General features: G+C 37.7%; 1 protein-coding gene across 2 annotated transcripts; it reads left to right on the forward strand.

Moving 5' to 3' along the window:
• The first annotated feature begins 3,070 nt into the window (after window positions 1-3,070).
• ublcp1 (ubiquitin-like domain containing CTD phosphatase 1) lies at window positions 3,071-37,132 on the forward strand. 2 transcript variants are annotated; one of them, XM_079404843.1, is made up of 12 exons: window positions 3,071-3,152; window positions 3,555-3,586; window positions 3,711-3,877; window positions 3,986-4,077; window positions 4,286-4,371; window positions 4,518-4,633; window positions 31,341-31,439; window positions 31,533-31,570; window positions 31,752-31,850; window positions 32,392-32,508; window positions 35,295-35,422; window positions 35,965-37,132. In XM_079404843.1, exons 3-12 carry the CDS (start codon window positions 3,724-3,726, stop codon window positions 35,990-35,992), a joined length of 957 nt encoding a protein of 318 aa, XP_079260969.1. In that variant the 5' UTR covers window positions 3,071-3,152; window positions 3,555-3,586; window positions 3,711-3,723; the 3' UTR covers window positions 35,993-37,132. The 2 variants fall into 2 exon arrangements, with proteins under 2 accessions (XP_079260969.1, XP_079260970.1); XM_079404844.1 differs by lacking the exon at window positions 32,392-32,508 and having other exon boundaries at window positions 35,965-37,125.
• The last annotated feature ends 14,314 nt before the right edge of the window (window positions 37,133-51,446 follow it).

The raw sequence follows: 51,446 nt of genomic DNA on the forward strand, positions 1-51,446 counted from the left end.
ATGGCATCACTAGGTTCTGTCATTCAGAAACATGGCTTTTCATATCACTGCTATGCTGATGACACTCAACTCTACCTCTCATTCCATCCTGATGATCCGACGATAGCTGCTCGCATCTCAACGTGTCTAACAGACATTTCTTGCTGGATGATGGACCATCACCTTCAACTCAACCTAGCTAAGACAGAACTGCTTGTAGTTTCAGCTAACCCATCGCTTCATCACAATCTCACCTTCCAGTTAGGCTCATCTACCATAACTCCTTCAAAAACAGCTAGAAACCTTGGAGTTGTGATTGATGATAAGCTAAATTTCTCAGACTACATTGCTAAAACTGCCCGGTCCTGCATATTTGCATTATACAATATTAAGAAGATCAGGCCCTTTCTCTCGGAACATGCAACACAACTCCTTGTTCAGGCTTCCAGGGTGGTGATGGCGCAGTGGATAAGACATGCCTTTGGTGTGAGAGACCCGGGTTCGAATCCACTGTGAGACACCAATGTGTCCCTGAGCAAGACACTTAACCCCTAGTTGCTCCAGAGGCGTGCGACCTCTGACATATATAGCAATTGTAAGTCGCTTTGGATAAAAGCGTCAGCTAAATGAATAAATGTAAATGCTCTCTTGGCAGGTCTTCCAGCCAATTCTAGTAAACCTCTACAATTAATCCAAAATGCCGCTGCAAGATTCATCTTTAATGAGCCGAAAAGAACGCACGTTTGCACTGGCTACCAATAGCTGCTCGCATTAAATTCAAGGCATTAATGTTTGCCTACAGAACCACCACTGGCTCTGCACCCCTTTACCTAAATTCATTACTTCAGAATTATATGCCCTCTAGAAGCTTGCGTTCTTCAAGTGAACGACGCATTATTGTACCATCCCAAAGACACACAAAAACACTTTCACGGACTTTTTCATTAACTGTTCCCATCTGGTGGAATGACCTGCCCAATTCAATCCGAGTAGCCGAATCCTTACCCATCTTCAAGAAACGGCTAAAAACTCATCTGTTCCATCTTTACTTGACCCTCTAACTCTAGCACTCTCTATTCTAATTTTATTTTATCTATATGTCTTTTTATAAAAAAAAAAAGAAAAGAATAATAATAATAATTATCTGTACTGCGTTGGTTTTGATTGCTTCTTATGTCCTCATTTGTAAGTCGCTTTGGATAAAAGCATCTGCTAAATGACTAAATAAATAAAATATCATGTTAATTATAATTCAAATGCATTTTGTTTTATTGACTACAATATCATTGATGTTTGTCTGAGACGGGCACTTTTGAATAATTTGAAAAAGGGCAGGGGCTCAAGCCCCCATTCATTTTTCATTTCATCTTGCATGTTATATGATTAAGCATTATTTGTAAGCTCCGCACTGCTTTGTGTACAGCCCAACAGCCGTTACCAGGGAAACCTATTCTCCCGCTTTAAAGAGCCTCCTGCTGGCAGAGATTGAATTTGCATTTTTAATAAGTCCGTCCAAGTAGTCATCGCTGAATCTCAGTCCGCCTGATTTAGGCAGCAAACATATTTAGCTTTTTATCAAAAAATAAGATACTCTAGAGGGACTTAGCTGTTGTTATTGTTTCTATTTGGATGTCTACCAAAAGTTAAGTTAGGGCCACAAAAGCGGGCATGCGCAGTAACGTTTGTTTATGTTGTTGCCGTTGAAACCATAGAGATATATACACTCACCTAAAGGATTATTAGGAACACCATACTAATACTGTGTTTGACCCCCTTTCGCCTTCAGAACTGCCTTAATTCTACGTGGCATTGATTCAACAAGGTGCTGAAAGCATTCTTTAGAAATGTTGGCCCATATTGATAGGATAGCATCTTGCAGTTTATGGAGATTTGTGGGATGTACATCCAGGGCACGAAGCTCCCGTTCCACCACATCCCAAAGATGCTCTATTGGGTTGAGATCTGGTGACTGTGGGGGCCATTTTAGTACAGTGAACTCATTGTCATGTTCAAGAAACCAATTTGAAATGATTCAAGCTTTGTGACATGGTGCATTATCCTGCTGGAAGTAGCCATCAGAGGATGGGTACATGGTGGTCATAAAGGGATGGACATGGTCAGAAACAATGCTCAGGTAGGCCGTGGCATTGAAACGATGCCCAATTGGCACTAAGGGGCCTAAAGTGTGCCAAGAAAACATCCCCCACACCACCACCACCAACCTGCACAGTGGTAACAAGGCATGATGGATCCATGTTCTCATTCTGTTTACGCCAAATTCTGACTCTACCATCTGAATGTCTCAACAGAAATCGAGACTCATCAGACCAGGTAACATTTTTCCAGTCTTCAACCGTCCAATTTTGGTGAGCTCGTGCAAATTGTAGCCTCTTTTTCCTATTTGTAGTGGAGATGAGTGGTACCCGGTGGGGTCTTCTGCTGTTGTAGCCCATCCGCCTCAAGGTTGTGCGTGTTGTGGCTTCACAAATGCTTTGATGCATACCTCGGTTGTAACGAGTGGTTATTTCAGTCAAAGTTGCTCTTCTATCAGCTTGAATCAGTCGGCCCATTCTCCTCTGACCTCTAGCATCAACAAGGCATTTTCGCCCACAGGACTGCCGCATACTGGATGTTTTTCCCTTTTCACACCATTCTTTGTAAACCCTAGAAATGGTTGTGCGTGAAAATCCCAGTAACTGAGCAGATTGTGAAATACTCAGACCGGCCCGTCTGGCACCAACAACCATGCCACGCTCAAAATTGCTTAAATCACCTTTCTTTCCCATTCTGACATTCAGTTTGGAGTTCAGGAGATTGTCTTGACCAGGACCACACCCCTAAATGCATTGAAGCAACTGCCATGTGATTGGTTGATTAGATAATTGCATTAATGAGAAATTGAACAGGTGTTCCTAATAATCCTTTAGGTGAGTGTATATATATATATATATATATATGTCTATATATATGTCCGACTCGCTCTTAGTTGAAGAAAAAAGAAACAAAAAAACTCCCAAGAAAATGCACTTATTTGATCTACTCTTCAACAGCAGGTGGCAGTAGGCACAGCGGTCGCAGTAGTCAGGCCGTCATGAGCAGAGAGAAGAAGAACAAAGCACATCTAGTGTGTATCTGCAGCAGTCAGCTTGAGCTTTGAATGAATTGTATTTTATGTAAGTGAGAAACCTTTACAGGATTTACCTATAATTTTTGTCTGTCCGATATAGATGGCTTGGATGAAATTTATCGAGAAGTTAGTGGCGTGGTTACGATTAGTCATATCAATTGTGAGAAATGCATTACATAGAAAAAGAGCTTAATGAGTTAAAAGCTAAGTGGCTAATGCATGCTTGATCATTAAAGCAATATGCCAAGCAGATCCGTTCATCCCTCGTTTTAAAAAGAATTGCAAAACAAATAAATTTACTGTAGTTACATTTTTACAAGCACAGAAATGTAGTAATGCTCAGTCTATGTTGTTCATGATATAAGCAGCTTGTGTTTTAAGCTGAGGTTGTTTTTTACACTAATATAATTTAGCACCTGACCCATTAATTGTGTTGTGTTTTGACAAGTGGACCTCTTCTGATGGTGTAGCGTTGCCAAGGTAACATCTATATTCTAATGCACTCTATAAAGTTTTCATTGTGTTTTTGACAAGCTGACAGATAATTTAATAACCCAATAACGAAAAAATAACACAAACACACACAAAAAAAAATCTTTCACAGCTTTCCCACCAGCATGTCTGTTTCCGTTATTATAAAGTGGGGTGGACAGGAGTACTCCATTAGCACACTGTCTGAGGAGGACACCGTGCTGGATCTGAAACAGTCCATTAAATCTCTCACAGGAGTTCTCCCAGAACGACAGAAGCTATTGGGATTGAAAGTGAAAGGTGAGCAGCATTAATAACAGACACTGTCTGATACACAATATGCAAAATAAAAAATAAAATAAAAAAAACATTGCAACTGGTTGTTGTTTAATTCTTTTATTTTGTCAGGTAAACCAGCAGATGATGATGTCAAACTGGGTGACTTGAAATTGAAGCCCAATACCAAAATTATGATGATGGGCACCAGAGAAGAAAGTCTGGTAAGTAATACTATTGATTTTAATCATATATTTCTGAAAGCTGTTAAATGACGACATACATCATGTAGCCTCTACCCAGTGATTTAAAAAAAAAAAAGCATGGTTAGATTTTTATCTTATAAAATACAGCTATAAAGCTTTCTATATTTGTAAAATAAGTTTTATTTTTTTTGTGCAGGATCTCATAACCTGAGTTCCCTTTTCATAGGAAGATGTCTTGGCGCCTCCACCAGAAAATGATGATGTGGTCAATGACTTTGACATTGAAGAGGAAGTAACTGAGGTTGAAAACAGGCCAGTGACACCCAGTTATTTATTTATTCATTCATTTATTTATTTACTTATAATACTTTCATTCAGTAAGGATGCATTGTTGACCAAAAGACATTTATAATGTTACAAAATTATTATTTTTGTTGTTGTTGTTTTGTTTTTAACAGAGAGGAGAATTTGTCCAAGATAGCTCGTCGGGTGAAAGACTATAAAGTTGAGGAGTTAAATCCCCCAAGACCAGGAAAAAGATTGCTCGTTCTAGATATTGACTATACGCTCTTTGGTGAGTCTTTGAAACCCAGACACATACTTCTGATTATATATGTAGCTATGAATAAATCTGTCTAGCCCAGGCATTCTTTAAAATCCAACTGGACCATGGTACATCTGATAACAGTAGCACCATTTCTACAGTTTAAAGTCAGCAGTGTGTCAAAATAACAGAGCTGTACACACCACAAGCGCTGAGTTGTTTGGTCTTTCTATGTTATATTCTGCAATATTTCTATCTAGAACCAAACGCCCTTCATTGCAAGCCCTTTTCTGCTTTGTTCATGTTAATTTTCTCCCGTTAAAGATGGAAACTGCTACAAGAGTAAGAGCAACAATTTTAACAACAGTATCAAAAACACTGTAAGCAGCAAAATAGATCAATAACTAAAAGACTGCAGGAATAGAGAATGCCACAAATACAATTCTTTATTTCATACTCTGATCATTCAAATGAACCAAGTTTGTGACAAGACCGTTTTTTGTCTGTATTTATATAATAAACAAACTAATAATTGGGAAAAGTATTTGTAGATGACAAGGAAAGAAAATTTTAACTTTGAAATTACTAGTTAATTTTGTTTTCTGCCCATGATGAGAGTGTTTGTTTGTTTTTACAGCCTTCCTGTAGCTCAAATAGTAGAGCATGGCGCTAGCAATGCCAAGGTCATGGGTTCGATTCCCAGGGAAAGCAAGAGCTGATAAAATGTAAAAACTGTAACTTGAATGCAATGTAAGTTGCTTTGGATAAAAGCGTCTGCTAAATGCATAAATGTAAATGTTTTAGTAGATAGGCCAACTTATTTTAAAGGGGTCATGTAATGCTACATTCACATTTACAAGTAGTTTGAACTGAAATGTGTGTTGGCAGTGTGTGTACACCACCACCCTATCCACCCAGTGTTTTTTTTAAATCTATTAATGCGCCCTCGATCTACCTAAATGCGTCTGTTCGTGCGAATCATTCGTGATTTTAAATGAATCTTTGCAAATAGCCTTTCCTAATAATGTGCTAAATAGTAAGTTTCACGATGAATGCGGCTAAAGTAAACGATCCCTCAGAGCGGCTCGGAAGAGAGGGGCGGAGTCAGCAGAGTTCATTAACATTTAAAGGAGAATGACACAATACCGCTTGCTCTGACAAGAGCTGTTTTTGACAGGGTAAAAAATGTGTTTTTTACACTACCAATGAAAAATTAACCAAACTATGTTACAGACATTTCATTAAGACCCTAAAGAATAATATCAACTTGTGGAAAATGGGCATTGTATGACTCCTTTAACCTCTAGGTCCTTCTGTGCTACAAGGCCCATTGGGCAGCAAAGCATATTCCAATTGACCTATGGACAAGCCCCTCCCCTCGAACACAGACTAGCCAATGGCAGTCGAGTATCAGTTGCACAGGGAGTGGAACTCGGACATCTTTAAGTTTCAGCGCCATAGAGAAACATTAGATGATCCGAAGCACACATTTATTTTATGCTTCAAAAATGGAAAAACGATGTGCCTGGGGTACTTGTAACACTGATTCAAGGTATCCTGAGAGGACAGGCAATAGAACTTATTTTATTCTATTTCCTAAACCCAAACAAATCAGAGCTGAATGTCCCTAAGCATTCGCCCTAGGGATGGGTACCGAAACTCGGTATTAAATCGGTCTCGGGGCTAAATTATGAAAGACCGGAGTATCGATAAGCTCTGACGTTATCGGTACTTCTGTCGGTATTGGAGAAATTAAGAAAACACACATACATTTATTGTTGCTCTCTCTCTCTCTCTCTCTCTCTATATATATAATTTCGCCAGCTGTTTTTATGTGCAATAATATTCAAACATTTGTCTATGATGCATTTTTGCTATGCGCAATTCAGAAGCCAGATCGCGCTCATGCGGAGGAGCTTCAGCACACGCAACATGAAAGTCCTGTTTAATTATGATAGAAGAGAGAACCAACTATTCAAACATCTGCTCACACTTTAGGCCTGTGGCTGTTATACAGGTCCTTCTAAAAAAATTAGCATATTGTGATAAAGTTCATTATTTTCTGTAATGTACTGATAAACATTAGACTTTCATATATTTTAGATTCATTACAACACAACTGAAGTAGTTCAAGCCTTTTATTGTTTTAATATTGATGATTTTGGCATACAGCTCATGAAAACCCAAAATTCCTATCTCAAAAATTAGCATATTTCATCCGACCAATAAAAGAAAAGCGTTTTTAATACAAAAAAAAAAAAAGTCAACCTTCAAATAATTGTTCAGTTATGCACTCAATACTTGGTCGGGAATCCTTTTGCAGAAATGACTGCTTCAATGCGGCGTGGCATGGAGGCAATCAGCCTGTGGCACTGCTGAGGTGTTATGGAGGCCCAGGATGCTTCGATAGCGGCCTTAAGCTCATCCAGAGTGTTGGGTCTTGCGTCTCTCAACTTTCTCTTCACAATATCCCACAGATTCTCTATGGGGTTCAGGTCAGGAGAGTTGGCAGGCCAATTGAGCACAGTAATACCATGGTCAGTAAACCATTTACCAGTGGTTTTGGCACTGTGAGCAGGTGCCAGGTCGTGCTGAAAAATGAAATCATCTCCATAAAGCTTTTCAGCAGATGGAAGCATGAAGTGCTCCAAAATCTCCTGATAGCTAGCTGCATTGACCCTGCCCTTGATAAAACACAGTGGACCAACACCAGCATCACTGACTGTGGGTACTTGACACTGGACTTCAGGCATTTTGGCATTTCCCTCTCCCCAGTCTTCCTCCAGACTCTGGCACCTTGATTTCCGAATGACATGCAAAATTTGCTTTCATCCGAAAAAAGTACTTTGGACCACTGAGCAACAGTCCAGTGCTGCTTCTCTGTAGCCCAGGTCAGGCGCTTCTGCTGCTGTTTCTGGTTCAAAAGTGGCTTGACCTGGGGAATGCGGCACCTGTAGCCCATTTCCTGCACACGCCTGTACACGGTGGCTCTGGATGTTTCTACTCCAGACTCAGTCCACTGCTTCCGCAGGTCTCCCAAGGTCTGGAATCGGTCCTTCTCCACAATCTTCCTCAGGGTCCGGTCACCTCTTCTCGTTGTGCTGCGTTTTCTGCCACACTTTTTCCTTCCCACAGACTTCCCACTGAGGTGCTTTGATACAGCACTCTGGGAACAGCCTATTCGTTCAGAAATTTCTTTCTGTGTCTTACCCTCTTGCTTGAGGGTGTCAATGATGGCCTTCTGGACAGCAGTCAGGTCGGCAGTCTTACCCATGATTGCGGTTTTGAGTAATGAACCAGGCTGGGAGTTTTTAAAAGCCTCAGGAATCTTTTGCAGGTGTTTAGAGTTAATTAGTTGATTCAGATGATTAGGTTAATAGCTCATTTAGAGAACCTTTTCATGATATGCAAATTCTTTGAGATAGGAATTTTGGGTTTTCATGAGCTGTATGCCAAAATCATCAATATTAAAACAATAAAAGGCTTGAACTACTTCAGTTGTGTTGTAATGAATCTAAAATATATGAAAGTCTAATGTTTATCAGTACATTACAGAAAATAATGAACTTTATCACAATATGCTAATTTTTTGAGAAGGACCTGTACGTCTAATCTGATAGCAAATAGTAAGCATATTTTAGTGTGCTGTCCTGGGAGAGGGCTCAGAGCCCAGAATATAGCCCGAACCCAGAGAACTCCCCCTATCCCTAATATGGGATAAAAATAGATTAGGATTTTGGTTGGAGGAGGGATGCTGGAAAACTGTAATTGGACAGAGGTAGGTGTGCTAGTTAGGATGGTTAGCTAAACGAATTACACCTGTGCCAAATTGGTTGATTATCTGACCGTGCTCCTCCCGAACCTTACATAAATAAAACATCATTTCAAAGACCGATCTTAAGTGCAAATCTTTCTAGCCTGGTAGTAAGTTGCTGTAGCTTCACCCACGACTCTGCTAGTAGAGCAATATCATCTGCAAAGTATCTTCAGAAGAAATTCTTCACTCTTTTGTCAAGTATCTGATACCTTGTTGCTTCATCCTGTCTGTCTTAATCGGGTCTTGCTTGTTCCTTAATCTGTTTAGGCGTTCTACGTTTATCAGTCAGTTTCCAGGTATCTTCCTGGATCTAGTGTTCCCCTTCACCTAGCTGCCAACTATCACTTCGGCACAAGATATCACCATATGATTGAATGATGACCATTAATCTTCCACTGTACCATTCTCAGGATTCTGAAGCACATCTGCAAGGCACTGCTGGTATTAGTGATTTACTGCATCGTTCTTCAGCTTGTTCACATCAAACTGACTTTTTGGGTTGGGTGCTTGTTTTTTCAGTTGCAACCTTAGCACCACATTTAGAAGGTGGTGGTCCGAACCGAAGTCAGCGCCATGGTAGACACGCATGTCCGGAAGTGCTGATCTCCCATGGCTGCTAATGCAGATGTAGTCAATCTTGTTGCTGATTAACCCATTTGGTGTACACCAGGTCTTCTTGTGTGTTATGTTTGTTGACAAAAAAACGGGTTGCCAGATGCAGAGGCCATTTGTGTTGCAGAACAAAAGCAGACGTTCACTGCTGCTGGTAGTTTGGCGCCCAGTGCCATACGGGCAAATCATATGTTCCATTCCCTGCCAAAAAATAAAGCAGTATTCCATTCCCTGCCTTGAAAAAATAAGCAGTATTCTCTGCTCTCAAGCACTAGGGGCTTGTCCGCTGTTGGCTGTGAAACCATGCCCATTTGCTGGAAAGCTGCTGCCTCTTTCAACTGCCTAATACCACTACAACCTGAATGGATTCTCAATCTAGCAGCTTAATTGGATTTATACTGCCATACGTTTATAATAGGCATTTACATTAACTGTAGGCTAACTAACGGTAATGACAGTAACTCATGACTGAGTGGGCGAAGCACTGATGCTAATGCATTATAGTTATTATAGTATTGGGAGGGGCCATGCTCAGTGGTTACAGTGTGTCATCGTGACATGATTTCATGCCTGCCTAAAATAATCTGAAAAGCTGTTTAATTCAGTACTAGTTCACTGTCTTTGTAACATGTTTTCAGCAATAAATTTCTAACACTTATGTGTTTAGAAACCATTCTCTGAATTGCCTTTACACACTGACTTTAAGTGAGGTGATTGTGCTAGCCATGAAATATCCAGGAAAAAAAGTCCCCTGGTTAAGCAGTTTGTTAGAGGTCATTTAGTGTAACAGGAACAAGAAGCCATTCTGAAATCCTTATAAAAAAAACTGACAGTCATCTAACAGTCTGTAGCGATGTTTCCATCCACCTATTTTATGCATATTTTGGAATATTGCATAAAAAAACGCTGGATGGAAACAATATGATCAGATGCTTGTCAGTGGTGCTCAGGATCTGTAAATCATTCGCCATCATCCTCAGTCATCTCTCCTTACTCTGTTTATGTGGTAAGTGAAATCTTATGTGCTGTAATGTGGCTCACGTTATTTTATTAGAACGCGTTATTTGCTTTCCGTGCCTTTCTGAATACAGACACCAACCCATCCCTGCACTTCACATCCCTTGCACACAGTGTTGGGTGTACTGTAATTAAATTACTTATCCACTGAAAAAGTAAAGTAAGGGATTACTGTTCATTTTTAGGTAATTTAATTACAGTTACTTATAAAGTACTTGCGTTACATACAGTAAATAATTTCAACCGTTCTAAAAGCAATATTGAATTTGAAATCTAAATTTACCGTCTAAAGATATTGAATGCAGCGGCTTTAACCCTCCGCGTGCGGGTGCGTTCACTTTCAGATTTTCCTGATTCACAGAGAAACCTTAAATACTCAAATCAGGGCCGGCACCAAGAGGGGGCATTTGCGGGCAGAGTTACGGTGCCCCCCACTTTCCATCCTCTCCCCTTCTTGCTGAACGTGATCGTTTCGAAAGCGAAAGTGAAACCGGTAAAACAGCGCACATAAGAAAGCGATTGCACGCTTTAGCGAGCGTCAGAAACTGCAAGCAATCACAGATTGCACGCTTCCCATCCCACCCCGAACCCCCCCCCCACCACCACCCGCCACACACACACACACACACACACACACAAAACGTGATTTGTGCCCCCCCCCAGAAATTCAAATGCCCCTCTGATGGAGGTGCCCTGGCGCTGGCTCTGACTCAGATACATATAAGACTAAAATCAATAGAATCTAAAAATCTTGAAGTGTCTACTTGACACTTGAACGAATTCAAATTAAAAACTAATGTTTCTGATTATGCAATCCGTATGAAACTAAAGCAAGGTACAGTCTTTCCCGTGTCTGAGCTCATTATATGCAGTCACCTGCGCGCATATGCCCTCACCTAGATACAAAAAAAAAGTAAAATATTAAGAAAAAATAAAAATAATCTAATATTCATCATTTTTGAAAGAAGATGAGAAATTTACCTCATAAGAACAGCGCGATCTGACATTATGCAGCAGAGAAGATCATTTCTGTAATTTATTCTTTCCTACATTAGTTAACGTGTTATTTTGACATAAACCTGTACAAATTTTACTAGTTGGGCTTTTCCTGAACATCTTGCCAAACTGAAATGTATTGTTTAACTTTTAAGCCTTTTTGTTATTCAGATATTTTTATTTCAGTATTTCTATTTGTTAACCAAAGGTGGTTACATTTTTTTCATAAAAATGTTTAAGTATTACAGTTGTTTTAAAGCTAAAAGGCTAAACTATTCTATGTTTGACTCGAATTGAAAGAATATAGAGTTTAATTTCTTTTAAGGTTTATAGGGATTTTAAGATGTAGCCTAATTAGCGATTTGAATAATTAAGTTACTTATTGAGTAACTAAGTTACTTTTCAGATAGAGTAATTAGTAAAGTAATTTAAATACAATATTGATGAAGTAATTAGTAACTGTAATTAATTACTTTTTGAAAGTAACTTACCCAACACTGCTTGCACAGCCTGGAACATAACATTTATTTACATGATCTGCCATTTTCACTGTTGTCCTTGCTTGTTTCTTCACAATACCTGCAGAACTTCTGATGGTTCGGCTGGCAATTTGCATAGAACATGGGCGGGTATATGCAAATGTTGTGGGCGTAACTTTTAGTGATCCCGATTGTAACATCACAGTCGGTGTTATGTTCTGATTCGCCTATTTTCAGTGTTCTTTTGCATTCACGAAGTTTACATAAGAAGGAGGAAACAATGGTGTTTGAGGCTCACACTATGTCTTTTCCATGTACAGAACTCTTATTATTCAACTATGCCAAGGTAAATACAATTTTCCATTCTTTGGCACCTTTAAGAAATTATTTTAACCCTAAAAGCAAGTTATGCTCCCTTCGAACTGGTTTTCTTTAAAATACAAAATTATGCTCCCTTTGAACTGGTTTTCTTTAAAAATGCAAATCTTGTGTAATGCCAGGCTATCTGTAATCAGAGGCATATTTAAAACAGGAATATAATATAATTTCACGTGTTTCATAAACACATAATCCTCTCTGGATTACAATCCTCCATCAAAATGATACATTTAATTATTCTATCTGCTGTGAGAAAAGGCTAAACGATCTGCCACCTGCAGGATCCTCATAGGCGATAGCCTAGTTGCCGGGACAACTACTTTGTTTACAGACATGACGTAATGACACGCTCAAATTATCCACTCGAAAATATTGTTATAAGTCAACCGTTGTGAATGGGGCTAAAGTATGGCGATAGTTTTGAACACTGGCTGGTTACGTACTTGCTCAAATATTGATTTGGGATCATTTTAACCCCAAAAAAGTTTTGCAGCTTTAAGGCTCACTTGAATGGTGGTCCTTCTGTGTTCAAAATTTATCAAAAAGATATAGGAACAAGGTTTTCACACTGACAGCTGTCATTGCAAGACAGTTAGCAACTGTCCGAATTCGCAACTGTAACTAAGGGGCGGGGCTTACCGATAAGTCAATTTATTTGTTCCACTTTACATGGCTGTAAAGTTCTTTTATAATGTTTGTGAATTTGTTCATGTATAGGTTTCTTATTGATTTAAATTGTTAACAGTGAAGGAAAAAGTGCACCTCTGTCTCGATTTCTCCTGTCTCACAGTGAGCACACACTCTTTGCTCTCTGGGTAACCAGCTCTTTTTGTGTCTGCCAGTCTCGATGGCTAGACTGTGCTCACTGAGCCTGTACTTGGTCAGGATCTGTCTCTGACATGAAGTATTTCTGTCTCGGAAATGTAAGTATTTGACTTCAATAATTTCCATGTTAGAAATATGTGTAGTAGCATAACCTCTCATAATTCCTCAATTATTTTTTGATGACTAAAACATAACCTATAATAGTAGAGGTGACTGTTCAATTCATCATCTAATGCACATCAATGGATTAACTTAAATCACAATGTAATATGTGTAAATAATTTAATTGTCTTCATAGCTCCATTATAGAAGTTAAGAAGATTGCAACTATTTTCATGAAACTATAACACTAATAGCCTTCTATAGACACACTTAGTTCTAGGCGTCGACCGATTATCGACCTGGTCGATTATCGGATCCGATATTAAGCATTTTTATGATTATCTGTATCGGGCATTTTCAAAACCAGTTTGCCGGTTGCAAAACACCAGTTGCAAAACACCTCAAAATGATCTATTTATGATTTCCGCAATGCGGAAAATGTGGACGGAATCGCGCAATCATACATATATATATATATATGAAAATATAAATGGAATTTACTGTATAATGCTGAATGATACGGAATTTTAAGGAAGTTTGGATTAATTCAAAAGTAGGTCATTACACTTAAATCGAGTCGTGATGTGGACTAATATCTGTAAATATTAAGCCACAAAAATACTAGGCGATATGAATATGAATCCTGTATGTTCTGCGTGTCTCTGGCCTCGTTTACACTGCAGGTCTTGATCTGCCTGTTCACATGACAGACGCATTGGCACATATCTGATTTATTTCCACATATGAATAAGGCCTGAAACCAATCTCAAAATATCCAAATGCATGCGTTTTTTTACACTGTCATAGAACAGATCTGATCTGTCACACATATGAGCAAAAAATTGGAATTGGGTCACATTTAACTAACAGTGCAAACGGGGCCTCTGTGTTGATGAATGGTGCAGATGCACGGTTTTGTTTACTACACATATATTGAAGTGCGCGTGATGTCACGATGTTTTCAGCATCTGCCTTCTCACTAAATGAGGACATAAATACATGAACAACATCTCCGGAACTGCTTTGAGCCACTTCATGAGCATTTGACCGTTTCATTTGAGTAAAACTATTGTCATATCATATACACAGTGGTGTCAAAAGTATTCACATTCATTACTCAAGTAGAAGTATAGATACTAGGGTTTAAAAAGACTTCTGTAGAAGTTGAAGTATCAACTCAAGTTTTTTACTCAAGTAAAAGTGTAAAAGTACTGGTTTCAAAACTTCTTAAAGTATAAAAGTAAAAGTAATGGAAGGAAAAAAAAAAATGCCATTAAGGACAAAAGCTTAGGCCACGGCACAGGGGCCTATTGTGCACTACCCCACCTCCTCAAAAAAACATTTTTCTAAAGGCCATAATGACTATAATTTTATATTAAAATGTTAATGTTGAAAAATGTGGGATGCACTAGGCTACCTGTTTCAGCCGGATATGTGCCCACTGAAAATGAACGCATTTTAGTACAATGCAAATACATTAAAAAACCATATATGTGTACTACTGAGCATTAACGTGTTTCATGGAGCGGAAGATATGATGACTAGTTGCCTGTAAGTATTGTAATGGTGCAAAAAGTCAAACTTCAGAGGCATGTCATCAATAACCTTTATTGGAATGTAAATGTACATCCAAGCTTAGCTGCAGGAATCTGTGAGGGCAACGGACGAAGAGAAAGCACCCGTTTGATAAATGAGCCAGTAGTGGAGAAATAATAACTTTTAAGAAATAATCTTTTTTGAGTGTGACGTGATTTTTGTCATGTACAAGTGCGATGGATCGCGTACAAACCAATAGGGTGTCGGAATGGTATAGGTTTATATTCTCATCCAACCACAATTCACTCTATCCGGATGGCGCGATTTATCTGGATAGGTTTTTATTTTTATTTTTATTTTTTTTGAGCGATGACCAAGGGCGATGCTAGGATTTTCATTTTAGGGGGGCTCAGCCCCCAATGATGGTATAATAATAAAAAATAAATAAATGTTTACAAAAAAATTATTAATAGGGTAGGATGGTATACTAAACTTATTGCAGTATTGCATAGATGGGTATAACATCCGAGTACAAGCCAAATACAAGTCTACCTGATCTCACACACACACACACCTGTTTACTGTACAAACCAAAAATGTTACTGTGCATTACTAGTACAAATCTTTTTCTATGCTCAAGTACAAACAGAAAATTGTAAACATAAAACATCATATCACTTTAAACTTACACTGACTATCCATATTAGCAATATAAACAACACCGCTATAAGGCCGGACGATGGATTAAACTATGTGGGTGCTGTGATTAACTTTTAAAAGTAAAAAAACAGCAAAACTGAAGCAGTCTGTGAGAAGGACACACAATGTTTCAATCTCTGTCAATCACTCTGATATGCAATTAAAATGAGTGCACTGACTGAGTGCTGTCTGTCACTGTCTTTAATCACTTCTATGCATAACTGTATGGTAGTTAATGCCACATGCACTGTAATATTAAGTTCTATATTTAAAGCTAAATTTTCAAATGAAAATAGCAATAACGTGATCGTTTTATAAAGTATGCGTATAATGTGTTAAGGGCTTTCGCTGAAGGAAACAGCTGTGGTGTGATGAGTGGTGAATGCAGCGAAAACTTTACAGAAGATTGGAAACCGATTTCTCTCCCATGACTTTTTGTAAACTGTATTTAAGACAAAGAACTGCACAGATGTAGATATTATAACAATTTATCGATAAACACACACCTTGTCCTCTCCTCTGCGCCACCGAAGTCTGTGGATTGAAGAACGCACAGAAAGATGCGGAGGAGCCGAAGTCTGCTGCCGTTTGAAATTTAAAGGGGAAGAATCGCAAGATTTTTAGGGGGGCTGAGCAACGCCCCTGAAAATGACCTGAGCAACGCCCCTAAAAATGACCTAGCAACGCCCATGACGATGACAAGCCGGAATGAAAACGAGCCGAAATGAAATAGGAGTAACGAGGCTATTTTTAAAATGTAAGGAGTAGAAAGTACAGATAATTGCGTGAAAATGTAAGGAGTAGAAGTAAAAAGTCGGCTGAAAAATAATTACTCCAGTAAAGTATAGATACCCCAAATTTCTACTTAAGTAAGGTAACGAAGTATTTGTACTTCGTTACTTGACACCTCTGCATATACATAGGCTACAGAAACTTAAAAGGTCCTCATGGCAAGCCGTCAAAATATAAGTTCGGTTTAGCTTAAAGAAACTGTCAGAAATATATTACTGTGGTGCAGTAGAATATACATACTACTACTAGTACTACTACAATTATTACAACTTTTGTTTAAAAGAATAATCACACAATATGCAATTTCTTCCATGTTTTAATTTTAATAGTAAACTCCTTTGTTTGCCAAAAATAAAGTTGAACTCTCATTTGATTAAAAGAAAAATGAAATTAATGATTTATGCCTTCATTTGCACTGTACTGTAAATTTAAATTTCTAGTGTCTCACAGGCCAAGCTTAGGATGAAAAAAATTTAGACATTTTAATAGGCTATTGAACTAAGTGTGTCTATAATAGGCTATTAGTGTTATAGTGTTATGAAAATAGTTGCCTTAACAACTTCTACAATGGAGCTATGAAGACAAATTATTTACACTTATTACATTGTGATTTTTTTTTTTTTTTAGGTTAATCCATTGGTGTGCGTTAGATGATGAATTGAATAGTCACCTCTACTATTGTAGGTTTTGTTTTAGTCATCAGAAAATAATAAGGAACTATGAGAGGTTATGCCACATTTATATTTATAACATAGAAATTATTGAAGCCAAATACTTACATTTCCACGAGCTGCTTAGCTGTAGTACAGATGGATGTATATTGAAATATGGTGGAAATGACATTTGTTCATTGCAGGTCAGCTTATCCTCTTACAGACCTTAAAACTAGACAAATTATTTAAACTTATGAGACTGTTAAGTGACTTTTTTTATTCACCTTCACAAGGCTAAACGTGCCCCTAGTTGAAGAAACGCCCATATATATATATATATATATGTATATATATAGGGGTGGGCGATATGGGAAAAATATCATATCACGATTTTTTTTAGAAATATCAAGATTCACGATTTTATCACGATTCTTTGTCATGTTAGTTTTACTATTTTGGTTTTACAAGTTGTAAGGGTATTACATATAATATTAATACGTAACTTAAAGAAATAGTTTAATTTAGCTCAAAGGGACTCATTTATGATTTTATAGGGATTTGAACAGAATCAGTGTTACGGCGATTCACTGAACGAGCCGTATGACAAACTCTGCACTGGATATTAAAATCCCAAATATAGTGAAAACACTATTAAATAGCACAGTAACGAAATAGACAGATTAAGGCATTAACTTGTGAGCAGAAAACACAAGATACTTCTCTTTTCAATGTAAATAAAATTTTATTTATATAAACCTAAAACATAAACTAATCTAACACATGAACACAAGCATTCACACGTTGCAGAAAGAGAGAAAGTGAGGAAAGGATGAGTTTAAGAGAATGGAAATGTGAAATCCCAAGTTTACAGTAATATGTGCTATTGCATAGACCTGAACAACCATCAATCACTTATTTAACCCTCGCTTTGAGTTTCTCAATGAGGCTAAAATTTATATTAAATACACCAATTAGAACCTGTTAGAACCTGGAGGTGTGTTGCTTGCTTTGCCTGTGTAACGGGGTTGTGTCCTTGTTGCAGACAGGGGGGGTTTCCCGAAGTGTCTGATTGGCTGGAAGTTCAGTAGTCTTTGAAGTGACGTCTTTGGGCATTGGCTGGGGATGCGGAGTTGGTCTGGTTGAAGTTGTAGCAAACTTACATTAGAACACGAAACTCCACGAAAGAAAAGAAACTAAAGTAAAAGAATAAAAATAAAATGATGTAACGAGACTAAGTTGTTTTCCTTCTCATTATGGCACGTGGGCCAGAGCACGCTCAAAGAGCAGCACGCGGTGAGAGGGACGAGAGATAGAGAGAACAAAAGAGTGCAAAAGAGGAAGAAGGAAGGAGGGACAACAGTTTTAAACTCGCTTCTGGACACATCCCATCTGGATGTCTTGACCAATTAGATAGGCTATTATCTTAGCTAGGGTGTGTTCTTTACATCATAAATCAGCTTGTTATCAGTCACATGGTCCGAATTTTACAGGGTCTAGCAAAGTACACCTTTTTGAACATGATTTCATAATAACAAGACTGATGCATTGGACAAAGAATTGATTGGAAGAAACACTTAAAGCATGGATTTTCAAGCTCATACATACTAAATATGCAATATTTATCTTTAAGGCTCGAGCTATTCAATAATGATTAAAAAGACATACATATTATTTGATTAAAACATGATATGTGGGTACAACATAAAAATGTCCTTTTAGGATGATTTTATGTGCATATGGAGAAGAAAGTCTTTGTGCAGTTCTAAGGAGAACGAAGGCATGTTCTTTAGACAAAGGAATGTTGGGTTGGACTGTCTTCTATGTGGGGGAGAAGTCAGTCTAAGGAAGCTTGTGAATACAATCGTGGAACACGTGATGGCCATCTCTTTGACCATCAGTCTTGATTATTTGCAACAAATTTGACAGTCTCCTTCTTGAATTGGAATTATCAATAAGTGTTCGTTTGTCTCAAGGTTGTAAGCTGTTTGGTGAAAGAGGCTTGCTAAGTTAGGATTGCTTCAGCTAGTTGGAGCTAGGAATCCGGACAGATTTATGATATCCTGTTTCTTGGAGCCTCTCTTTCTGGAATCTCAGCTTCTCATGTTTCAATGTTCTGATCGCAGCTTCACTTTGTCTGATTCAGTCTCTGATATCCTACAAAGTTGTCTGAGCATTACAGCCAAACTAGAAAGACAAAGATGCATGGCAGATATTTAGGCCAAAGTGGGCGAAGATAAAAAATCTTTGTCATTATTTTATCTTTCTTATTAAAAAATAAGAACAAAGATACACATAACAAATACACATGATATACAAATAAAACAAACAGTGCTTTATTTTCAGGTACAATAGGTGCATTTACCAGGAGCATTCAATGAAATTGAATTCAATGAAATTGAATGAACAAGTATAAAAATAAAACACTTCATAGACTGATTCCTAAATCAACTGTATTAAAGTTGTTCTGTCAAGAATAGGGAGTGATTTTTCTCTTTGCGTTTTGTTAACGTTAAATGAATAGTTCCCGGAAAAATAAATATTCTGTCATCTGTCTGTCAATTCTGGCATAATGCTTTATTTTTATACCATCATTTACTCAAAAGTTGTTTTAAACCTGAATGAGTTTCTTTCTTCTGCTGAACATAAATGCTATTTTGAAGAAGGTGGAAAACCAAACAGTTGCTGGCCCTCAGTGACTTCCATAGGATTTTTCATTCCTACTATCAAAGTCAATGTAGACCAGCAACTGTTTGGTTACCCTCATTCTTCAAAATATCTTCTTTTGGGTTGAGCACAAGAAATTATTAGAGGTTTGTAAACATGTGAGTAAATAATGCAGAAATTACATTTTAGGGTGAACTATCCCTTTAATGACAGTCGACAGCACGTTTAGTGTCCTGTCTCTTTAAGAGCTGCACGCATCTAATATACAGGCACGCATTCCGTTTCTCTCTTAACTATTTACTTTCATTTTAGAGATAACCAACTGAGTCTGTATGTAAACCTTGTGTGTTTTGACAGTATTAGCGCAAAAGATAAGTTAGTTGAGTAATCAGGCGCTGTTAGACAGGCTTTTTAGTGCGCGTGCTTCAGGTGTATGTGCTCAGAAAAAGCGCACGTCAGACCAGCGCGTGAATTAAACATTTAACCAGCAAGGCTTGTATGCAAATAATGTACTTTTGCGATCGCGAATAAGTGCAGTGTCCTGTCAGAGTAACTCTACTGCTGTATGTTGTGTTGTACAGTATATAGAGACGGAGGCGCCAGAACTGTATTTGATATAATGTGCGCTGTAGCACGATACTACGATATTTCTTCAAAAGCAGATCGTGGAGACATTTTTATCGTCCACGATCAAAAATCGTCATATCGCACACCCCTATATATATGTATGTGTGTGTGTATATATGTGTGTGTGTATATGTGTGTTTGTATATATGTATGTGTATTTATGTATGTTATGTCCTCATTTAGTGAGAAGGCAGATGCTGAAAACATCGTGACATCACGCGCACTTCAATATATGTGTAGTAAACAAAACCGCGCATCTGCACCATTCATCAACACAGAGGCCCCATTTGCAGTTAAATGTGACCCAATTCCGATTTTTTGCTCATATGTGTGACAGATCGGATCTGTTCTATGACAGTGTAAAAAAACGCATGCATTTGGATATTTTGAGATTGGTTTCAGGCCTTATTCATATGTGGAAATAAATCAGATATGTGCCAATGCGTCTGTCATGTGAACAGGCAGATCAAGACCTGCAGTGTAAACGAAGCCAGAGACACGCAGAACATACAGGATTCATATTCATATCGCCTAGTATTTTTGTGGCTTAATATTTACAGATATTAGTCCACATCATGACTCGATTTAAGTGTAATGACCTACTTTTGATTAATTCATCCAAACTTCTTTAAGATTCCGTATCATTCAGCATTATAGAGTAAATTCCATTTATATGACTGGATTGCGCGATTCCGTCCACATTTTCTGCATTGCGGAAATCATAAATAGATCATTTTGAGGTATTTTGCAACTTCAGTGTAGTGGATTGTGATTTATTGCAACCTCAACATCAGCTGCTGCCTTACCTTTGAGAGACAACTGATGCGTGATCACTCACTGAGACCGCTCCAGTTAGCAAGTGCTTTCGGTGTGAGAGTGCCTTCAGCCTTCCACGTTGATTGGTTGGACTCGTGACTCCCAACAAATCAGATGGCCGTTGAGCAGAGATTGCTCTAGACCACAGGCTGCATCAGAGCCAAATATAAATTATTTTACCGCAAACTGGTTTTGAAAATGTCCGATACAGATAATCATAAAAATGCTTAATATCGGCTCCGATAATCGACCAGGTCGATAATCGGTCGATGCCTAGAACTAAGTGTGTCTATAGAAGGCTATTAGTGTTATAGTTTCATGAAAATAGTTGTAATCTTCTTAACTTCTACAATGGAGCTATGAAGACAATTAAATTATTTACACATATTACATTGTGATTTAAGTTAATCCATTGATGTGCATTAGATGATGAATTGAACAGTCACCTCTACTATTATAGGTCTGGGGTCGACAATATAAATGGCCCGGTGGCCCGGACGTACTTTTAAAACCGTCAGGGCCACCAGATCGCTCCAACCACTAGCCCGGTGGGGCCAGTGAAAATAATGCCTCGATTAAAAAAAAGTCTAATTTCACATTAATTACCTGTGGTTCTGTGTTTTGATTTCTGTTAAATCGTCTCGGTAACCACCGCTAACACGTTACGTGATCCCGACAGCCTTAGAGATGCAGCGGGTTTATGCGCTCCGTCTGCACCGCCTTGCTTGCTCCCGCGGTTACGCACGCAAACTGCACACTGCTGCTCAGCACCTACCTATAGCTACTATTAAGCTAGGCTACATGTTTCTGAAACCCCCATCACCCGGCCAAACGCCGGGTAAAAAAGAGAAGGCAAGGAAGAGAAAATCACCAGAGGAATTGAGGGAAAGCGAAAGGGAATACGAAAAGAAAAGGCAGAGAAAGTTTCAGCCCCAGTGGCGAGACCGCTGGAATTGGCTGGGCTCAGGGGTGTGCGATATGACGATTTTTGATCGTGGACGATAAAAATGTCTCCACGATCTGCTTTTGAAGAAATATCGTAGTATCGTGCTACAGCACACATTATGTCAAATACAGTTCTGGTGCCTCCGTCTCTATGTACTGTACAACACGACATTCAGCAGTAGAGTTACTCTGACAGGACACTGCACTTATTCGCGATCGCAAAAGTACATTATTTGCACACAAGCCTTGCTGGTTAAATGTTTAATTCACGCGCTGGTCTGACGTGCGCCTTTTCTGAGCGGATACACCTGAAGCACGCGCACTAAAAAGCCTGTCTACACTGTTGCCAACTAATTTTCAGAGGAAGTTGCTAAAGGTGGAACGATTTGTTGCTAAAAGTTGCTAAATGACGCTGTGACGTCACAGCCAGAGGTGGGTAGAGTAGCCAAAAACTGTACTCAAGTAAAAGTAAAAGTACTTCTAGAAATATTTACTCAAGTAAAAGTAATAGTCTGAATAGTTACTTGAGTAAGAGTAAAAAAGTATCGGATAAAAAAACTACTCAAGTAGTTAGTTACTAGTTACTTTGGATCATATAGGTACTAAATATAGTCTATGTTTATTTAGATATATAGATTACATTTATGTAATGTGTATGTGCATACACACACACACAGCTGTTCTATATATATATATATATAATTTTTTTTTTTTTTTTTTTTTTTATGTAATTTATTTCAGTGATGCAAATCAGAATTTTCATCAGCCTTTACCCCAGTCTTCAGAGTCACATAATCCTTCAGAAATCATGTTGATTTATTAGCAGTGCTGCTCTTTTTAGCTTTCTATTAATCAAAGAATACTGAACAAAATGTCACAGGTTCCAAAAATATTAAGCAGCAAAACTGTTTCCAACACTGGTAATAAATCGATATATTATAATGATTTCTGAAGGATCTTATGACTCCGAAAACTGGAGTAACAGCTGATGAAAATTCTGATTGGCATCACTGAATTAAATTATATTTTAAAGTAAATTAATTATGTATTATCCTATAACCTCTGACACTGAAACCTCTGAAATCACATGACTGCTCTGAACATAACGAAACAAATGCATATTGACGGATCTTCTGTTCTGCAAAATGTAAACAAATGTAGCCTATATTTTTACAAGCGTAAATATAGTAAAAATCTGAATATTAATTGTGTCTAGAACAGGCCGCGCGCCGCTGCGCAGAGCTAACGCGGGTTCCGCGGGTGTTCATTTCATACTCTGTGACAGCTTATTTAATGTATAAAGTATACATTGTATTTAATGTAAGGTACATGTACAACAAACTGGTAATGTCATAGTGGTATCGTGGCCTATACCTGTGGAACAGTAGACAGCACACGCGGTGTTCATCTAATAAAAGATCTTCATATAGCTCTAGCAAACAAGCCTTTGCAGATTTGCTTTCAACTGACTGTAGATCCAAAGCCACGTCTTCAGCGCTCTTGATGTTCTTAAACTCTCTGTTATCTGAGTGAGAACCGCTTCAGAGACTCAGCGCGTGCGGCAGGGAACTGAACGAATCATTCAAACTGATTCGCGAACCGATTCACTGGTTTGCCAACTGGTTTGATAAAGCCTTTAAACAGAATCGACTCAAAAGAATGAATCATTCGCGAATGGGCATCGTTCATTGCCCAGAGAAAAGTAGACGGCGCGTTTGGTATAAACTGAAGCATTTTTAACTTGTATTGCATTAAGATAAAGTAACGAGAGGAGAGTCGCCCACAGTAACGAAGTAAAAGTACCGTTTTTTTCTCTAAAAATATACTTGAGTAAGAGTAAAAGTACCAATTTTAAAATATACTCTAAAAGTATTAGTTACCCAAAAAATGTACTCAAGTAAATGTAACGAAGTAAATGTAACTCGTTACTACCCACCTATGGTCACAGCGTCATTACGTAATCGCAACGCAAAACTGCATCTTTATGTAATATACAGAAAACACAATGAGTTTTCTCAAATTGACTGGCCACCTCAGCAAAAACATTATTTAAAATGTTAATTTAGATTTGTTTGAAAAAATTATATATGTGTAGTAGGCTATTTGTAAAAGTAATACAAACACAAGACCTTTTTGATCAGATATTTTTATTTTTAAATATAACACTGCTATTGAACAGTTGCACTCTTTTGAACAATCACAGTTTATGTAGTCTATTTTCTTTTTAACTTGTGAAATTAACAACAATTAAACAACAATTAAAGCACTGTATTGGTAGTTAATATGCTACCTAAATGAACAACAATTATACATGTTAATAACAAGGTATCAGTAAATGAACAATTATATCAAACAATTGTAGCTAGCATTTTAACTTGTATGTGATATGATGTGTCTGTTGCTAGGCATCTCTTAGAATGGTGGTTCTTCTTGTCTGGTTAGCTGTTCAGTGTTTCCTCTGGCCAGGGCTCTGAACCGGTTCAAGGAACGAAAACGAAAACCGGAAACGAACGAAATTTTGACTGGAACAGAACCGGAAACAGAAACTAAATCAAATTTTATAGTTCCGAACAGAACCGAAAATTTTAAATGGCCATTAACCGGTTAATAACGTTATTTTATCGTTCCATTAAATATTTTAAATTTGCTGTCAACCAATCACGAATTCAAGTAGTACAGACTATACAAATGTGATGCTGACGCATGCAGCGAGTGAAATGCCCGCCCGTGCTCAGCTGTGAACCCTAGTCGCAATGACAATGAATTCTGCTACCATCTGTTTTAATGGAAAATCTGACAGGGTAGCACAAATCGTCAGAACACCGGCGTTAGCGTTTATCCGACGTCAGTGTAAGATGGATTCAACAGATCTTACACACCAGCGGTGCTTCGATGAAAGTAAAAGCCAATAAATAATATTTTAGTAGGCTATACGTCGAGAATATGGAAACATTTGGATTCGTGCCGAGTGAAAGAGGTAGGCATCAGTTTCACCTTTAATTTGTTTTTGGAATGACGTTTTTATAGCCTATAGGCTATCCTTAAGTTTAGAGGATTTGTTGTGGAGAGAAACTAATTACAGTGTTTATTAGGGATGTGCGGGTCTAGTCGACTAGTCGACTACACGGTACAGCTCCTACTAGTCGACACTGAAAACAATAGTCGATTACACGAGAGGAAAAAAAAAAAACCAAAAAAACATTTTATCATTCAAATTACCATCATTTTAACGTTACATTTTTAAACATTTTAAATAAGTTAAAATAAAACTTTTGAAAAAGAATACATATCAAAATATTTAAATATTTTTAAAAGCATATCTGGGCAGAAACTACTTTCTTACCTCAGACCTCTCATGCCTTGTCTTCACGTCAGTTGAAGCTAGCCAAAGCCAGCAATGTCAATCTTTCATACGTCACTGCGGTCCGTGATCCCATGCACGCGATCTATTCTTCTGAACGAAGACCCACTTCGGTGGTGCTGCGGGATTTCCAGGCTCTTTTCGAAACTCTCTGCTTGCCTGTTACTTCAGTTCCTGCCGAGCAAGTTTTTTTATTTTTTTTTATTTTTTTTTCAAGTGCAGAATCGTCTAGTACAGTCTTTCGCCAGACCACGTTAACAAATGTGCATAGTAAAACTAGCATTCTTTTGTTTTTAGACAATATAGCCAACATGAAGTAAATTTTTTAAAGCCTTTTTAATGCTATTCCTTGATAAACGTTCCTATTTTTTTTTTACTTTTGTTTTTATATGTTGGCCAACTTTATATGAAAATGAAGAATTCTGTCAGTCTATTGATTGATTTTCCATTTCTGCATTGCTCCAGCCGATCTGAATAAATAAGCTATGTACCGGTTTATGTTGAGTGTTAGAGCCCTGCAAAATTAATTTTATATTGTTAGACATCTATCGATTAGTGATGAAAAAAAAAAATCACCGCGCTGGTGGAAACAACAGGAGACCACACGACTGAGAGCAGCTTGATGGTGTTTAGTGTCCCGCAGCAGCAGCAGGTGACTTCAGTGCAGCGGAATAGTTCTGCGTTCAAATGCACGCAATAGGCTAAAGCTTGCTGCAAAACCCCAGCAAACATAACCATGAATGTGTCTGCGGGAAATAGTAAGGAGATATTTGAACTATTTACTAATAAACTAATGTTTTCTGAGTCCGTGTCGCAAGGATGAAGTTGCTGATCCTGACTCACCGTCTCCTCATTAGACGCGCCTTTAGAGAGAAATGCATCTTTATTGATTATGATTAAGATTATAATAAAAGAGTTTTTGTTTTCAATTTTTTATTTCATTAAGTGATAATTTAAAGCTTTCTATAGATATATTTATCATGTCTATGAGGCATGTATTCGCTCAGCTTCGGTTTTTATGAAGCGCTCCTGTTCAAGACGAGACGGCAGAAAGCACATCATGTTTGTTTTCTTTGCTTTATAAAAGAACTACCTTTTTGTTGGTATTGTGAGTGCGCACAAATACAAGTAGACCCTTTACAGGTCGGAATGATGTATTATTCTTACCTTTAATCAAACAAACAAACAAACAAACAAAAAATGACGGCGTAGGCTATTTTAATTTGTTTCCACTGAAAGCAATGCAAGTGTTTGCTGGTGCCTCCATGTCCTGCAGAGCGCGCTTTAGCTTCCACTCTCCGCACAAACTTACATATAGGCTAGCGCACATTATTATAGCAGGTTTAACTTTTAAACATTGTTATATACTTGAACTGTTTTAGTATATCTATAGATTTTATTTTAGGCAAGTCGTGATGATATGAGAAGGCTAAATTGATCAAACATAGGCTATGATCAGCTCATGCCGCTGGCCGCTTGGTCGTTACTTTAAAAAAAAAAAAACGTATAGGCTATTTAATGAACAAAAATGCTCCCAATGTTTTTCTAAATTAACTTAATAAAAAAACAAAACGAAATATAATAATTTTGCCATTACACACAAAACGGAACTATTTTAATAGCCGAAACAGTAGTATAAACTGTTTTAGGAGAAGGGGGAAAAAAAGGGCTCGGGTCGGAAATTCTGATAAGCTGTCGGACGTGGGCCGGGCCTAGCCTGAGCGTCTCGGGCCAGGGCCGGGCTAGGGCCTAAATTTGAGGGCCGTACAGGGCTCTGTTGAGTGTATGCTTTTTATTTTTTTCTGTTTAACGACCGCCTAATATTAAATGATGATAACGCGAGGCAAGCATAATCATGACCTATTTTTAGCAGAATTAATTGAGGGATTTGACAGTGTGATTCAAAGATTTAAGTATTTCAAGTGTAGGCTGTTATATAGACACACAAACTTTTTTTTGCCATTTTTTGGGGGTTTCTAGCTTTTAGACTAGTCGGATACAAAACTTCCGTTTAAACGACAGTCAAATTAGTCGTAGCGCACATCCCTAGTGTTTATAATGTTTGTAAACATTTTTGATTTACTGGCATTTTAGCCTACATCATTTCTGAATAATAGGCTAATAAAATGCAGGCTTAGCCTTTGTTTTTTTTCCCTCAAAACATTTTATACAAGTAGCGTTTTTTTGGTTTTTTTACAATTTGCAGCAAACATCTTTAAAAAACTCTTTAATGTCTTTAAAGCATTAATAGATTTTTTTATTTTGTTTAGTAGCCTACATTTAGAAATGTAAAAATTTAGAAAAGATGATGCTGTATAGCCTATTAGCGCAGCGGGTTAAGATACCATCTCTTTCTGTATTTTTTTTATTTATTTATTTTTCTTTTTGTGTAAAGAAAACACAGTACTTTTATTATTATTATTATTATTATTATTATTATTATTATTATTATTATAGGCAAAGACAATTTAAAAAATAAGGGTATTAACCGTTATTTTTTCTACTCAAACCGGTTTCGGAACGGTAATAATACAGAGGAACGCAGGAACAGAAACGTTCAAATATCGATTCTGCTCTGAGTGAACCGATTGACATTTTTTTTCGTTTTCAAGCCCTGCCTCTGGCACTTTTTTCATTCACAATGCAGTGTACACTGCCATTGATTCCACTAGTTCCAGAAACTCCATTCATTGATGATTCATAGGTTAGCAAGCAAATCATCTTCATCTTCATTGTCCAGCTGCTCTGTCAGTGAGCTGGTATCAGCAGAAGAGGATGGAATGGCTTTAAAACTGTATGCTGCGGTGGTGCCAAACTGTTGTAGAACGTCATTGGGTAGTTTATGCTGGTAACAAGTATCACCAGCCAGCTTCAGTCCATACCGCACAAGGATTTCATTCATTTGGCTGAACAGCCGTTCAACCTCTGCATTTGAGTGTGGCAAGGAGAGGGCAGCCAGTGCAGCTTTGCACAGTTCTTCGAATGGTTTTGACCCGGTAGCATCTTTGTAGTTATACACTTCGCTCCAAAACTCAATGGTATTTTCAGTTGATTCCCACCTCAACAAATGTATGTTTCTCCATTGGGAAACAATTTTATCAATTGTCTGGGGCTGGTACCCCAATAGCTCAGCTACATTTATCATTTCAGTGTTGCTTTTATTGTGCTTCATTGTTTCCTTAACACTGAACAGAGCCATGTTTCGTAAGATTTCAAGATTGTCTGGGAGCCTTGCTTGCAGCTCCTTGCTAAGAGCAACAACATAGTTGATGCATCGTCTCTGAATGACCTTTTCGTCCTCTGGAGCAAGACTGAGTTGGGACAATGTGCTTTCAAAAAGGTACCCAAGATATGGTGCTGGACTGAGATGACCATCAATGGCATCCTTCTGGACATCAAACTTTATAGCCATAGGATTGACTACTCTGCTGCAAACTGATGATAAGAGGTGAACCAGATTTTCCAAAAGCTTGACAGGATCTGTATGTTCACCCACAAATGACTTCACTGCAACTTGTACTTCGGACAGGATTGATTTTAAGAATGTAAGGTAGACATAGTTGGTCTTGTCCATGTACATGGCATGGAGCACATCTGCCATGTAGCAATGCTCACTGGTCTTGGTCAACTCAAAGTGGAGTTTCAGTTCTTCCCATTGGTCCAATATGCGAGTTACCGCAGGCTCAATCGATAGCCAACGTGTGGCACACACTTTGGTGATCTGCAGGGGTTTCTGACCACAATTAATGGTGGCATACACTGCTTTGTATGCCTCTCGCCGTTTTGGGGAAATCGAAAACCAGTTGTAGGTTTCCCTGATTAAGTATTCAACACATCTAGGGATGGTTTCTTTGGATGCTGCACTGACAGCCAGTTGTAAAGAATGGCACACACAGCGAATGAGTACCAAATTGGGCAAAGCACATTCTTCTTTTAAAATCTTGTGGACTCCATTGTGCACCCCAGTCATCACAGAGGCATTATCAGTACCAATACCCTGAAGATTCTCTTTTTTAAGGTTACACTTTTCGAGAAACTCAACTATTGCCTTTGCTATTGATTTTGCATCACACGCCTCCAATTCAACTGTTTTCTTTTTTTAGCACTAAAATACCGAATCACCACACCTAGGTATTTTGAGACACTGACATCAGTCGACTCATCCAAAAGCAGACTGAACTTCTCATCCCCCACATCTGTTGTTATCATTTTCAGAAAATAAGGAGCCAATACTTCCTTAATCATTTCTGTGCATTTTGTGCGGTGCATGTGGAAGTTTGTTGCTGCCACAGAATCTGAAAAGGTAGCTTTGCAAGCCATACCTAAATGGTCGCATGCTAGCAGTGAGCAGTGTTGCGCAATGGCCATTGCCATAGTAGCTTCTGCACTTTTGCAGTTATCCATTTTCTTAACCATTTGTGGTAATGTAGACTGCTTTGCGGGGTTATATGGTTTTGATTTATTTATATGCTTTGCTGTAGTACAATGTTTTTTGATGTCATACATTTTTGCAAGCATATCTGATTTGCAGTATGCACAGTATGCTCGGCAGTCATCCCCAACTACTGGCTTCAGCCACCCTTTAAGTTCAGGTACAGACTCCCACTCTTTTCTGTATTTCTGGCTGTACAGTTTTGATTGAGACATGTTGATAGATGTAGTTAAGTCTCTTCCAGATCAAAAATTCATGAACAGCTACATTCACTGAGTTTTAACTGTGGTTGTTGTTTTAATTATTTTACCAAAATTTTTTAAATGCGTGCTACTGCTGCTGCACCCAGCCAACAATTTTTGCTGCTGCTGCAGCTTCTGTGCCTGGCTATTTAGACCTTATATAGCCACACCCCTGCACTCATTGTCTTTAGTCTTGGTTTGTATTTCTACAGCGATCTTAAGAATTTATGAATGAATCGCTCATCTTGAGTTAAGTCTGCAGTCACTAGGCTACTGCTCTTTAGATTTGAGTCCCTTGTCAAAAGTATGTAAATCATTGTGAAATGACCCTCATATTTTGAAGAATGAGGGTAACCAAACAGTTGCTGGTCCACATTGAATTTGATAGTAGGAAAGAAAAATCCTATGGAAGTCACTGTGGACCAGCAACTGTTTGGTTTTCCACCTTCTTCAAAATAGCATTTATTTTCAGCAGAAGAAAGAAACTCATTCAGGTTTAAAACAACTTTTGAGTAAATGATGATATAAAAATAAAACATTATGACAGAATTGACTGACAGATGACAGAATATTTATTTTTGGGGGAACTATTCATTTAATGTTAACAAAACAACAAAACGCAAAGAGAAAAATCAATTCTTGACTGAAAAACTTTAATACAGTTTAGGAACTTTAGGAATCAGTCTATCTAGTGTTTTATTTTTATACTTGTTCATTCAATTTCATTGAATGCTCCTGCTAAATACACCTATTGTACCTAAAAATAAAACACTGTTTGTTTTATTTGTATATTATGTGTATTTGTAATGTGTATCTTTGTTCTTATTTTTTAATAAGAAAGATAAAATAATGACAACGATTTTTTATCTTCGCCCACTTTGGCCTAAATATCTGCCATGCATCTTTGCCTTTCTAGTTTGGCTGTAATGCTCAGACAACTTGTAAAACCAAAATAGTAAAACTAACATGACAAAGAATCGTGATAAAATCGTGAATCGTGATATTTCTAAAAAAAATCGTGATATGATATTTTTCCCATATCGCCCACCCCTAACTGGAAGCATACCTTGAAGAGACCACTGTGCATCGTTCGAGAAACCTGGGCAGTACTGGGTACTAAAAGACTGTTCAGCTCTAACCTAAACCCTAACAGAAGCAGGCTTGTAGCTGAACATGCAGAGATGCTTCTGTTCCTTAAAAAAAACCTTGCCACTTACTTTTGAAAAATAATCCAAACTGATTGACTGCCTTTTGTACTTTTCATCTTGCAAAAATTACTGCAAAAACATACTGTACAAATGCTCTGAGGAACATCCTTAACTAATGGCTTATGAACACTTACAATTATAGTGTTGCTTACCATGATTAGACAGTTCACTGTTGTATTTCACTGTACACTTTTGATTGTTACAAAACATTGAACATTTACACAGTGTTATGTTATAAACATTTGTTCTTTGAAATTAATTTGTAGCTTTTTGATAACTTTGTGACAGGTTGATAGATATGTTTTTTAATTATTATTATTATTATTATATTATGCCCTTGGTTTGGTTGTAGAAGTTATTAGATGCTGTGAAAATTGACTGTACTTTGACAACCTTGTGACAAGCCGAAAAAAACGCTTTGGGTGTACAGCAATACACAATAAAGCGCTATATATATTAATTCATTATTCATTTAAAAAATGATATTGGTGCATCCCTTGTATATTGTTAATGTTTCTTTTTTTCTATAAATGTAGATCATAAGTCATGTGCAGAAACAGGCCAGGAGCTGATGAGACCATACTTGCATGAATTTCTTACATCAGCATATAAGGACTATGATATTGTCATCTGGTGTAAGTATCTATCTAGAATAGATGATCAGGTTTTGCAGAATTTTTTCCTGATGCTCAAGAACTCAGATCTTTTGTTTCTCCATGTCTTTTCAGCTGCAACGAGTATGAAGTGGATTGATGCTAAAATTAAAGTAGGTCCAATTATATATTTTGTTTTCCACATTAATAGTGGAAGGCTTTAACCATAATTCATATAAATATTATGATGCGCTAAAAGTGTTTTTCACTGAAATGTGCAGTTTTCCCACAAGCCTCAAATGTTGAGCCCCCCTTTATATTGGATCTGGGGTTTTTGTTGTTGTTGTTTTTTAGGAACTGGGGGTGACGGACAACCCAAACTATAAGATCACCTTCATGTTGGACAGTGCAGCTATGATCACTGTGCACACACCTAAAAGAGGAGTCGTAGAGGTCAGATATATTCTAGTAAAAAAAAACATATTGTCTTTGCCAAGTCACATTTATTTAGAGTTATAATGTACAAATTGTTTGTAAAGTAAAAGTTGTTTCAAAGCAACATCACATTAATAAACAGGAAAATAACTGTTAATGATATGAAATTCATCAATTATAAAACAAATTCAATTTCAACTCTAATGCAGCTCTACAAAGACACGTGTCATTATTTAGCTCAATTTTAAGTTTTTAACACTGTCCATGTTGCAGAATTAATCGATTATGAAATTTATTTTAATTCAGCAATAAGCAGCTTTACAGAAGGCAATAGTCTCATCATTCAGTCAGTCATTATAAGTCAGTTCAATGGTAATTTAGTTCAGTTCAATAACAGCATTAATGTTTCAGAGGTAGTGTCATTATCCAGCTCAATTGTTAAAATTTTGTTCTTGTCCGATAGTGGCAGTGCAGTTAAATCAATAGTAGAAATTAATATTAATTGTCTTTTAAACCCCAGTGTTCCATTAGTGCATAATGTGTATTTATAATGTTTCAGGTGAAGCCTTTAGGAGTCATATGGGGTAAATATAGTGAGTTCTACAATAGGAAGAACACAATTATGTTTGATGACATCGGAAGAAACTTTCTCATGAATCCACAGAATGGACTGAAGGTATGCTAGAGTCGATGTTTACACTTAATTTCTGATTTAATAGGTAATTAATTGGGAATCTTTTGGTGCCTTATGATCCAATCTAATTCTGGGAATCACAATCCAATTTTAAATGGATTCTTAAAGCATGCACCGCATGGCTCCCAGCACGGATGAATCTAATGTTTTGAGGGGTATTTGTGGCTGTCAGTCACCGCACCGTGTAAGGTCTACCGGAGAGGCGGAGTCTGCCCGGATGGAAGAGAAGGCAAGAGAAGTAAAACTCGAGACAAACAGAGATTCATTCCACGAGCCTTTATAGTTGTTCACACAGCATACTCTTCTCACATACATGTAAAAGAGCGAGTATAAAACAGGAAATAAAACACTCTGGCAACGAAACAAAAAGAAAAGAGGTTAGACATGGTAATGTGGTAGTCAGCCATAGAGCGACCATCTGTCTTCTTACCCTCAACTCTCTCTCTGCGCGTGCGCGCTGACATCACAACAGCCTGTCTCCGCACCTTAACTGTTACAGTAGACACAGTTTTAAAGGCACATTGACATTCGTGTCATGAATACCATATAGCATTAGGTGGCTGTTACAATCGCAACGATCTTGTCCTATCTGTAATCCGATGCTACGGAAGTTCTAAGCAGCTATGCATTATTATAATTTTTCTGTCTTGTTTTCTCATGACCACGACTTAATTTTCTCGTGATCTCGACATAACGAAAGTTGTTTTGTCGTTATCACGACTTAATTTTCTCGTGATCTCGACATAACGAAAGTTGTTTTGTCGTTATCACGACTTAATTTTCTCTGTGTATTCGGCATGAGAAAATGCTATAGAAGCAGCATCATCGCAGCATCATGGATTATAGTATTAGCTTTTACTTTGATCAGGGACTCACTCAAACTGAAATAGCTCTGTGTCTGTCAGTGATTGACGACTTACACATAAGTGTTCGACACTTGAGAAGGAGGCTGTCGGGTCTGCAACTTTATCGTCGAAGACAATATAGCGACCCTGATTTTCTCACGATAGCTACAATTACATCGTGAGAAAACGTTTTTTACGTTGAGATCAACAACTTTCGTTATGTCGAGATCACGAGAAAATTAAGTCGTGATAACGACAAAACAACTCCTTATGTCGTGATCACGAGAAAACAAGACAGAAAAATTATAATAATGCATGGCCGCTTAGAACTTCCGTAGTAGATGCACATGCAAAACTGGGATGTATTCTAATTTCAGTCACACGTGTTTCATAAACACATAATCCTTTATGGATTACCTACAATTCGGCATCAAAATAAATTTAATTATTCTAGCTGCTTTGAGAAAAGGCTAATGATCTGCCACCTGCAGCATCCTCACATGTGTTATAGCCTACTAGCTGGGACGCTGCAATTGTTTACAGATGTGATATAATGATGTGGCGGCATGCTCGAATTTCCTGTTAATTCCTACCAGTACCACTGAAATTAGAAAACATTATTATAAACTTACCATTGTGAACTGGGCTAAGGTAAGGAGATAGTTTTGAACACTGGCTGGTTATGTACTTGCTCAAATTGATTTTCGGATCATTTTAACCAAAATAAAGTTACGGACTGCAGTTTTTATAAAATTTTATTTATTTTAAATTTACCACTTAGGCATGTTGACAATAATGTATATCTTCAACATTGTCTGTGACCAAAAATGTAAAATATGTTTTCAGTGGAGTTTCAAAATTAGCTTTGCTTGAGAAAGCATGAAAATATACTGTTACAATGTTTTTTTTGTTTTTGTTTTTTTTCTCCATTTGATTTAGTCTAGTTAGTTTTGCAACAAATACAGTGTAATTTTTGGCAATCGAGACCTGTCAGTAACAGCGCATTTTTCTGCTGGTGAGCGCTTCGCTGACAGCTTACCTCGCGCATGAAATCAGCCGCGTGCCAGCAAACCACCACTGAGAACGCGCAACAATCCTGACGAGACAGAGCGGAGGCGCCAAAGCTGCAGAGAATCTGCTTTACGGGAAGCTTCTGAAACTGATTTAGATTTACAGAAAATTACCGTTTGTCTAATAAATAATTTTACTTACTTATTCCCAACACTTTATTAAGCTGTAAATTACATCTCATATGACATGGGTGTAACGATCAGTCTAACAGGCTTTTTAACCTTTTTCTATAATTTTGCCAGAAAGTGTTCTTGTTTGTTTGTTTGCTGTTGTTTTTTATTGTATTTGTTATACTTGTATTTTTTTTTTTTTTATTATTGTTTTTGCCATCAAAATAGCCGACAAAATGCTGACATGGGATTAAATAAAAATACTACTAGCCTACTACTCAGATGGCCTGGGTATGCGGAACATTCGCATCTTATACGGAACACCACTGAGATTTAGAACCCCACTATATATATATATATATATATATATATATATATATATATATATATATATATATATATATATATATATATATATATATATATATATATATATATATATATATATATATATATATATATATATACAAATTTCTCACAGCACGTATCCTGTGCAATGAACCCACAGTAATTTGCTTCAACCTTTCCAAACTTTATGGAAGTTTAAATGCTTGTTCACAAGATTATTGACAGCAAGCAGAATATTGAGCATATGTAAGTGCCAGCTGTGGTGAAAATTTACACAAATCAGTTCTTCCAAACAAATTTAAAATTGTTAAAGAAATAAAATGCATCAGAGCATTTTTTCTATCTTCAACCACCACTCATGTTAATTGTTTCTGTCTTTCTGTATTGGTCACAGATCAGACCGTTCATGAAGGCACACTTAAACCGTGAGAAAGACAAAGAACTCTATAAGCTGTCTCTGTATCTGAAGGAGATTGCTAAACTTGATGACTTCTTAGGTCTCAACCACAAGCACTGGGAAAGGTAAAGTGAATAAAATACTATATTCACTTTAATATGAGGAGAGATGTAGAGTGCTGATTATAAAGCTACTTCAACGGACGATTTTAAAAGCAGTTGTAAGTAAACAATTCGTGCTGCCAGTTGGTGGCACTATGACTGTGACTCACTTCCTGCTTTTTCCCCAGCCCTAATGGCCGACAATTCCAACGTGTGTGCAAAGTTTCAAGAGTTTTTTGAGCATGTTAAAGTCACCAAAATGCTTCGAAACCTTGACGTAAAAAAAATCCTTAGGAGAACTTTAGGGGCCAATATAATAAAAACTATAATTGCATAGCAGTGATACTGAAATAACGCAGGTATGAACTGTGTGCAGCTATGAATGAATTAACACTTAATACCATTGTCTCTCACAATAATTTGTCTCTTGAAAAAGTCTCCCAAATTAAGATATGTGACTAATTGTGCTTAATTCTAATTTATTAATAAGCATATGGTGTAATTAAGTGCAAGTGTGTAATAAATTATTTTTACAACCCTAATAATTCTGTCTCCTTGTCCAATAGGTACCTTTCAAAGAAGCAGAATCAATAACATCTTCAGCACTGAGGAGAATCTGCTGTCTAGAAAGATGTGGTGCTGGAAACTCCATCCTTGCTAAACAATTGCTTCTCTGTATCTTGCATTGTTCATTTTCCATCTCTTTATAGTGGTCATTACTGCAGGACAAATGTGATTCAAGCACTTGTATTCCTCAGAACACTGTTTACCTCAACAGGTCAATGAATGCATTCAACAAAATAATAGCGCTCACTACATGTAAAGCAAGCATGATGCTTCTCTTACCTCACGTCCTGCCTGACACATTCTTCTTCCTATAATTAATGTCAACTTTTATTAGGTGGTAACTTGAAAATTATTGTTAACATCTGATTGAAAGAGCATATGATGCATATGTAATTATGGCAAAATCTTACTCCATGCTTAGCTTGAAGTGTGTGTGTGTGTGTGTGTGAGAGATCTCGTAGAACTTGAATGCTACTGGAACGTGTAATAGATCCGTGTCTTCAGTATGACCAGTATAACTGATCATGTCTTCTTGAAGGAAGCAATAATTCTGGACAACATGATTCTGTCCGAATGGCTCTAAATTCCAAAAAGATGTTATATCAGACCAAAAAAAAAAATAGAGGTTAATAGATGAACATGCATTTGCATCTTTATCAGTAGATAAAAACAGTTCTCCAAATGAACAATAATGAATATTTGTCATGTTTAAATGTAATTTTTTAAAATACAAAACTAATGTTAAATATTTAGTTTGGTGTATGTTTTTTTGTTCTCTAGAGCAGTCACATTATTCTAGGGAGATAAAGAATATTTCATATCAAAATAGCCTGGCAGATGATGATGATTATTATTATTATTTATTAATTAATTTATCATTTATCTACCAGGCCATAGCACCAAGCTTGTTAATATCTCTCCCCCTTCAGTTTTTGAAAGTATGTGTTAAGTCATCAAAGACCGTAGATATTACCTTGCGTAAACAGTATTGCATTTCGTGTAACTGCATTTCAGACGGTATTTAAATGTGGGCGTTTGATTTATGGAGGTAATCTACTTGTGATTTAAACAAAATGGTTTTACAGTAGTGTGTATTTGTTACATATCAGCCCTTGACATTGATCCTTACATATATTAACATTAAATACTTCTTTTAAATGAAAGGTTAATGCTTTGAAACTTTGTGTTACTAGCACTTCCCGTGTTCATTGCCTCATCATAATTAATCACTTGTTGTATTCCTGATTTACTTGGAATAAAAGCATCTATAATATGAATAAATGTAAACTTCAGTAAAGATTTTTGTCCTTAAAAATTGGTAGGAATAAAATCCCTTAAAGTCCTACATTTTACATTTTAAGATGCTTATATTTCAAGTCTAAATATGGACTAGGTCTATATATACAATATAAAAGATAATATGGTGATACTTTACATTAAGGTTCTAATTGTAAACGTAAGTTAAAGGCCGGGACACACCAAGCCGACTTCAAAGAATTAGCGGCGAACATCCTAAATCTAAGTGGATAGCAGATTGTGTTCAGAAGACAAATTAAGCTTTTACGGGTTTGGAACGACATGGGGGTAAGTGATTAATGACAAAATTTTAATTTTGGGGTGGAGTAATCCCTTTGCAGGTGATTAATCTACAGGTGCATCTCAAAAAATTTGAATGTCGTGAAAACGTTTCAAAAAGTGAAACTTTAATATATTATAGATTCATTACATGTAAAGTAAAATATTTCAAGGTTGTTGTTTTTTTATTTTATTTTGATGATTAGAGTTTACAGCTCATGAAACTCAAAAATCCAGTATCTCAAAATATTAGAATATTTACTGTATGAGTGTAAGGGACGCTCAAGGGTTCGGTTGGGTACTAGTAGAAATGGTGGTAGGAGTTTCTGATTAGAGAAACAGGAGCAAGAGAGCAGGTCCCAGTTCAAGGATTTTATTTGGATTATCCTTGCAAGTTTGAATGGTTACAGGCACTTGCCCATAGGAGGTGCATGTGGGCTTGTGTGGTCTACAATGAACAGAGAAAACAGTATACAATATAAAATTTTAAATACAAAAAATATGGCCAGCATAAGGAAATGAACATTATACACAGCCACAGTAACAGTAAATCACAGTATCAAATGTCAGGCAATAAAGGCATTCAAGTTGCATTTAAATAGCTACATTACTTTGGCAAAGTGTTTATCATTTAAATATGTATTGTAAACAGGTGTACAATTTTAGTTTATGCATCTAAATTATGCAGTGGAACATGCACAGTTAAGAAGTATTAAACACGTGTAAACATTTGACTTAGCATAGACTGTAAAACAGATTAAGTAAAACTTGATTTTTAATCAATCACTCACAGAAGAAACAAACATGCAGTAGTCAATCGCTCCACCTATACATATACACCCATGCCTCCTGTCCTGACACTTCCGGGCATGTCTTGACTTGTTCAGCTTTGTCCAAGCATTAAAGTTATAGACATAAAGATACCTCTGGGTGGCGTCGTTGGGCTTTAATACATTTACATTTGAGTTTCATTAAATGACCATTCCTACAATATAAATTCCAGGCATCTGTTGTTCTTTGAAACCACAATTGGGAAGACTGCTGACTTGGAGGCTGTTGTATCAAAGCATATTAAATGCAGGTGATTAAAAAATAACACAATACACAGCACACTGATTTATTTCATTTTATTATTTAGTTATTTATTAAATTCATAAAAGAAAGAAAACTGTTTTCTTTTCTGTGAAAAGAATGTTTCATTGGATTTTTGGAGTGTTTGAAATTCAGTTGCATTATGTATGTGAAAGAAATTGGTTCTGGATCTTTAAGCCTGATCTTCCGATAATATGCTCCCCTGCAGAGGGAGAGTTGAATCCTCCATTTTGTGAAAGGGTGACAGAGCAGAGCTGACGCAGATTAGTGTGACTGAAGATCACCCTATGTCACAAAATATCCATAAATTCATCGATTGACATGGATTTGGTCAGGTTTTTGTTGCGGTGGTACTGAAAGTCAAGTCACTATTATTTGTATAGCGATTTTAACAATGCAAATTGTGTCAAAGCAGCTTTACATCAGCTTGGCATTACATCGGCTTAACAGTATTTAGACAGGGAAATAGTGTGTCAAAATAGTGTCATCTCCTCTGGCCAGACAAAATCAGCAGTTTAAATCTAGGCTGCAGCAGAGTCAGATTGTGCAAAGGACTCATCTGGTTCCTGTGGTCTTGTCCCGATGGCCGTCTAGGAGACAGGGTCTTCACTGGGGGTCAGTCTCTGGGGCTCATCTAGTTGTCCTGGTCTCCGCTGGCGTTCAGGGCTGTAGAGGTCATCTCTAGGTGCTGATCCACCATCTGATCTGGATACGGACTGAATCCGGGTGGCTGCACTGACCATCTGATCTGGATACAGTCTGGATCTGGGTGGCTACGGTGACCTCGGAATAAGAAAGAAACAGACTAATGCTAATTACAGGGCAGTCGTGGCCTAATGGATAGAGAGTCGGACTCGTAACCCGAAGGTCGTGGGTTTGAGTCTCAGGTCCGGCAGGGATTGAATAACCAACACTCTCACCACCCTCAATACCACGACTGAGGTGAGACTCTTGAGACTGCTCCCCGGGCGCCGCAGCATTGGCTCCGGGTGTATGTTCACTACTGTGTGTACACTTGGATGGGTTAAATGCAGAGCACAAATTCCGAGTATGGGTTACCATACTTGGCCACAGATGCCATTCTTTCGTCTAACAATATAACAAGTACTTCGGGTGTTTTGAGAAGTGTTCCCGGTTCTGGTTGACCTAATTAATGCAGCCTAATAATCCTTTAACGGATTTGAATTATAGAAATGCGATAGTGTATTATGTGTAAGCCAGGTTAAAGAGATGGGTCTTTAATCTAGATTTAAACTGACGAGTGTGTCTGCTTCCCGAAAAGTGTTAGGTAGATTGTTCCAGAGTTTGGGCGCTAAATAGGAAAACGATCTCCCGCCCGCAGTTGATTTTGATATTCTAGGTATTATCAAATGGCCAGAGTTTTGAGATCACAGCGGACGTGAAGGACTATAATGTGATAAGAGCTCACTCAAATACTGAGGTGCCAAACCATTCAGGGGCTTATAGGTAATTAGCAAGATCTTAAAATGTATACAATGTTTAATAGGGAACCAGTGCAGTGTTGACAGAACCAGGCTAATGTTGTCATACTCCCTGGTTCTAGTAAGAACTCTAGCTGCTGCATTAAATTAAAGCTCTAGAAAGTTCTAGAAATCATTTAATGGCGAGCCCCCAATGATCTGGATACTAAATTGACCGAATAAGCTTCTCATCGTGACATGATGGTTTTCTGCCATATGAGGTGGGATCTCATCTTATTTTTATTTTTTTTCCATCTTCTCAGTCAAAACTACAGGGAAATTCGTCTTCCTGGACTGTCTGATGGACTTTTTTTTTCTTTTTTCTACTGCCCATCCACGTAGCGCAGAGTTAACATTGAACTTTTTTTTTGTTTGTTTGTTTTGTATTTTCACTGACTGTTGGAAAAGGAAACAAACCGATTTTTGAAGTTTAAGATACTAACAAAAGGAACTATTTGATTTGATAAAATATTACATTGGATTGGGTCTTTATTAACTCTTAAAAGAAAATTAATTGATTTACATTGATTTTTTGTGAGTTACAAATTTCATGGATGGGTAAGAATTACCAAATTGATATTAAATACATATATATTTAGTGTGTTTACGAGGTGCACCTGTAGGGTTTTGTATTTGTTGTACAATCTGACAATTGTATTCTGTGATACTGGTATACTGATTTTTTCCTCTCCTTTAACATTAACGATTTTACATAGTAAACAACCAGCTGGCATATATGTATATATATATATATATATATATATATATATATATATATATATATATATATATAAAGACCTGAAAACTGTGTTTGCTCAAGCTTTTATTTACATTATTTACAGGCTCCATAGTCGAACCTAACTGGTCCAAATAACACCTATAGTTGCACTTACAGAAAATTAGGAAAAACAACAACACAAATAATAACTCATAATTCTTATTGGTGCAAACAGGTGTTACACAGTTGACTGGAAGGAAGAAAATTGGGTAGGAAAAGGTGCACAAGCAACAGGGATGACCGCAAGCTTGAGAATACTGTCAAGCAAAGCTGATTCAAACAATTGGGAGAGCTTCACAAGGAGTGGACTGAAGCTGGAGTGAGTGCATCAAGAGTCACCACGCACCGACGTCTTCAGGAAAAGGGCTACCAATCCACGTCTGAAACAGAACCAATGTTAGAAGCATCTTACCTGGGCTAAGGAGAAAAAGAACTGGACTGTTGCTCAGTGGTCCAAAGTCCTCTTTTCAGATAAAAGTAAATTTTGCGTTTAAAAAAAAAAAAAAAAAAGTAAAAAAAACCTGCTCACTGTGTCAAAATCACTTCCAAGTGGTTTGCTGACCATGATATTACTGTGCTTGATTGGCCAGCCAACATGCGTGACCTGAACCCTATGCGATATTTCAAAAGAAAGATGAGAAAAAGTTGATCCAACAATACAGATGAGCTGAAGGCTCAATGGTGCCTCAGTAGTGCCACATGCTGATTGCTTCCATGCCACACCTCACTGATGCAGTAATTTGTACTAAAGGAGCCCCGACCAAGTATTGAGTGCATAAATACACATACTTTAAAGAACTTGAACTTTTCTGTTTTGCAAAACCTTATTTTGAAATATTCTAATATTTTGAGATATTGGATTTTTTGACATTCATGATAAAGCTGTAAGCTTTAATCATCAAAATTAAAACAAAAAAAGCTTTTGAAATGTTTTACTTTACATGTAATGAATCTAGAATATATTAAAGTTTCACTTTTTGAAATAAGTTACAAAAACAACGTATTTACAATATTCAATTTTTTTTTAGATTCACCTGTATAAGCTAGTGTGTTTCAAAACAATGACAAAATTTGCATTTACAAGATATTAGTATTGAAAACTTGTTGGTACAGTTAACAGTTGGTACATTCCAAATAGGATATATGGCCACTGTAAGAAGAACTGGTCTTAAGTCTGAACGCACACATCTAACAACAGACATCCTGACGCCGTATGGAATGGACATCTTTATCCCCTGGGACCATAAAACCAGGATCTAAAGAAGAAAATTCCCGTTTGGTCATTTTGAAAGAAAACAGAACTCATATTCCCGGATTCTAATTTACGTGGCGCCAGAGACTCCCCTGAATCTGACTCCGCTGAGCGCCGTAATTCAAAAAGTAATCCTGAAGAAGACTTTTACGACTTCGCGTTTCGCCCAAGAAAGGAATGCGCCGTCTGCTCCACTACTAGACACAGAGCACAATGCTTTGTGCAAAGATTTTTAAGGGACAAATTATACTGAGTTTCTGCTATTGAAACAATATACTCGAAAAAAAGAAACACTATATACAATATATCTATACATGTATGAAGGATGTGTTTTTGTGACATGAAAGCTTGGTGTGTTATTTTGAAACTTATGGCATTGTTGTAATCTTTCAATGCATAAAGTTTACCTGATGACGAGATGTCAGTTCACATGCTCGATGTGATTATGCAGAACTCAGGATCGTTTAATCAATGCATTTAACCGAGTAATATCATTTGCATTCATATGTATTTTTTGGCTATGCAAAGTTACATGGTGTTTGGTTTCGTTAGAAAGCTAATCTCATGAATAATATTATGATGAATGAGAATGATCTTTTCTCTGCAAGGTATCATCATAATATGAATAGAAATCTGCTGATAATAAGTTTCATGTGATTAAATAACTGAACGGACAATTTATGCATAGAAGACACGCAGATATGCAGGGCGGGGCTCCGCCCCACAGCTACACTTGCGATTGGATCAAACGCCCCACAGGAAGAATCTGATTGGATCAAGCGCCCGGAGGCAGATCCCAAATCGGCCCGTTAAAACAGATGCACAACTGTGAAAAAAAGGGTTGGAGTTGAAAACTGAAAAGGAGGCTCACGCACGCCTCGCTCGTCTCTAGTTCTGCTCACGCTGCAAAGCGCTTCTGGCCTCTAACATCACGGCAGGGCATTGCAACAGCGATCAAAGTTAAACTTCAAAGCAGGCCCGGATTGGCTAATCGGGAGCACCGGGAGGATTCCCGGTGGGCCGGTCTGTTATTTTGGCTGCGAGGGCCGCGGTGTTGTCATGCCACTGGGTTGATATGGATGCTGTCCCTAGAGTGCCTGCACTCATAGCAGCCCCACTCTTTTTATCTATTATTTTCATTCAGCCCTTATTATTATTTTCACCAGACCATATAAATAGCAAATTCTAAATTGATATTTAATAATTATTTTTGCTCAAATCATTGTTTTGTGAAGTAGACGTTTGAAGAAGGCTTTAAGACCAAGCGGAATCCTCTGCCGGCTGCTCCTGCTTCACAGCGTGCGGGACTCACGCTAACGGCAACCTGGTGCAGGTTGTGTTTTGACTCTGTCAAATCAGTTTTGGCCAATGCAAGCAACTTATTGATCATGAGACCAACATTTAGCAAGGCAGGAAAACATTCAATCTACCTGAGGGAAGACATCTTTCATAATACTGTTAAACAGAGAGAGTGAGAGAGAGCGAGAGAGAGAGAGAGCGAGAGAAAAAATACATAAAAAAATAAAAATAAATAAACTTCTAGTAGCCTATTCTTAACCCTCTGATGGTTTAGATCTCTGTACCCTATAGTTTTTTTGGGGTCTCCAGAGACCCCAGACAATAACATTTAATTTTGTAACAAGATAATAGTTATTTTTTTTTACAAATGTAATTTTACTCTGTTTGTTAATGTTTTTACTCAACATTTGTGCAGTTTTTGGAGGATTTAGGATATCTTTTAAATTTCTATAAATAAATAAATAAATATTTATTTAAATTACAAATTTACAAAAAAACAGCATTTGATGTAAAATTCACTTTATAAAAGGCCCAGATTTCTAACTTTCATTCATGGGGATAACATGGATCATTTTAAATGATTTAATGTAACATTTATACCCATTTTTTTTGCAGTTTGCAGTTTTAAAATAAAAAAATATCACTTTAACCACTAGATGGCCATAGAGCTCCACTATATGCTATTTGCTATTTGAGAGACCTGAAAGATATCTTTTCACAAGTTGGATTCAGATGGATTCATATCTAAATATTATAAAATCACAATTATAACAAAAATAAAATATTTTTTGTCAAAGTTTAGTATTTTTTGTACTGAAAAACCCCCAGTTTTTCAATAATGTTACATTATGATTAGAATCAAACCTGAACAAAATGTTACAAAGAGAAATGTTGGAGTCTTAAGATTTTATCATTTATTTCAATTATCTATTTTTAATATAATCCTACAATTTTAATCAACATTTCAGTTACTAACTGTAACAGAACAAAAATGAACAGAAATGAACAGTTATATTACATATGACCACATGAACTGAACAGCAATAACAAGTGAGCAAATAAAGCAGTAAAAAGATAAAATTTAGTAAAAGAAATCAAACAACGAGGAACAATAAGTGTGTGTGTGTGTGTGTGAGAGAGAGTGTGTGAGTACACATTGTCGGTGTCAGTGTCACCACTTTATATTTGTGTTTTTTCTGCATTTTGGATGATTTTATTTGACAAATTATAGCCTTACAAATGTGTGTGTGTGTGTGTGTGTGTTTGTGTGTGTGTGTGTGTGTGTGTGTGTGTGTGTGTGTGTGTGTGTGAGTGTGCACATTTTCAATGTGTCAGTGTCACCAATTTATTTTTGTGGTGGTACTGCATTTTGGATGATTTTATTTTACAAATGATAAGAGAACAGTTTTTATAGTCTCAAAAATGTGTTCCTCTATATGTGTGTGTGTGTGTGTTGTGAGCAATATAATTTAGCATTGTGGATGTTTTTTGCATTGGTGGAAGTGTGCCACTTTATTTGTGACATTTCTGTCGATGTGTTCTGCGTTGTTTTTGATTTTGATGATGAATTTTGTCTATTTTGATTGCGGGGTCTCCAGAGACCCCGAAACCCACGAGTGTCACAAATTTTGTCACACTAACATAAAAACAGATATCATTCCAATTTTTTTTTTTTTTTTGTAGATCTAGAAAGTGTTGAGAGCCGTAGAAGGTTTCATACCATTTGGACAAAGGGAACATTTTTTAAAAATTGAGCAAAAGTCATTTGGGGTCAATTCTGCCCCGTAAACCATCAGAGACTTGGACCTCATTATTAAAGTACAAATCCAAGCACCAGAAGCACCACACTCTCTAAGTTTTCTTTAATTGAAAAATATGCATTTTTATTCATTCAAAGGATATAGTTGCAATAATATTTTAGTTCAAAACTTTAAGTGCCATTGTTTTAAAAAATAATGCTTTATTGACTGACGTTTCATTGACCTTCAGTTGTTATGCTTTCAAATTTCATGCCATTTGTATGCATGTAATTTCACAGTATTTTCACCTCCTAAATTACTACACTTGTGAATTCACAGTTCTATAATGGTACAATTTACACAGGTCAATGACATTTTTTGTATAACATTAAAATTCTTTTTAGAATAATTGTGATTATTACTTATTTTTAACTTCAGGCAAACAGCCTACATTATGGTACAGTACAAATATTTGGAGCATCCCTTATTCTGCTCCTTATTTTCTTAAAGAATACAAGAATAAACACTATTTTCTCAAAGAATAAAAGATAAAGAATCACAATTGTCCCTTATTTTCCATTTCTGAAGTTAATTGGCAACCCTAATGATGACATAATTATCTGTTGACTTCCCTGACAGCTGCACCTTGCTCAAAAAACAAAAAACAAAAAATAATAGATAAAAAATGGATAATAGAAAGCACAAAGGAGGCACTGAAAAGGCCAGAACAAAAAAATAAATAAAAAAAGTGGGCCGGTCTAAGGCTTGAAAGTCCAGGGCTAAAAATTAGTCCCACTCCGGCCCTGCTTCAAAGAAACCAACACCTGACGCTAAGAGCTAAGAAAGACTTCCTGAGAGTGTTGTTCAGTCATCACGAAGCCATCCAACCACTGAAGAGTAATCCAGTGACGACGAACTACGAGCAGCCAATCCGCGTACGGTCCGTCGCGAACCCGGAAAGAACAATCTCGACTGAGAGTCAGGTTCTAAACAAAGACGTCTTCAACCGAAAAGACTGAGTTCGATCGGAAACAACTGAAGAAACAGGCAAGCAGAATCTCTTTAATTGGCTGAAACTGGGATATCTATCTGTTAAGAGTAAAGATAAAATAATTCTCTGTCTATGAGTTTCCCTCAGGTTTAAACGAGCATTAAGTTAGAACCTAAGTCTCTCTTCAGATCAGAACAATTCATTGCAACGAATGAAATGTGTTTATGTCTTTTGTTTTGTGTTGTCTAGTCAGTAGTGTGTTAGAGTAGTGAATAAACTTTGATTTTATTAAGAAATCTCTTGTCTGTGCTATGTGATTTTGCAGATCATAATTATTTGCCCAAGATCGCGTTTACCTACGCTCAGCTAAGAAATAGATAACTAAAGTTAACTATTTGGTTTATTTAATCGTTGGCCACGAATGAAATAAACAAAGTGTTAAGAGATAACTTGCTGTTATTAATGCTTGCTGGACAAGTCATTAACAAGGCATAAGTTGGACATTCTGATTAATATCAATTAATCATATGAAGATCGAATCTTAAGAGTGATTCCCTAAAAGCTAAAATAAATAATAAAAATAATAATGTGGGATATTAATTATTCCTACACCACCATATTAAAGGGTCGTTCCAAACCAAAGTGCTCAAAACTGGCCACTTTAAAGGGCCCTTCAGAATGAAGCATTTTGAATGGTACAATTGATAGACAATTCGGCCCCTATGATTTTTCGCGCAGACTCTTTGCATGATGACGGTGCCTCCATGTGGGCACAGGATGATGAGCACTTCAAGAAACAGTTGTTTGGTCCCCTACACCTTTCAACCCTTTGAAGCTCTCACTCCGGAGTGTAAACCCTTTGAAGGGATTAGGGCATAGGGATGAGCCCTTCCGAATGGAACACAGCTTTTGAGCTTTCCTGTAGCTCAAATAGTAGAGCATGGCACTAGCAATGCCAAGGTCATGGGTTCGATTCCCAGGGAAAGCAAGAGCTGATAAAATGTAAAAAAAAAACTGTAACTTGAATGCAATGGAAGTCGCTTTGCATCTGCTAAATGCATAAATGTAAATATAAACACAGGGTTTCTCTACTGCCAATATCGATTTTGATGACATCGCCCTGCACTTCAGCTTCTCATCAAACTTTCTGTCCAATCAAATGCTCTCTAGAATCTGAAGAATAGAATACACTATAAATAGACGCTGAAATCAGTCACTTGTTCACAGAATTATTATTTTCTGTACGGTGAATGCCACATAGTGCACTATAGGGATAGGGAACAATTCAGACAGTGTGTGTTCAATATTTCCATTGGGATGAAGGAAGTCTGGTTTTGTGCTGTGTCACGTGAAGTGCTGGAGCACGCATGCAGTCTGCACGGACCATTGGAATTCTACACAGAATGCTAAGCTATTTTATAGCAATATGGTGAGTTTGCTATCAAATTTGGCTTATCGGCCGTGGACCAAGCTGTGATATAAACAAAATGCTATTGGCTGTTTTAAAAAGGGGGCAGGGCTGCTTGATATGTCCCGCCCTGTCTTCCTGTTTCAGCTGAAATTACACATAGAATAACAGTGCTTTTCAAAGTGCTTCAGTGTACCTTTAATTCCTGGCTGCAACAAATGTCAGATAATAAAACAGTCTAATATTAGCGTAGATGCAATTCTCCTTTTGATGTAACTAGTACATCTGGTGTTATGGGAAGTGTTCCCAGTTCCAGTTGACATAATTGATGCATCCTAACAATCCTTTAACAGATTTTGAATTATAGAAATGTGATAGTGTGCTATGTGTAGGCCAGGTTAAAGATTTAATCTGACAGAGTGTGTCTGCCTCCGGAACAATGCTAGGAAGACTGTTCCAGAGTTTGGGCGCGAAACAGAAAAAGGATCTACTGCCCACCGTTAATTTTGATATTCTAGGTATTATCAAATGACCAGAGTTTTGAGATCACAGCAGACGTGAAGGACTATAATGTGATATGAGCTCGCTCAAGTACTGAGGAGTTAAACCATTCAGGGCTTTATAAGTAATTAGCAAGAATTTCAAACCAGGGCACCATACAGACTTCATTAAAGAATTTGCTGATGTTCTGACTTAGTGCTGGCTACTGATAAAGTCTTAATTGTTGTTGATTTTAATATCCATCTTGATAATGGAAAAGATGCATTGGGATCAGCATTTATAGACTTATGAACTCTAGGTCCTACTCACTAGGTCCTGTGTGTGGTGAAGAGCAAGCGCGTTCAGCTCTTGAGGGAGTTAAATGCGCTGGTGTGCTCATTGTGATGCATTCGCGGGGCTACTGAGAGGGAAGGTGAGTGCTTCCAAATTGTAATACCCATGTCTGCATGAGTGTGTTTGCCTCTCGCTGGAAAAGCGACGCATTCGCGGTAGCGGCTCCGTTCTCGCTTGATTCCAGAGGTAATCTAGCGCATGGGCGGAGCATGTTTAGCTCCTGTGGGAACTGAATACATGCTGCACGTTGCGAGTGCGGTGAGGTTTATCTGCCCATTGCCCTCGATTCGCGGTTCATGGGCAGAACAGGGAAAGGACCTGACGGGAAATCTTCCCTGTCAGTAATTTCCCTATTAGTAAGCAATTACGATGTGGGTGTCTGTCTACTGGATCTTAGTGCTGCGTTCGACACTATCGACCACAACAATTTGTTCTATTTAAAAGAACAATTTGTTCTTTTAAATAGACTAGAAAACTTTGTTGGCATTAGTGGAAGTGCATTAGCATGGTTCAAATCGTACTTATCTGAATGCCAGCAGTTCGTAGCAGTGAATGAAGAGGTATCATATTGATCACAAGTGCAGTACGGAGTACCTCAAGGCTCAGTACTAGGGCCGTTACTTTTCACTCTTTACATGTTACCCTTGGGAGATATTATCAGGAGACATGGTGTTAGTTTTCACTGTTATGCTGATGATACTCAGCTCTATATTTTTTGCGGCACAGTGAAACACACCAAATTGAGAAACTAACGGAATGCATAGTTAATATAAAAAAACTGGATTACGAGTAACTTCTTACTGCTAAATTCTGAAAAAAAACTGTGTTAATTATCAGACCTAAAAACCCCACTTGTAATAACCAGGAACACTATCTAACACTTGACGGCTGCTCTGTCAATTCTTCCTCATCATTTAGGAACCTAGGTGTGCTGTTTGATAGCCATCTTTCATTTGAAAGCCATGTTTCTAGCATCTCAAAAACATATCTAAATTGCGACCTATGCTCTCAACGTCAAATGCAAAAATACTAATTCATGCATTTATGATCTCAAGGTTAGACTATTGTGATTCTTTATTGGGTGGTTGTTCTGCACGCTTGATCAACAAATTACAGTTGGTCCAAAATGCAGCAGCTAGAGCCCTTACTAGAACCAGGAAGTACGACCATATCATATCGGTTCTGTCAACACTGCATTGGCTCCCCATCAAACATTGTATAGATTTTAAAATCTTGTTAATTACTTATAAAGCCCTGAATGGCTTAGCTCCTCAGTACTTGAGCGAGCTCTTATAACATTATAGTCCTCCACGTCTGCTGCGTTCTCAAAACTCTGGCCATTTGATAATACCTAGAATATCAAAATCGACGGCGGGCGGCAGATCCTTTTCCTATTTAGCACCCAAACTCTGGAACAATCTACCTAATACTGTTTGGGAGGCAGACACACTCTGTCAGTTTAAATCTAGATTAAAGACACATTTCTTTAACCTGGTTTACACATAACACACTAATACACTTCTATTATTCAAATCCATTAAAGGATTTTTAGGCTGCATTAATTAGATCAACCGGAACCGGGAACACTCCCCATAACACATGATGTACTCGTTACATCATAAGAAGAATGGCATCTACGCTAATATTTGTCTGTTTCTATTGTGTTTCTCAGTCCGTGTCCGGATCAGATGGTGGATCGGCGCCGGGAGCTGATGTATGTGGCCCTGATTGTCAGCGGAGGCCGGACACCTGGATGAGCCCCGGGGTCATATCCCCAGTCACCGTAGCCACCTGATCCGGTCCGTATCCAGCCCAGATGGTCACTGCAGTCACCAGATCTAGTCCGTATCCAGATCAGATGGTGGCTCAGCACCCAGAGATGACCTCTACAGCCCTGAACGTCAGCGGAGACCAGGACACCGAGATGAGCACCAGAGACAGATCCCCAGTGAGGACCCCGCCACTTAGACAGCCATCGGGAAAGACCACTGGAACCAGTTGAGCCCTTACAATCTGACTTTGCTGCAGTTGGAATTGAACTGCTGGTTCGTTTGGCCAGAGGAGAACTGCCCCCCCCGACTGAGGCTGGTTTCTCCCAAGGTTTTTTTCTCCATTCTGTCACCGATGGAGTTTTGGCTCCTTGCCGCTGTCGCCTCTGGCTTGTTTAGTTGGGGACACTTCATTTCCAGCGATATCGTCGACCTGATTGCAAAGACACTATTTAAACTGAACTGAGCTGGATGATGACATCACTGAATTCAATAATGAAATGCCTTTAACTGAAAATCTTTTTTTTTATCTTTTCATTTTACATTACACACTATTTTCCTTTTTTGATATTGTGCAGTTGATTTGACACAATTGACATTGTTAAAAGCGCTATATAAATATAGGTGACTTGACTTGACTTGATCTGTCTGCAGTTATTGGACAGATGATTTATAACATGTTCTAACCACATTATACTACACTCCGGGAGCCCTCTCGATCCTGTGGATATGGTTTCACCTGTCAGTACTAGATCCAGCCTGGATGATGGCCTACATCTTCGGCATCATGCTTGCTGGATCATGCAGCCAAGTCGCTAGGCTTCTGCGGGAGCTTCCTTGGCCTTCAAGTCCCAGTATAGCGCTGCAACCCAGGACTTGCGAGTCCTCCATTCAGGCTGAGCCTTTTTCGGATATTATTGCTTCGTGATGTGCTCCCTTACCTCCTGGCTGGGTGTTTGCTTCGAGAAGCTGCCCCGGCCAGGGTGCGCTAATGGTGTCTCGTATCGAGAGGCTTCCTGAGATTTGAGTCACACTGTCCTTACGGTCGAACCAGTGAATCGTCCCTCCGTGGAGTGGGCTTGAGCACACTGCTTTCCCGGAGGTACGAGTGAGAGGTGTTTCTGCAGAAACCCTTCCTGAGTGCTTCAGCTCTGAGGAACGATAGATCTTCAGACATGTATGGCTATTGGCTAACCCGTTGGTCTATGCTCTCTATCAAGACGGAGAGCGTAGGACTACATTCGCCTACCTACAGATGACAGT

This window comes from Barbus barbus (assembly GCF_936440315.1).
Source record: "Barbus barbus genome assembly, chromosome: 43".
Taxonomy (NCBI): Eukaryota; Metazoa; Chordata; class Actinopteri; order Cypriniformes; family Cyprinidae; genus Barbus; species Barbus barbus.

What these genes read in the sequence shown, in the direction of transcription:
- ublcp1 (XM_079404843.1), top strand. Translation starts at nt 3,724, where the DNA reads ATGTCTGTTTCCGTTATTATAAAGTGGGGTGGACAGGAGTACTCCATT. An exon ending in CTAAAAGAGGAGTCGTAGAG is followed by an intron (nt 31,851 to 32,391) that starts GTCAGATATATT and finishes ATAATGTTTCAG; the next exon opens with GTGAAGCCTTTAGGAGTCAT. An exon ending in AACCACAAGCACTGGGAAAG is followed by an intron (nt 35,423 to 35,964) that starts GTAAAGTGAATA and finishes CTTGTCCAATAG; the next exon opens with GTACCTTTCAAAGAAGCAGA.